General features: G+C 40.1%; 1 long non-coding RNA gene across 2 annotated transcripts; it reads right to left on the bottom strand.

The window, feature by feature from the left end:
• Window positions 1-21,511: 21,511 nt before the first annotated feature.
• On the bottom strand, window positions 21,512-60,325 carry LOC118352326 (uncharacterized). Of its 2 annotated transcripts, none has more exons than XR_004809277.2 (3): window positions 60,153-60,314; window positions 59,456-59,660; window positions 21,512-21,978 (listed from the first exon to the last, which is right to left on the bottom strand). It is a non-coding gene; the product is annotated as an uncharacterized LOC118352326 (long non-coding RNA). The 2 variants fall into 2 exon arrangements; XR_007411980.1 differs by lacking the exon at window positions 21,512-21,978 and adding an exon at window positions 36,052-36,280 and having other exon boundaries at window positions 60,153-60,325.
• Window positions 60,326-68,142: the final 7,817 nt, after the last annotated feature.

Genomic DNA, 68,142 nt, shown 5'->3' on the forward strand with positions numbered 1-68,142 from the left:
GAGCAACAGTTGGAACAAAGGGGTGTTCGGGTAGAGGCCAACTGAGAACACAAGGTCTAGCTACGTTTCCTGAGGAGGAGGCAAGATCTTGCTCCTAGAAAGAGACTGGAGAGCTTCAGAGCTCCAATCTTGGCAAGAGTCTGGAGTTCTAGATACAACGTCCTGGCTAAGAGGGGCCTGGGGCATGAAGCAGGCAGCTGATCCACTTATCTGGGTTGAGAGACATCGGGACAGGGGAGGGGAGAGGTCAGACTCAGGCTTCATGCACTTGGACTTCGGTGCTGGAGCAGCCCCTTGCCTCATAAATACACATTTAGGGTCCATTTCCCCGGCTAGACTGTGAACTCCCTGGAGACCAGCCATGTTGTGTTCCTCTCCAGATCTTGGGCAGCCTCCTAACGTCTCCCCGTAACAGGAACTTAGTTCATGCCTCGAAATGAGTGAATAAATGAACCAGAGGGAAAAAATTAGTGAGTGAATAACTACATAACCACTTGAAGCTCTAAGAACACACAATTTCATCCGGCACTTGGAACATACTTGTACAGCACAATTCTGTTTTCAGATCATAAAGAGAATAATCTGATGACGAGCATGACATGCTTTCCTAAAGATGAAGACTGAAAGACTTAAAATAATACCCCAAGCGTTATCTTTTATGGAGTCTCAGATCATCCTGATAATGTATTACCTGCTAACTCTACTGGACACATACTACCCTCAGAAATGAAACTATGATGGAGATAAATTTAGTGTTAACTATGGCTATTTAAAAAAAAATCCTTTTCTTTTTTCATCTCAACATGTCAGAGACTCACCATCTATCATTTTATCCCTTTTCTCAAGTCCTGTGAGCGCTTGGATTTATCCTTCAACCTCTCCCTCCTCAGTGACCTCCAGATACAGTTCAAATAATCATCCTCTTCAAACATCTTTGGTCTCTCTGTCCCTCCTTTGGCTTTTTCTGCCATCCACTTCTAAACATTTTATTTGTTCATCCATCAGCCCTTCATTCATTTATTCATTCAACAAACAGTAATTAAGCTCTGTGCCAGTTATTATCCCAAGTTTGAGTATGCAAAGGTAAGAAAGAGAGGTCTTTGCCCTCAGGACTACTCCAGTGGATGGGGAAACGCTTACCTAACAGGACAGTGTACTCCACACTTTCCTTGTCCTGTGGAAGATTCCCACCTGGTTCCATCTAATGACACCTTGGGAAGCAGGAGAGATTCATTTCCTTGTTATCACCACTTTGGGCTCCCCCATCTGGGGTTATTATAAATTAGATGAGGCCTGGGCAGGATCTTGGGGAAAGCACAGAGCTGGTTCCATGGTGACGTACTGAATGCTGCCCGAGGATGGTTCTCACCGGTTGGCAAAGGACAATGGGGGTGCCCAGTGGACTTCCATGGAGTGGGAGACAAAGAGCGCCTTCCCTGGTACAGGCCTGTGTTTTGTTTTGGTTTTATTAGTCTCCTGCTCTCTATTTGTCTGATACCTTCACCTCCCCCACTCCCCTGCCCATGGGGATCTATAATCTAATCTCTGAACTAGATTAGTCTCTGAAGGCGGAAAAACTTGCTCAACAAGTATGCCTCCAAATCTTTCTGATTTACACTAAGACCAGGGGATTTTCAAATGTATTCAGCCTTTGTTTTGGGTGATTCACTGTCTAGCTGTCTAGTCCCAAGGAGGGGAGGGATGGGGAGGAGGGAGGGTTGCTGAGAACAACGGGATGGGGGATTTCCTTAGGATGCAAGGAAAGAAATGCCTTCCCCTCGAGGATACACAAACACCTAGTAATATATTAAATGTGTTACTATATTAGAATATAATTCCTCCACTTTTCTAATATAAACTGCTAAGTAATACATTACATTAAATGAGAGAGACAGAGCCATCGAGGCTGGGGGACAAGGACCCTGGTCCCTGATCCAGTCTGCCAAGAGACAGAGCTGCGTTCCTGCCACAGGTTCGACTTCACCTTCTTTCCATAGCTCCACTCCCCTGTTCCACGCGCAGCCAACACTTTCCCCTTATCCATTCTTTTCTTAACCCTGGCAACCCGGCTTCCATGTTCACTGTAGAATGGAAACTAGCCTATTGAAGGGCCCCATTCCTTTCCACCTGGAAAATCCAGGAGGCATCTCTCAGTTCTCATTTTCCCTCATGTCTTGGAAGTTCGGGTCGCCGTGTCACACGGTCACCAGGACCACCCTACAACATTCACTCGCCCACCTCTGGTGGTTTGGTGCTTCGAATGATTTGAATATATTTTTCCGAGCTACTATTCTCTTCTCCTAGCCATGGCATGCTCTCCTGGAGGGTGCAGAAGGGATAGAGAAGTTGCCTCCCCTATCTGATGATCACTGGCCTGCAGAAAAAACTCGAGAACCTGAAGACCTGTGTTCTAATCCCAGCTGTATTATCTGCTTTTCCACTGCAGCTTGGCAAGTGATTGAGTGACTTCAGAGGGGACTATAGTGATGAACCGATCCCATGTGGGCAGTGGGCAGCTGAGCTGGCTAGGAGGAGACTAGATAGCCATTTTCAGGATGAGGCCACACCAGCCAAGGATGAACCAACATACAGTACACTCAAGGGTCTTAGGAGCCGCTGCCACAACACTTCTCTCAGCACAACTATGCACCCAGGGCAAGGGCTGGGAAAGAGAATAAAGGGAGAAGCAGAGGGAAAAGGGGGGCTCTCTGAGCTCTCTGGGCAGCAACCTCTACTGAGACTTAAGTCAGTTTTTCCATCTACTGCTGCCTAGGAGAACAATCTGCCAACCATTAAAGGGAAGCCCCTCTGGGAAATACCTAGGCTCTAGAAACTTCCACTTATCCACTTATCATGTGAAGGCATCCACTTTCAATTGTTTGGAAAGCTCGTTTCCACCACTACAGAAACAAAATCATGCCCAAATTTTCCCAACATTTTTCTCCTTAATTAAACGGACCCACTCCTCTTGCCCCCCCGTGAAGAAGAAAAAGAACTTTTTAGCAGAACGCAGGTGGCTCCCTTTAAACTTTCATTAGGACTCATTTTTATCAGTTAACCCACCATCGTACATACAATGAAATAACTGCAAAAATCTAAAGCACTTACGTAGTATTATTACTGACCAACAATATGATATTTTTTTGCTTGCTTGCCTTTCATTGCATGTAAATTGATCTTTTTTTTTTTAATATAGCCTTTTTTCCTTCTGCATCCTGAGCCCTAACAATAGATATTCAACAAGGCTAACTCAGTGCTTGGTACTTTCCTGCCTGCACTCACCAGTCCCTCCTGCTCAGGACTAGTGTCCTGATGGACACATGGATGGCATCCATGGTACCGGTGCTCAGTACCCAATGCAGCTCCAGTCTTCCAGGACTTTCAGGGCATCCCAGCTTCTCCCAAGCCCAGGCTCTCATTCAACGCTCTAGGTGGAGAAAGGAAAGTGAAAAGAGTCTCTATGAATGGTTTATCCTGAACCAGAGTCTGTGTTTTAGAAATGTGTATTCTCATCAAAATCCATCTGGATAGATATCATTATCTGCATTTTTCAAGTTATACAACTGAGGCACAGGAAAAATGACATTACCAAAGGTCCCCCAGCTAAAAATGCACAAACAACTTGTGTAGCCAAGTTACATACTGTGATCTGACTCACTGATCTGACTCCCAAGCCCATGAGACTCTCTACCATGCCTATTTCCCTTGAAAATACAATCAGTCACAATCATTCTGTGGTTTCACTCGAGAAAGGGATCTATTTCTTTGCATTAAATTTGAAGTCTTCAGTATTTGGAGTATTAAAAACACTTGAGAAAACTTGCTGATCGATGTCCAAGACTAATTTGTCGAATGTACTGAGTATGTCTGAGCGATGACCCAATACCCAATAGCTACTCAATAGGTAGCTATTACAGGTCTTGGCCGGCAAAAACAATCAAGCATACCACTGTTCATCAAAGACATTACCATCAGGCAGCCCGGGTGGCTCAGTGGTTTAGCGCCGCCTTTGGCTCAGGGCCTGATCCTGGAGACCTGGGATCAAGTCCTATGTCGGGCTCCCTGCGTGGAGCCTGCTTCTGTCTCTGCCTCTCTCTGTGTCTCTCATGAGTGAATAAATAAAATCTTAAAAAAAAAAAAAAAGACATTACCATCTCTTTTTCCTGACTCCTACCTCTCCAATAAATCTTTCATATTGTTGAAATTCCATTTTCGTACTAAATAAATTTTTCTTAGACACCTACTATGCCATGATGTGCACCTTGTCTTTGAGTTACCAAAGAGATTAAGACACCTCTAACTTCAAGAAACCTATATTCAAGTTGTTCCCTTGTATAAAAGTATCAGTGGCTCCCAGATATCAACTGCCTTAAACCCAACCTTCTCTACAAAGCACCGATTACATTATTCCATCATCCTTTTCTACTCTGAACTCACAAAGTGCCAACCTGTCTAGTTGTTCTAATTGTCTCATGTCTTAATTTTATCTCTGCAATGACACTATAATCTACTTAAGAGCAGGGATCACTGCTTACAATCATTCATTTCGGTCACACACAAGACAAGGGATTACTTCTTTGGCTTTGAACCCCAAGAGCCCTTTCATGTTGTGATGATTTAAAGGACCTTAAAAAGACTTGTTGATTGATTTCAAGGATTAAATCCAACACCAGAGAATTTTCCTTCTGGTTAAACATTCCACTTAGTTCTTTAATACAAAAAATCATCATGAGATTTATGATAAAAATTGAGTTTCATAAAAGATGTTTGAGTGAGGAAGAGAGAACATTGTTAATCACAGGATATCTGAAGCTTAATCTTGGTTCTTCTTAATATCCACCATCAGTTTGTTTTCTTTTTCACCCAGTGAAAAAAATTGCATCTGTAATTTTACCAATCAGGCCAAGACTCCATTCTATCTTGCCATTTCAGAAAATATAAGGTCAAATCCTCGTGCAATTTTCTTATAGTAACTACACTCTAGGGTCATATTACTTGGCTTCTGAGAATGAAAGAAAGGTAACATTTTACTTTAGGCAAAGCTGTAGAGTAGGGGAGTTTGTTTTCTGTGTCTTGCCCCATGTTGCTAACCCTGCCCCCATGGACAAGCATGAGCTGATAACCTACCATTAGCGCCAACTGAGAGCATCCAAGGATAGACCTTCATCTGTCCACCGGGGTAGACAGGCAGCCACTGATAAGGCTTATTAGCTAAAATGTTCGATTGCTTCTGCAGAATACAGCATCTGATGAGGAAGACAATGCATCTGGCATTGGCAGAGGGAGAGAGTATTTACTTTCTAATACATGGTCATGGATGAATTGTAATAATGGAGCATCTAAGAACAGGTGAAAGTAGAATTCTAGAGAGAGAGCTGGCACCAGGGAAGTTGGCTAACACATACAGTTCTTGATTTAAAGACTTGGAAGTGTTAGACACATCTTCAGGCCTCAGTGGACAAGACTAGTAAGTCACCTGCCTGTCACCAGTGGTACAGATGAAAACTGCAATTGAACAGTAAGAATAACCGGGCACTCCAACAATCCCTGGAAAATGAAGTTAAGTAGCTTTCGGATTACAATGGCCATCAGGACCCCAGAAACTCAGGCAGGCATGGAATTCAGCTTCATGACAGTAATTTTAACTCACATAGCAATAATAATAAGGACTCAAGAGTTAATTCAAGACCCCACTCCTACAAGTACAGTATATTCTAAGTGGAGCTTTGCAGAGTCTCCGACAATGATGTGTATGTCAAGTGCTCGGGTGTGAAGTAGTTTCTGAGGCCCTCAGTTCATACTGCTTTTGCCTGCTCAGAACAATGACTGGCATAGAGGCCTGCCACTTCCAAAATCATGTGCATCTAGTGGGTTTTCTTGGCGTTGAAGAAGCAGGCAAAATAAGATAGTGCGGGGGTCAGCAAATTATGGCCCACAAGGGAAATCCAACCCAATCCCTGTTTTTTATTAAGCAAAATTTTATGGGAACACAGCCACACAATTCATCTACATCTTCTCTGTGACGGCTGTCATACTAACACAGTAGAATTGAGCAGTTGTGACAGAGATGGCATGGCTGGTAAAACCTAAAATAGTTACTCTCTGGTCCTTTCCAGTTAGTAGTTAGTGGATCTGGACTGCTACCGGCCAGTCCTCACATTCACTATTTTTACTAAGCAGGTGCTACAACCTGAGCGCTTGCATCTCCTCAAAATTCATATGTTGACATCGAATCCCATGATGGTATTTGGAGATGGGGCCTTTGGAAGGTGAATAGGTCATGAGAGTGGAGTCTTCATGAATGGGATCAGTACCATATAAAAACAGCCAAGTTGTTTCCCTTGCCCACTCTGTCTTCCAGCCTCCAGAAGTGTGAGAAATAAAATCTATGTTGTTTATAATCCACCCAGTCCAGGATATGTTGTTCTAGGGCACGCTGTTCTAGTAGCCTAAACTAAGACAGCAAGTAAATCACTTTCACTCTCTCTGCTTTAAATCTTTCATCCTGAAAGAGTGACAACTTGGGGCACCTGGATGGCTCCGTTGGTTGAGGGTCTGCCTTCTGCTCAGGTCATGATCTCAGGGTTCTGGGGTGGAGCCCTGCAACTTTGGATTCCCTGCTGTGGGGGGAGAGTCTGCTTTTCCCTCTCCTCTACCCCCCACCCCCCCGCTCTTGCTCTGTCTGTCTGTCTCTCTCAAATAAATAAATAAAATCTTTAAAAAAAAAAAAAAGAGTGATAATTAGGTATGTTCCTCCGTTACAGTAACTGTAAAAATCCAGTGCAGTAATACACAGAACGTGCCTAGCTCTGTGTCTGACAAGTAATAAATATCCAGTGAATATTAACTACTTTGTTACCCATCAGGTAAGGGTAGTTTCAGAATGGTATTCAAGTAGAATTTGTTTCTAATAAAGAGCCTATAAAGTAAATGTGCATTCTTGATAAATGTACCAATACAGACACTAGCCAGAACCAGTTCAATCCGGATAAGGCACTCGGTTTAATATTGACAATATAAAAATTTTTAAGAAGATCACTAATCATTCTTTATTGCTGGGAATCTCTACAATATCTTGTAAATTGCTTTAAATGGGTACTTAAAGTTTCTGTAGGACTCTGTCAAATGCAGATAAGGGTCCGTGAAGGAAAAATTTACATTTCATCAGTATTAACAATTTATTAAAACTCATGAAAATGTACATTATTGTGCTTATTTTTTTTTTTGATGTTTTATAGTACAATCCCTGGGACATACTTTGAAAAAAATCACTTCACTGTTAACAGCTTAAATCTTAAAACATCTCAAATTCTCCCTTCAACTCAGAATGCCATTCATTAAATTCCTTCTTCTAAGGAACCATAAATGCAGTAATCTAGACCCGGATAAAGGCTTTAAAGTTGTCCCATAGGATACTTGGGGTGGAGAAAGATGGAACATTAGTGTCAAAGAAGCATATTATTTGATTCTCAATATAATTAATAAACTCTTTCTCTCCCCCACAGGAATCTGCTAAATCTCCAATTCTTATTTGTGTTGAAGCAAAAGATTTAGTTACCTACCTAACAGAAAAGGGAAAAAAAGATCTGAAAAAGGCTTTAAGTATTTAGTAGTTTAAACCCTGCATAAATTGGAGATTTGAATAAAAAATCAGCCCTGGTATTTTTCTATGAAAATGGTGAACAGAAGGAATATATGTGCTCAGAGGAATAGCGTTTTATGCCAAACATCAATCAAGCAGGCTTTAGAAGCCTATTTATAATACTGTGGGGGTTCTGGACAGTTGCACTTCACACTGTGAGGACCAATCCATGACATTAGATAGTGAACAATTGAAGTCTTTACAAATAATTAAAACTCTGTTTGAAAATGGAGATGTTTTCCACAGCTTTCCTGTGTATGCACGATATCATCGATATTCAAGAGTGTAAATATTGACTAGTTATTGCTGGTAGCCAGAAGGAGCAAAATCCCCTTTGAAATAATAATGTGGAGTGTGTGTATATAACATATACATATGTATGCACACACATATGCATAGAGATGTTAAATATATAGTCATATAAGGAGAGAAAATATAGATTTCACTTTATATGACAGTTGAATAGCTATACTTTAAACAACCCATGTTCACTGCCAGTACAGTTCTAGCGTGAGTGTGTATGTATGTGTGTGTGTGATATGCAAAGAAGACGCAAAAATATTTCTGAAATTTTTTATCTGTGATTTTTTTTCCTGAACGTGATAATGAGAGATATCATAAAGCATGCCTCTTATCTTTAAAAAAAAAAAAAAAAAAAAAAAAACCTCTCCATTGTTTGACTTGGTAACTAAAACTATATTATTTTAGAGCTTACAGAAATGGAATTAATAATCTTCTAGTTTTCAATAATATTTTAAGCCCACCTTAAATCCTTTTGGGGTGGAAGCAAAGCAAAACTAATACATAAATTAAAATCCTGGAAATGGCACCTTAATTTGCCAATTGTTCCTCTTAGAGACATGGGATTTAAAATTATTTTGAGATTTTAAAAAATCCCTCAGAATCATTATTTCAATTTACTGATTTTAACAGAGAACGGTTTAAAAATCTCAGCAGTGTGAAGATACAGAAGAAACGACAGACGTTGCCCTTTCTCCATAGACCTTCCAATTCAGAACAAGAGGTAACATGCGTACATGGATGGGGTTCTCTGTAAGAAGAGCTTGTTGCGGGGTGCAAACTGAAAGTCCAAAAAGAGTTAGAAAAGAGAGCAATTTGCACAGGTAAGAATTGTCAAGGAAGAGGCAAGCCTCACCCTAGACATAATGAATTATAGTCACTGGACGGCTGAGTCAAAGGGAGGAACACAGTGCCAACCAGGGAAAGAGGTAAAGGGGGAATTAGCACAATGTGTTGGGAGAAATAAAAACCGGAGAGCAGAAAGAAATTGAGATTATGAGCTAGGTTAATTAAAACTTGCTGTGGTTTTCTGAGTGGGCTTCACTGCCTTGTGATTAAGTTCAGGGAAAAGGAGTATAGCAGGAACCATCAGAAAAGCTGGGATCATCCAGTCCTTTTCTGGATTTACAAGAGATGCCCACTCCACCCAAATCCCACGTGGAAAACAAAGTGAAAGAGAAGCTCTGGGTTTACTTACGAGGTGAAAAGAATCATAATACTGACCCATCTATGTTAATGAACACTGAAGCTCGGCCCTTGGCTGGTTTGACCAGGTCTCAGCAGGGATTATGTTTCATACATCTTTTATACTTCCTACCCCATGGACCGAGGGCAAGACTCACTAAATACAGGTTAATAATAAATTGTTGAAGTCCACTTTAATGAATTTATCCAGCAACTGCATGGAATTCGCCCCACAGTCTATACAGATGACCAGAGCCCACGGAGCTCTCTGCCCCTGAGTGTTAAAGAGGCCATTAAGAACACAGGACAGAAAAATAAATAATAAATAAATAAATAAATAAATAAATATATAAATAAATATATAAATAAATATATAAATAACAATAATACAACAATAAATTAAAAAATAAATAAATAAATAAAAATATAAATGATAATAATAAAACAATAAATAAATAAAAATAACTAACTAAATAACTACAAAAATAAATAAATAAATAAATCAAGCACAGGATAGGAGGGGGCCGGAAGATATGGCCTAGAATGAGGTTCCCCTGGTGTCCGACTGTGCTCATACCAGAGCCCTGTGACACCGCTGTGATGTCTACGCACACACAGAGAAGTGTGCGAGAATTATTCAGTCAAATGAATAACTATAAGCTAACAAAGAGAACAATTCTGGACAAAAAGTAATCCAATTTGATTCCAAGAATAATCCCATCCACAGGGCGGCTGCCAAATCCCCACTTCAAATTTCGCTTTGTAAACATGTTCTCTGACAAGGCAAGGATTCCTCCTCTAACTCTTGACAGAAATGACATTGGCTAATAAAGCCGCGTCTACACTGACAAGGTGGCCTGCAAAATCCAAGCCCAGAGCCGCAAGTCCTTGATCCGAAACATTCTGCGCATCAGCATAGAAGTGGGTCTTTCAAAAGGAAATAATCCACATAAATTTTTTGTCCTCATGCTTGTGTAGACGTGTTTCCTTGTGATTCCTTTCAGTTAGCCTGAATGCAGGAGAGCAGCAGGGGGAGCTCACACATCTTCCTTCTTTTTCTCCCCCTTTCACTGAAGGTTGGCTCTGGCATCCCAGGGAAAGAATGGGTCAAAACAACATATATGAAAATTATTCACTCATGGAAACACAGGTAATTCCTTCCGTAAAAATACCCTGGATTCTTTTCGAAGACTTCACCACATTCCTCATATTGGGCACACCTAAAGCCAACATGGGCCAACTCAGCTGGCTTTCATCTGTGGCCTCTTAAAAATGCCTGGATCAAAAAAGATATAAAAGGCATGTCCCTAAGATGCCCCTGTGTCTCCTTTAAAATAAGAAAGAGAGACAGACACAGAATAACAGGGAGAGAGAAATGGCAATTTTCAATCTGAAATGGCATTTTTCAGAACACTCCAATTTTAATCACAGTGGAAAGGATTTGGGCCTTTGGTATTCCATGTTGATCAATGGGATTGATTCTTTTTTTTTTTTTTTTTTTTTTAATTTTAAAAAGAGAACTGGTTGCTTCTCCCTCCCTCTGTCTCTCTTTCTCTCTCTCCTATGGAAACCATGAGGCAAGAAGGAAAAACTCAAAATACATCATTAACTTTGTGCTAGCAGTACTGGTAGAGAGAATCCATGACACCAAGACTCTTAGAGGACTCGCTAATCCTCCTATCTGATCTGGTTCTGTGTGTGACACCCACATTCAGAGCGTGGAGACCCCAAGCCTGCCCCAACTGGGGGGAGGGACAGAAAAAGACCTGCTTCTGATCCTTGGTTCACAGATAAAAATGCTCTTCCCTCACTGCTTTAACGAAATGGTATATGTTTAATCTTAAATCCCAGATCCACGGATGACAAAACCCTACAATTCCCAGGCCTGGAAGATACTTGATGAGGTCTTCGACCAACCCTCTAAGGCAGGGGAGATGTCAACTGTTCTAAGTTTTATTGCATAGATGAGGCAGTTGAGGTTCAGAGGGGGGAATCTGAGAGCCTGGGTCCTGCAGGGCCCCCCCTGAGCATCCTGCGGCCCAGCCCCACCTGTCCCTCCCCGGTAATATTTTTCAGCCTAAACTTTGAACCCTCTGCAACCCTAAAGAGGAAAGAGAGTCATAAAGGGAATGCAGAATAATTAGAGATCCAGGTAGCTGACCCCCTGGGGAGACGCTGGGGTTGATAAACCCCCCTCCCAGGAGATGGGGATTTCTCCGAGGGGAGGCGGCTGGGCCGCAGGGGGGCCGCGGGGCCAGCGGGGAGACCGCGCGCCGGTCCCGGGGTCGTGCTGCGGCGGGTGGGGTCGGCCACCAGGCCCGGGCGGGGCGCGGCGGGGTGAGGCGGGTCCGGGCGGGGCTTTGGGGTGCAGGGCTCCGGGGTGTGGGGCTGCAAGGCTCCGAGGTGTGGAGCGGGGCTGCAGGGCCCTGGGGGCGCGGGGCGGGGCTCCGGGGTGCGGGGCTGCAGGGCGCTCGGGGTGCGGGCTGCAGGGCTCCGGGGTGCGGGGCTCTGGGGTGCGGGGCTCCGAGCGGGGCTGCAGGGCGCTCGGGGTGCGGGGCTACGGGGTGCGGGGCTGCAGGGCTCCGAGGTGTGGAGCGGGGCTGCAGGGCCCTGGGGGCGCGGGGCGGGGCTCCGGGGTGCGGGGCTGCAGGGCACTCGGGGTGCGGGGCTACGGGGTGCGGGGCTGCAGGGCTCGGGGTGCAGAGCTCTGGCGTGCGGGGCTCCAGGTTGCGGGGCTCCGGGGCGCGGGGCTCGGGGCGAGGTGCAGGGCGCTCGGGGCGATGCGGCGACCGCGGGGAGCTCGCGCTGGGCCCCGCCGGCGGGGAGATCCTGGCGCTCAGCCGGCTCCGGGAGTCCCGGGAGCCCGGAGCCCCCCGCCGCCGCCGACGGTGATGTGGGTGCGGAGGCCCCCGCGGCGAGGGGCGACGTCCAGCCGCCCCGCTGGCGTGAACGGAGGGCGGGCGCAGGAGGACGAGGCGGGCGCCCCGCGCGTGGCCGCCACTCGCCGCCCACGGGGTTCGCAGGGCCGAGGGGCCGAGCCCGGGACCCCCGCGCCCCCCGCGCCCCCGCCTGGGAGACGGATCCCCGCGACACGGCCGTCACCCGCCCCTGGGAGAGCATTCGGGGAAATGCCCCGGACGGGATGGGCGACTCTGCATCGTAGACACCGAAGCACCAACTGTCTGCAGCCCTGAGCAAACGTAGGAGAGACAGAGAGACAGAGACAGACAGAGACAGCGCGAGCTGCATGGGGAGCATCACCCTTCGGGGCCCTGGCACTTTCTAACGACTAGACGCCCTAGCAGGGGCCGTGCGTGGTGTCCTGCGCACAGAATCCTCGGTCCTTAGGCTCTAGGCGGTGAACCGGGTCCCTGGGCTGTGCCCCAGCTGCAGGGTCCTAGCTCCCTAATTCTCCCGCTTTAGCCCCCAAGAATTCCGCATCATCAGGCGAGCACAAACGTCCCCGTTAAACATTACTGGGCGGGAAATACTCGGTTCCCGCAACTCACCAGGAACATCTCTGCGCCCCAGGGTGTCAGGTATGGGCCGGGCCTTCGCCCCAAGCCCAGGCCAGGTGGTTCAGGGGCCCCAGGGCACCTTGGCAGACACTCCTAAGGGCCTGCTGATGGGGGGACCAGAAAGATGGCTGGGGAGGGCCTGCTCTCTCTTCTTCTTCTTCTTCCTTCTTCCTTTTAAGCTCTCCTCTTGACAAAACATACTTTCTTCCACCCTTGAAGGAAGATCGTATAACCGATGTCTCTCTGAGGCTTGTGTCCCTGTTTCTCTGGATATGTGGGTGTAGTCTGGAGGGAGGATTCCGCCAAGGGGTGAGGGGGCAAGTGGAAAGGGAGACAGGAAAGAGATTTGTTATTCACTTTATTGCGATCAGTACATGACTGAAAAACGAGCTGTCTTGGGAAAGAATTAAGAAATAGAAATTATTTAGTGTCCTGGAGAAAAAAAGGTCAAGAAAACCATTAGGAGGACCCCGTGACCTTTAAATAGAGAAACTATGGATGGGCCAAGGAGAGGGAAGTGTTGAATAAGGCTGTACACCTTCCTAGCCACCCGCCCCCCCAGGTATCCAAATCGTTACTTGCATGATCTCATTTAATTTTCCCCACAACCTCAGCAGAAGGGTCTCATTTTTGATCCAATCTGCTTTTTTTACTGAGGAGAAACCTGTAGCTCAGAGGCCCAAAGTAAACTGCCCCCCGGGGGCATAAAGCTAGTTAGGAGCAGAATTAGAATTGATTAAGGGGGAAAGAAGAATTCCTTGAGAATTACTGTTTTTAAATCTCGATTAGTTCTAGAAGGAAGCTGGGAAATTAATTACCTTCTGGGAGGATCTTTAGATTAGTGGGGAAATGATGTTGAGCTCACAGAAAGACAAGCCTGTGAATTTTCTTGTTATCTATCAGGAAAGGTGTGACAATTTGAGAAAACTGAATGGTGCCCTTATTCATTTAGGAATGTTCTTTTCAACTGATAGACCTACTGGTTATAATTAGGTACATGTCAGTATTCTTCAGGAAATTTATATTATTTCAGGAGGGAACTAAAAAAAGCTCTGGGCTCCTTCAAATTGAAGAATAATTTGAATTTCAGTTGGGAAACAAAATATCCGTATGATTTGGGTTTAAAAGGCGTAGAGGATGGCCTGATGATCCAAAGCATCAGCTCCATCCTCTGAGAAGAAGCACCGCTTTGTGATCAGGCAGCTCTGGCTGAGAACTTGAACTGGGCCAGCTATGGCTAGCTGTGTGACAACAGCCAACTTCCTTGACCTATCTGGGTTTCAGGACCCCCATCTGTAAAATGGAGCAAATAAACCTTTGCGAGGTTATTGTGAGGATAAAATAAAATAGTGTGGGTGAGAGCCCTTAACAGAATGCCTGGTGTATAGTAGATGCTCAAAAGTGTTAGTGTTGCTTAGTGTGATTAAAGCATGTGAGAGCAGATTTTGAGAGGGTGGGAATGCACCAGACGTGGGTCTGGAGAAAGGAAGTGCCACTAACTTCAGCTCCTCGACAATTTTGCCTGGGGCTGGCTCTGGGGGAAAGACTTGGGTTCTCACTACTGCGTGAATCTACTGTGGCTTTCAGGAGAGGACAGACAGATAGAAAAGCAAGCCATGAAGGCCTGACAAGGTGGAGGAGAATGCTTATGGGAAGCATGGAGCAACTTCTCTCCACATCATAAATCATCCTGAGCTCGAGATCAAACAACAGTACTTTCAGAAACTGCGAGAAAGGAAGTCTGAAGCCAACTGCCCCCGTGAAATTTTTAAAATAGCTAATAAAGATGACACGAGACTAAAATGTTTGTGTTCTTACTTAAACCTTCAGCGAAGGGAATTTTATTCTTCGGTGTTTTTTTAAGAGAGATTATTTATTGGTTAAAATAATCTCTCTTAAAAAAATATACAATATATACAATTACAATATACAAAATATATACAAAATATATACAATATATACAATTTTTGCCTAGTTATCATTTACTACTCCTCAGCCAAAAAAAAAAAATGTTATTACCTTGAGACTCATGTTTGAAAATAATTGTGAAATCTTGCTTTAAAAAGTATAGCAAAACAAAATGTCATCAAAATGCTTTCCTGCAGTGTCTTTTGTCAGGTAAAACCTGGTTAATTCTAGAGATTTTCCTTTAAAGTAATGATTTTTATTCCTGATTATGAAACTAATACATCTCATTTTAGACACCTTATCATATAAGTATACAATGAGAATAAATTATAAAGAAGAAAACAAGAACACCTTTATTCCCACCAATCAGTTATCCCCTGTGAATATTTTGGTGGTTTCTTACCAGTCTTTTTACCTTTTCATTCCTTTTTTAACCTCAGTTGGAATCTACTGTGTATAAAATTTTTGCAGTCTGCTTTTTACACTTATTTTCCCCAGTGTTACTAAAAATTATTTGTTACTTCATTTTTAATGACTGCCTAATTTTACATCATACCAATATAACATAATTCTGTCTTGTTGAATGTTTGTGGATTCCAGTTTTGCTACTGTAAATTATGTAAAATGATAATCTATGTGCATAAATCTTTGAGTTTAAGATTCTTTTGTAGGATAGACTTCTATAATTAGAACTACTAGATCCATATATATAAATCTTTTTTAAGGCTCTTGAAATATATGGTCAAATGGAGTTTTAGGAGGAGTTGTAGCAATTATCCTGCAGTGATATATAAAGAGTGCTCTCTCTCCTACTGTCTCTAATAGTGACTAATATCATTGCCAAAAAAAATATTTTCTAGCTTGATGGATTAAAACGGTTTTGTTGTTTTATTTGTATTTATTTGAGACTATTGTCATCAAACAGCTTTTTCAGAGGTTCATTAGCCATTTCCTTTTTTGTGAATTACCTACTAATGTCCTTTGCCCATTTTACTACTGAAGGCTTAATGCTTTTTTGATCTATTTATACAAACCTTTTATATCAGTCCTTTTTTGTAATTGTGGCAAGTGATCTTTTTCCCATTTAATTCTTTGCCTTTTCATTTTGTTCGTGACTTTTGGCATATAAAATTAAAATTCTTTACTTCAATGTATCAAACATGTCTTGATGATTGTTTTGTGGAGTGTTCCTCTATGGAAAATCAGATTTTTCACCTATTTTTTTTTCTACTCGTATTCTTATAATGATTTTTTTTAAACATTTAATTATTGCTTCTATAATTTCTTGTGAAGTAAGGATCTGATTTTTTTCCCAAAAAATTGATAGGCAGTTTTTCTAGTACTATGAATTCAACATTCACCCCTTCCCCGTTGATTCATTGTGCATCTACGTCAGAGATCTTTTTGGCTGATACAGATGCAGAGACGCTAGTCACAATACTGTAGTAAATTGCCAGTAACTGCATGGGCATCAATCAAGCAGAACAGACACCGACCATCATAAGCATCAGTGTGGGCCGGTAAATATATCCCTGCTGACGATCAGCCCTACAAATATGGCCCAAAAAGTGCCTACCCACAAAAAAGAGGTTCCTTTCAAAGAAACATGTTTAACTGAACTTAAGCTATTTAAGAAGGGGACTTCTCTATAAATTCCATGTGGAGTGATTGGAGTTTCAATAACCCCTCTGTGTTCATTCAACAAATATCAGTTGAGTCTTTACTATTGGCAGACACTATTTTAGGGTCTCCTCTCTCTCTCTCTCTCTCTCTCTCTCTCTCTCTCTCTCTCTCTCTCTCGTGTGTGTGTGTGTGTGTGTGTATGCCTCTCCAGTACAGTCAGCAAATGCTACTGAATAAATAGTAGTATCAATTTCCTATTTTTTATGCCAGGTTTTTTCCCTCCTTTAAAATAACCATCACTGCTCTTTGAGATATACTCTGGGTCAGCTCACTCTCTCCTAATAGGACACAAATCACATCTACCAATAATTCAAGTTAGCTTATTTTAGAAGGTGATAAACTCGGTAAGTTCTTGGTTTGCCCATCTGTTCCCATGGTTTGTCTGTTCCTTAAACAATTTCATATTTGCCATTTTTGAGGTGGCTTCATTTTGCATGTATCTCTGGATTTTCTTTTGCGGGATAAATATACCAGAAAGATGTCCTAATTTTAAATACTACCTTTCCTTTTGCTCCAAAATAATTTAAATCACTCCAAGAGAGATTGATGATGAGATTTTATTTCTATCAAACTCTGTGCGATGATGTCCCTAACATTTCTGAAATGGAGAGAGGAAACCAGGGTGTGGGGTTTTGCCCCGTATAATATAGAATGTCAGTAGTGTTTTGTATGAGAATAAAACAGCAACAGGGCCATTGTTTCTGGAAATGAAGAATTGTGGATTTACTAAAGCTTAGGAAGAGTAGATGGGGAGATGAGAGAATGGGGATCCAGGTAGGATGTGACATCTGGGACAAGGTGCTTCGTGGGGGATTTACCCCAGGCTCTGACCCTGGATGGGCAGCCAGAGTGGAGTAACCCATGATTAGTAGGAACGAGGGGTGAGGAACTTGAGGGCCAGTTAGGACTCCAGAACCTGGCAAGTGAATCCCAACCACGAGGCTGCTGACAGGACAAGACTCTACCCCAGAAAGGAGGACTGGAGACAACCAGGTAGGTCCTCATCACAGAGTCCCCAAGTGTCTGCGAATAGACGCAGAATGAGTAGGAAAATGCTGAAGTGATCAGTAATTAAATAAGCAAAGGTGAACCTGGTTGAGTTTTCCGCCATGAGGTCGAATGGTAATTCAAGATAAAAATTTATTTTAGTAGAAAAACACCAACATTTTTACATTCCCTGCTGCCCTACTTGTGACAGTGACACTAGCTGGGGTCCTGAGTGTGAGCATTGTTGAGGAAGGTAAACTTTGCTGTGTCCCATGGCCTAGCTACCGGAGGGGACTCTTCCCGGAAAGCCTCACCTGCTCTGGCCAAGGAGGGAACCCTCTCCCAGGGCCTGCTCCAAAGCTACCTGTGGCCACATTACACCACGCCGCACTAACCGACCTCTTTCTCATCACCCCTTTGGACGTCTGAACACCCCATTCCCCAGATGATACTCCTTTAGAGTCAAATGCTGGCTCTGACTCAACTTGAGTTTGCCATTCCTCCTTCAATATACTGTGCTTCAGGCATCTAGTTACTTCCACTCACACAAGAGAAGGATGCCAAGAAAGGGGTTAGCACCCTAATGAGAAAGAAAAAACGTGTTCAAGCATCCCCAGCAACAGTGGATTCGTGTTGACATACAATATAATCAGCCCCTGGTGCCTCTCTGGATGGCCGGGCCCCGTAATTTGTATCGGCATCCGACCCCTCTTAACAACCCAGTGCCACTTATCTGAGCACACCATATCATCTCTATAGAAGACACTGTGGCATGTGTAGTCTCACAGACATAGCCTGTAGAAGAACTATTATTTTGCTCTGTTCTAGACACCGTAATACGCATTTTATTCTTAAACAGCTCTAGTATCTTGTTGACTTATGGTTCACTATAACCTCCAGATCTTCTTCACGAGGACAGTTGTGAAACCTGACCAAAGCTTGTACTTCTGCAATTTTTCTCTTTTTTTTCTTTGTTCATGTGTATTTTTTCCAATATTTATTCAGTTATTTTAAAGACTATTATTTTGTTTCTGACCAAAAAGGCAATAATGCTTACTGTAGAAAAACTGAGCAAAAGTATAAAGAAGAAAATAAAAAAAAGTATAAAGAAGAAAATAAAAATAACTCATTATCCACCTGCCCAGAGATACCTTGTTAGCATTTTGATATACTGTATTTCCTTCCAGCCCTTCATTTGCATACATCTTTAACATTTGCAAACATACTGTATATATTATTTTTGTAGTCTACTTTTTTACTCGGCAATATATTATGTCACTAAATATCCTTCTAAAAAAATGATTGTTTTTGTTTAAAATTTTAAACCAAAAAATTCCACTTCTAGGAATTTACCTAATAAGTAATTATTGTTGTATAGTGAAGATTTAGCAACAAAGAGATTTACTGCCATTTCATTTATACCAAGGAAAACCTGAAATAATATAAAAATATCAAAAACTAGAATAAATATTCACCCATGCAATGAAATCCCACACAGCTGTTAAATTTTACAGGAATATTTTGTAAAATGAAATTATTTTATTGAGGGTTGCTAAGAGGAAAAGCAAATTGTAAGACTGCATGTACAGTGTGATTTAATTTCTAAACAATATGTAACTATATTTTAAAAGATCAAATGACCAGCAGACAGTACAATGAAAATTATAATGGTTATGTCCAGCTGGTGGATTTTATAATTTTGTTTCATTTTATACTGTTTTTCTAAATGTCCAATGATGTGTATTATATGTGCACTAATAAAAATATATTTTAATTCCTTATTTTAATAAATAACATTTCACCACTTCAAGATATAATTTATTTAAATTTATCATCTAATCAATTCCCTCAAACTTGGATATATGGGAAGTTTGTAATTAAATAATGACCATCATAATTTTAAACACAGCATTTACCCCTGGAGGGGAGGGGAGTGAAAGCTTCAAGACACAGGGATGTACAAAGGGTTTCAACTTTTTGATAATGACTTACTTCTTTTTCAACATAAAAAAAAACAGATACCGGACACATGGGTGTTCACTGCTTTACTCTTCAAGTTCTTCATGTTTATACATGTATATAGGGGTGTGTGTGTGTGTATTGTACATATATTTGATTATTTCTTTGAAATGATTTGTGAAAAATAGAATTACTAGGTAGAAATGGGAAAATACATTTAAAATTCTTGATATAGATTGCTATATTACCCTCCAGAAGCCTGAAACAATGTATATTCTGACTAGAGGCATACAAGGGCTTGTTTTGCCTTGCTCTTGTCAAAAATGCCATTATCATTTTTGAATCTTTGCAAAATTAGGTCAAAAATATTATCTCTCTATTGTATTAATTTGAATTCTTGTGGTTAGTAGTGAGGAAAACATTTCCATCTTTATTGGTCACTTATCTTTCTGTTTCCTATATTGCTTTGCCACATTTTTGTTCATTTTTCTGTTGGTTAGGCATCTATTTATTACTCTTTATATATTAATAATATTTTTCACGACTTGTAATCTGCCTTGTATTTGTGTTTATGGGGATGTTGGAGAGTTTTGCTTTTTATATAATACAACATATGAAAATTTTCTATGTGATTTTTTTCTTCTTTACCTCAATGTTTAAAAAGACTGCATCTTATACAAAACAAAATAGACACTTGTTTAAAATTTTTTCTAGTCTGTTATTGTTTTGCATCTTCCATTTAACACTCTAAGCAAATCCATGGGTATGGTATCAGGATCTAATGACATTTTTGGCAAAATAACTGGATCATAATATTCCAGTCCCCTGTCTCTCTCTCAATCTTTTTAAAATAATGTGCATTTTCCTCACTGGCTTAAAGTTGTTGGTTTTACTAATTACTAACAGCTAGAGTCAATTTCTTGGCTTTTAATTCTGCCCATCTATCTGCCTCTTTTTTGCACAGTTCACTTTGCTATTTTATTTATTCTGCTCTTTAAATATATTTTAATACCCTGCAAGTCATCTTCCCTTCATTATGTTTCTTTTTTCCAATTCCTCTCGATTGGTTACTTCTTTCAAGTTAAATTTCAAACCATTTTGTAAAGTTCCAAAAATATTTAATGAGCTTTTGTTTAGGAGTGGCATAAATCTATATATGAACGTGGGAATAGTGGGAACCTATGCAGTATTGATTCTTCCAATTTGGAAATAGTGTCTAACTCCCCATTTATCACGTTTACTAATTGCTCTTCAGTTCACTTTTATAATTCTTTTCATATAAGTCCTACAGGTTTATGCTAAAATTTATTCCTGTATATAAATGAAACTTCAATATATTATAAAGATGATATTTCTATAAGTAGTAGAAAAATATCTAAATGTTAAAGGGGAAAACACCATATATCCATCTCATACCATTCACAAAGGCAAAACAAAAATGGATTAATCATTTACATGAAGAAAAAAGGATACTGGAAGAAGATACTAGACTTTTTATAACATGGCAATATGATTAGAAGCTATTTAAAAATGAAAAAACAACTGAATAGATTAAAAAACTGAAATTTACAACTTCTCTACGAAAAAATGACACTGAAACTATGCTAAAAGATAAATAACAAACTGGGCAAAACATCTTTAACATAGAAAGTATTTCTCCAAATCAACAGGAGAAAGATGAAAAAAGGACCAGAAAATGAAAATGAAATATGAGGAAGAGGAAAAATAAAATAAAAGGCATTTGAAAGATGATACTTACACTTATAAAGAAATATTATTTAAAACTACAATAATGTTCAACTTTTTTCCTATTTTCTCATTAACAAAGATTTTTTTTTCTTAAACATGACACTCATTAAAAAGACTTTGAATGAAAAAAAAAACAAAAAAAAAACATGACACTGACCAGTGTTAGGTAAAGTTAGGAAAGACCAGGCACTCCTGCACAATGCCTTCAATTGTGAATCGATACTGTCTTCTTGAAGGGCAGCTTGTCAGATGTAACAAAATGTAAAATGTGCCTGCACTCTGTCCTACCAATTCCATTTTCAAGAATCTTAAGTATGAATTGTCCTAAAAGATGTTAAAAAAAAAAAAAACATTATTACAACACTGCCTATATACTCACTGTAAGCATTGCCTTTAATTTTGAAGAATAAGAATTTTTTTAAAATGCCGGAGTCAAAAGAGGAACCCAAGCACCTGAATTCTGAGAGGCGCAGAGAAGCGACAGAGGCAGAGGAGCGACAAAGTGGATTTAAATATTAAACCATCTTTGCATTTTGAAATAATCCCTCCTCTGACAAGTATTATTCCTTTACTACATGGCTGGAGTGTATTCACCAATATTTTATTTCACAAACTTTTTCACCATACTTACAAGACATATTTGTTAAATTTTAAACTCATTTTAATACAAAAATCAAGATGATTTATTCATCTTGTTAGTTTCAACATGTTAGTATTTATCCTATTTCAGACTTTTAAGATGTTCATTGTTTATTGGTTTGCTTGTTTGGGTGGTTGGTTGGTTGGTTGGTTTTGGAGATAGGACAGCTTTTGTGTTCAGTTAAGAAAAAAAATTTCTATTTTCTAGCTTCTCTTGCAGCCTAGTGACAAAGCTCAAGCCCATGAGTTTTACGTGAAAGTTTGGGGAAACTTCTGGGAAGGCTTTTTAAAAGACATTTTGGCGACTGGGAGATGTACTCGTTTTCACTTCTTCTTTTTCTTTCCTCTTGTCTGGAATATAATTATTATTGTTGAAGCTCCAGCAGTCCTCCTGGATCATAAAACAACCTGAAAATGGAAAGCAAAAATGGTAGACGGAAAAGAATGACGGAAGGAACCTGAATCCTTGATGACTATGGAAGTGCATGTCTTTGTATTGCTTTTATGTGTGAAGTCCTTTTGAACCTTTATTTGTTTTTTCTAAAGCATTAGCTATCCCTCATAGTTGTACGTCATCTGGAAATTTGATAGGTATGCCTCCTTTGCCTAATTTAATTTTTATTCTTCTGGGTTAATCCAAACCCTTTGGATATATTTATTTAACTAACCATGAATTCCATTGACTATACCATTAACCAGCTAATATTTCTACACATTTTCCACTAGTTAGGAACACACTCTATATCAACTGTCTTGCCAAAGTAAAGATAGATTTGTTCAATTCTCCCTATCTACTTATGGCATAATAAAGAATTTGTCTGGTCTTTGTCCCAGGTTCTTGGCAAGAAGCTTCAAAAGCCCTTGGAATTTCCTGAGTGATAGGAGTGTCTTTGTTATGTTAATGAGCAACTTAGTAGACTCCCAGATAGCTTGAGGAAGAGAGCTGGTCACCAGAAAGACTAACCACGAGATTAGAGATGAGACTTGCAGCCTCCTCAACCTCCAAAGAAGGGAGGGGGATCAGAGATGGAATTCAATCACATGACCAATAATTTAATCAATCCTCCCTGAACCCCAGTAAAAATCAGAGTTCAGCAGAGCTTCCTGGCTGGTGAACACACTGATGATTTGAGAGAGTGATAGGTCCTGCCACCAAAAGAAGAGGGCATAGAAGTTCTGTGCTCTTTCCCAGACCTAGCCTTATGTATGCTCTTTATAATAAAAGTGTAATTGTAAGTATAGCACTTTCCGGAGTTCTATGAGTAGTTCTAGTGAATTATCACACCTGAGGAGGGAACCTCCTGGACTAGAAGCCAGCGTGCCAGAAGTGTGGGTGTCCTGAAGACTCCATTTGTATCCAAAGTGTGGGCCGAGGACTGAGCCCTTAACTTAAGGGAATGGATACTAACTCCAGGTGGTTAGCATCAGAATTGTATTGCTGTGCACCCAGTTGGTGTCTGAGTGCTACCCAAACTAATAATGTATCCAAAAGATAAAGAAAAACAAATTAGGTTGTTTGTTTGCTTGGTTCTCATAAACCCATCATAGTGCCTATGATTACACTTTCTTTTCTAAATTAAGCCACCTGTTTAATGATATGCTGTGTAACTTTGCTGGGAACGTTTATCAATCCTACCATTCCATAGACCACAAACTCCTCTTTTCACATTCTTTGGCACTTCACAAAGATTACCAGCTGATATGGAGATTTTATGTGACATTCCTTTAATTTGTAGAAAACTTGAGAAGATTTACAGTGATTGGATGACCTTTCCCAAAGTCTTAGTTTTAGTTTCAGGACAGCAATATTTGTTCAAGTTGGGAACATGACTGCTGTAGAATAGTTCTATATTTTAAAAATATGTATTTTAGTAACTTTTCTAAAGTAGTAATTCTCAACTAGGCGTTCCCTCCCCACCTCCCCACCTCCCCCATCCCCAGGAGACATTTGGCAATGCTCGGAGGAATTTTTTTTTTTTTTTTTTTTTTTTTTTGCTCGGAGGTATTTTTGGTTGTCATAGCAGGAGAAGTGTTACTGACCTATAATGGGTAGAAGTCAAAGATGCTACTAACCATTCTATAATGCATAGGACAGGTGCCCAGGGAAGGAACTGTCTGGTCCAAAATGTAAATGCTGCCAAAGTTGAGAATCGCCCTGTATTGTGCTTTCATATTTTCCTCCCTAACAAGTAATTTGCTTTCCAAACAGGGAGACTCTCCTAATAAATGTTATCCACACTTAATTTAAGGAGATAGCATTATGTGAACGACAGCATGTGTGATTTGCGTGGACAATGGAATATGTTGTCCTGTCATGCATTTACTTTTAAGAAGGACCAAGATATCACTTAGAAGAGTTTATGCTATAGATTTTACTCATCTGTGGAATTTAGGAAACAAAACAGATGAACATAGGGGAAGGGAAGGAAAAATAAAATAGTATGAAAACAGAGAGGGAGGCAAATCAGAAGAGACTCTTAACTATAGGAAACAAACTGAGGGTTGCTGGATGGGAGTTGGGGAGAAGGATGGGGTAACTGGGTGATGGGCATTAAGGAGGGCACTTGATGTAATGAGCACTGGGTGTTATATGCAACTGATGAATCACTAAATTCAACCACTGAAACTAATAATATAGTATATGTCAACTAAATTGAATTTAAATAAAATATTTATAAAACAAGAAAAAAAAAAGAAGGAAAGTATATGCTGTAAAAGAAAAGGGTGGAGTCAGACCATCTTGGTCCAAGGACTAACGGCTGTTGTGTGAAGGAAAGAGCTATTTCAAAAATAGTTGAGGGGATCTGGGTGGCTCAGTGGTTGAGCGTCTGCCTTTGGCTCAGGGTGTGATCCCGGGGTCCTGGGATCGAGTCCCCCACTGGTCTCCCAAAAAGAGCCTGCTTCTCCCTCTGCCCATGTGTGTGTGTGTCTCTCTCTCTCTCATGAATAAATAAATAAAATCTTTAAAAAACAATAGCTGATGATAATACCACCTTTGATTCCACCACTCCTACCAAAAGTTTATATCAGACTGCCAAGAAGTAAGTATGGTAACCAAAAATGTAAATCAGGTTTGTAGAAGCTTTGAGGGAAGGTAACTGTCAGTCCTCCATGAAAGCACTGAGACTGACAGGAAGCAGCAGAGAACGTCCCAGGAGTTAATACACCTCGTGGCAAGAGATGTTGACCCATGTCACTTGACCATGACCATCAGATGGGTCCACTCCTGGGCAACATGTTGACAGAGAACCGCAAGGCCAGCTGTAGGAGCCAGGGAAAAGGAAAAAGCAGGCGCCACATGGAAGCCAATGGTATTGCAGATAGAAAGACAGGCCAACTCTCCTGAGAGTGTGAAGTGTGAAATTACTGCAGGGTCCCTGGAATTCCTCCAGTCATGCAAAGGAGGATGTGCTAGGGAAGCAATGACAGCCAAGGAAACAGGTTACGGAGTATCTAAGAGTATTAAAGGTATCTAAACCAGCTTGGCTTCTTACTACCTGAGTGCTACACAGATGAATCCAGTTAATCCAATCTCATTTCAGTCCATTTGTGTCTACACTGCTCAAAGGAAATCTTCTTTCCTGGACATATAAAGGACCATGATTATTCCAAACTTATTTCAAGGGCTTACGCATAATAATCGATTGACTGGCTGATTTTTTTTTTTCCTCTTTTTCAAGGTCTTAAGTTTTCTCATTAGACTGGAAGTCATTAAGTCAAAGCTGTTGACACCCCAGAACTTATTTGCCGGGGCCCCCAAGTGAAATGCACTGCCTGAGGATATAAACTTAAAGTCAACCTGGAGTCAAACCTGCATACCAGAAATAATATGCATTGATTGCTGGCAGCTGTAAGTCATCCCTCCCTCCTCTGAGTTACCTTGGACACCGTCCTCTTAGCTTTGTCTATGTGGTACTATTATTTATATATAATTATTGTTTCTGTTATTGTTTATCATTTCTATAGAATTCTCATCTCCTCTCTCAGACTTTATGAAGTCAGCATGTTAGAGCAGATTCCAGAACTCAATGTCTCTATGCCCCCTTTTAGGTGACAAGTCCAAATTGTCTACATCCAACATAACATAGTATATTATGGTTCACTTATCATACGTCATTTCGGTTATGTTTACCTGAGATCAACACAACTCTCTACACGGTCCGAAAAAACGTGGTCGAATCACTTCACGGGGAACAAATCATGATGCCTTTCCTCACACCACGCCACCATTTCTATTGCAGCCATGCATTTCATTGAATTAAATATGAAAACACACATCCAAGACTTCCTTAGGGAAACCGAATCAATTTCAGGGGAATGAGGGTAAATCAGTAACTTCTGATAGTTATTAGGATACACTTATTTTTAAAGAGGGTGAGAGATCACTGCAGGGAGGTGCCTTTACTGGGATACTCACCCAGTCCATCCCTATGGGTCTTTGTTCCCATCCCATTCATTCCAATTGGACAGAGCTAGCTCTTCCAGGTGCCCTGAGCTCATGGTTCTAGAAGCAGGGGAGCTCTGGCCAGCAGGATTTCACAGCGTAGTGCGCCTGCCTTCCCTCTTGCGCTCCCCTCACTGAAGCCCTACCCATCCTCCAAGGCCTATTTCCAGCTCCTTCCTCCTGCCAGGCCTTTCCCGCTACTCCAGGCTACGCTAAGCTGCTCCCTCCCAAGTCTCGCTCCTACAGTGTATCTCCTAGCTCTTCGGTTATGTTGGCATTGTCTTCCCAAGTGGATCATAAACTTCCTGGGATCTCTCCTCTCCAAATCCTAGCACAGTGTCGGACTTCCTTTGGTGCCCAGTAAATATTTGTCAACTGACTGGATGGTGAGAAACCACAACACACAGTTGGGACGGGGGAAGAACTAAAAGCAGTTGATAGAGATCTCAGATTTGGTCAAATTTAGATTCCATCTAAACTTATCTATGTTTCTTTACAAAACGAGCCTCCCGGTTGTCGTTGGCTCTGGAGTCAGCAGATTGATCCACTGAGCGTCAGATTTCGGGGTGTTATTGTTTAGTTGGCTTTCCTGGGACGTAACTCCGAGAAGATGGATGGCAGCGTGTTCTTAATACACTACACAGCCTATTGATTTTATATGTCATCAATGTATATTGTGTGTCTACACTATTACCAGGAGAAGCAGGAGGCACGCGTAGTTATGCCACTGCCTTCAGCCCGTCGTCCCATGCTGTGCCCTATGGGAAGCCACTGATTCTTACACTTGGAGCCGGGACAACGCAACTTAATCAGACTGACAGGAAACAGGCAGCAATTACAGTGTGCTGCTACATCTGCTGGGTTCCACTTCACTGAAGGAAGAGTTATCTCAATTTTAATGTACATCCCTTTTTCATGTTTCATTTAACCTCTGCTGTATTATTAAACACATCAAAATATAATGACACTCGTTAAAGAAGAAAAAGAGGACAGTTGGGATATTTTGGACTGTATCTCCTATATTTGTAACTTAATTGTATCATTTTTGCTTCTCTTCAACATCTCCCCCTGGTGAATAACTAATTCAGTATATAGATATTTAAATAGCGAGTGGGGAACTGGCTGTTTAAACACCTACATCAACACCGAGTTCAGCTACAATGAAATATCCCTCAATCATTTGTCTGTTTTCACTAGGAGTGCTTCTCTTTTCAAAAACATTCTTTTGCAATGTGTCAAAATAGCTAGTTTACCCATTACTGCAGTGCACATAAACTGCTTTAAGAGCAGCTCAATGAAATTACTCGGGAATGTCTCTGTAATATGACTCGGGAGACCTTTGGAACTTAAGCTAGCAGGTGTCTCGCTTGCCATCCCCCCCTAGAGCAGCCCCAGCCCCATCAGCGGGCCGAGCCTGCTGACCTGAGATGCAGGACCCATTAAACCATCCATTTCTGCAAGACAAATACGATGACACACCAGGCTGAGCCTCTCATCTGGAGGTTGCTTTTCTTTTTTTCTTTCCATTTTGATTCTCTGATCCGCCTATCTTTCTTTGAGCTCCAGTTCTGTAATTGTACCTGAAGTATTTAGTAAACCTCCCTAAGAATTAGGCATCCAACAGAGATTAATTGAGACTCGATTGCAAACTTTCTGCTGTACAAGATTCCAGAGAAATAATGGAAATGTGATATTGGGCTTTCACTTAAACTCGTAAATACATTTTGACCGAGTAGAAACCGCAAGACGTTTGTGGGAGTTGTTATGTATCAGGGGAAACAGAGGAAAACAGTAATAGTTAAAGACATGCTTCTATGTAAATGGCTAATTAGGCAAAAATAAATAAATAAATAAAAAATTAAAAAACACTCCAGTGCCCAATTTTTTAAAATTCTTAGATTTTTCTTTAAAGAATAATCAAAATATTACTGACATATCCACATCAGTAATAAGCAATCTACTTATGGTAGTGGTATGGGAAAGAGTCTGTGTTTTCAAGGAGTTAACAATGTAGTTGCATAATCAAAAACAAATACAGAAAAAGATAATCCGGAGCCCAAACAGGTTCCTATCAGTATTACGGAACTAATTACCAGCAACACTCTCATGGCTTATGTTCATAGTTAGGGGAACAAAAAAGCGCCACGGGCCCTGAGATCTCCTTTGGAATAAAAGCAACCTGATGTCCAGCCAGCAAGCACCTAAATAAGCCTTCATTCTGATGGTTCATTCCCTTGCCACATGGTTGCCAACCAGTTAATATTATTCCTGGATAAAAGAGTAAAATAAAAGCAACACTGCTTAACTCTTCTTTACTTATATACTCACTACAGGATCATGATCATCAACCTTACAGAGAATAAGTATCACTAAGAGAGAAGGGGAACACAAGTTTGGAGCAATGATTACCACTAGCCATGTTGACTGTATTCAAATCTCAGGCCCAAACAAGTTATATCCCTGGATGCCCAAAGTATTTGCAAATGTGATCTCAAAATCAATGCAGGAAGTCTTTGAAAAATAATGGAGAAGAAGAGAGATGCCAGAACAACATAAGGAAATATTGTCCTGTCTTTCCAAAGAAAGGAGAGAAGATAAAAGGCAAATTTCAGAAACTACTGGACTAGTGAGCTTAATGCTTATTTTCATTAATATTTTCTAATGAATGATTAATCATTGACAAGAGGAGAAGAATAACTTTGAAAAGAAGCAATCGCTGAACCTAACATAGGTTTACTAAAAACAAATAAATCTGAGGAGATACCACTACACAGCTACTAGAATGGCCAAAATATAGAACACTGATAGCAAACGCTGGCACAGGTGTAGACTAATAGGAACTCTCCTATGTTGCTAGTGGGAATGCAAAATGGTATACCCAACTGGGAGGAGAGTCAGGCAGCTTCTTACAAAACTAAATATTCAAGATGATCCAGCAATCTCACTCTTTGGTATGTACCCAGAGGGACTGAAACCTTCTATCCACACAAAAACCTACACACAGATGTTTATAGCAGCTTTATTCATAATTACCCAAACTGAAAGCAACTAAGATGTGCCTCAGTCGCTGAATGGGTTAGAAAGATGTGGTTCATCTAGATAATGGGATATTATTCAATTTTTAGAAAAATGAGCTATCCAACCTAAGAATCCAGCAATAGATAAATGGATAGAGAAGATGCAGTATATATATTCAATGGAATATTACTTGGCCGTAAACAAGAATGAAACCTCATCATTTGTAAAAACATAGATGAACCTAGAGGGTATTATGCTGAGTGAAATAAGTCAGACAGAGAGAGATGAATACCGTATAATTTCACTTAGGTACAGAATCTAAAAAAAAAAAAACAAAACAAACAGGAACAGAAACAGACCCATAAATACAAAGAACAAACTGATGGTTCCCAGAGGGTTAGGAGGTAGGGAGCTGAGCATGATGGAGGAAGGGGGGGCGGTGGTGGGAAATATGGGTTTCCAGTTATGGAATGAGTAAGTTACAGGATGAAAGGCACAGCATAGTTTGTAATAGTGTTGCATGGTGCCAGATGGTAGCTACACTTGTGGTGAGCATAAAATAACCTATAGACTTGTTGAATCACTATGTTGTACGCCTGAAACTAGTGTAACATCGTGTGTCAGCTATACTTAAATAATTTTTTTTTTAAAGAAAGAAATGATTTCTCAAGCCATGAAAAGATACGGAAGAAACTTAAATGCATTTACTAAGTGGAAGAAGCCAATCTGAAAAGGCCGCACACTGCATGTATGTGCCATACATATTGTATAGTATGTACAACATACTGCTATATGCACTCCTATATGACATTCTGGAAAGGGCAAAACTATGGAGACAGTACAAAGATGAGTGGCTTTCAGGAGAGGGTGGAAAGGGGAGGGATGAATAGGTGGAAGACAGATGATTTGGGGGACAGGAGCCCTGAGTGTGGGGAGCTCTGGAGTCTGTAGGTGTAGCTGCCAAAACCAGAGAGTTCTCACCTCTGAGCCTCCAGGACTCACTCCCTCGGAGAAAGGCCTCTTTTAGATCCAGAAAGGCGGCCGCTGCACCTGTGAATGAAGTGAGGGTCTCCCCAAATAAGGGAAGCTGTCCCCAGTGAGGCTACGGCTGGTCCCCACCACATCCTGGACCATGTGGTATGATCAGCTCAGAATTTGAACTGGAAGGAATTTGAGCTGGAGGCAACCTTGGAGACTGTCCAGGCCACCCCTCTGGTGACACAGGAGAACTTTGAGGCTCAGGACACTGAAGAAACTTGTTTAGGATCTCACATGTTCGAAGACCCGGATGGACTAGAACTTGTGTCTCCTCTGGCTGACCCACTGTTCTTTCCACTACATGACTGGTTCTCAAAGTGGTCCCAGACCAGGAGCGTCAGTGTCACCTGGGGGATTGTTGGGAATGCAAATTCCCACCTCTCATCCCAGACCTCATGCCTCAGAAACTTTAGGGATGCAGCCCAGGACTCATCCTGATGCTCAACTCACATTTTTCTTTTTTAAGATTTTATTTATTTATTCATGAGAGACACAGAGAGAGAGAGAAGCAGAGACACAGGCAGAGGGAAAAGCAGGCTCCATGCAGGGAGCCCGATGCGGGACTCGATCCCAGGTCTCCAGGATCACACCCTGGGCTGAAGGCAGTGCTAAACAGCTGAGCCACCCGGGCTGCCCTCAACTCATATTTAAGAACTCCCATGCTACACAATGTTCTCACTCATGAAAGGACCCATTCGCCTATTTGCCTGACAACAGAATTCCTGATACTGTAGCAGATCAAATAGGGGTGATTTTTTTAGGTTTTTTGTTTGTTTGTTTTGTTTTTTTCTTTTTCTTTTTTTTAGGCCTTTCACTGTCATCCTTATAGAAAGGTTTCCCACAAAATCAACTTCTTCAGTGCTGAGATTTCTACTGTTAGATTTATTTCTTCCATCAACAGTGTAAAAACCACTGTTAAAAGGTAAACAGCATGGCTAAGTCAATACATAGTAAAATATCAATGAGAGTAATATTAACAAGTTCTGCTGAAATCTCATTAGGATCCAGGCTCCATACTATATAGACAATGTCAGCAGCAGCAATTCGCAACCTCTTATAAACTGATTTTTCAGGTTAGTCTAACCTCTTACACAGCCAACATCGAAAGGACATATAAGTACTAATGGAAAGAGACAGCGTTGGGGAGCATATAAGGTCCTGAGCAGGGAGCTGAGGGTCCATGGAAAGTCCCCTAAGAAAGAGTCTGGGTCCCCAGGAAGCAAGATGAGGGCCAAGGTACTTGGAAGATGTTCAGACAGGGGCTGAGGCATAGAAATAGGAACTGAAAAGGGGCTACTGTGTATGGTTGTGTAGGCTGCGCACTGCACAATTCCAGAGGACAATATCCACACAGACAAGATGCCAAGTGGCGATGCTGAGATAAAATTCCACCTACTTTAAACATTGCAGGCTGCTGGTTTCCTCTCAGAATTGGGCCCTGCTGCTGGAAGTTCCTGAGATGCCAGTGGGACTGAGTGTTCTGGCCACACAGGCTGAGTGATTGTAGGGGGATGGGATGGTGTGAGATTTGTTGATTCCCTGAACTCCTGAAAAAGTAAGCCCTCTGGAGGTCTTCAGTCCATACCACTTTCCTGGGACATGTTTGAAAAAGGGCCTAAAGCTGATACCCTTCCCTGAGTCATGCTACCTGCACTCCTCGAGGAAAAGTTCTGCGAATTGCTATTGTGATTTTTTTCTTCTTTGTTTTGTTTTATGAGTGAATTTAAAGTGAATTCATTTGTAGAATGACCAATGGTTACCCTGCAGTCTCTGAAAAGACATAAACCCTCCTGAGTAAACCAGAAATAACCTGGATATCAAAGATCAGGTCTGGGAGTTGCCAAGAGCGAAAGCAGAACATCAGCTACCCTCCGATGTAGATTGACACCATCAATTTGAAACTCAATATTTTAAATGTATCAAATTCTGTCTTGAGGTAACCTGCCAGGCACTATAATTTTTTTTTTTTTTGTATTGATGTCATTTTTCTCTAAAGTTGGAAGCCCAGAGGATTTCGTTTGTTCAAATCAGCTCCAGATGGAGAAGATTCTAGAAACAACCGGGCATTCTGCAGGCCCCCAAGTCAGATTTTGGTGCTGGACCTGAGGACTGAGAAAACATAGGCAGTTCAAGATTCAGAAGAAATAAAACAGTGTATCAAAAAGGCCCAAAAGAGGGGATCCCTGGGTGGCGCAGCGGTTTGGCGCCTGCCTTTGGCCCAGGGCGCAATCCTGGAGACCCGGGATCGAATCCCACGTCAGGCTCCCGGTGTATGGAGCCTGCTTCTCCCTCTGCCTGTGTCTCTGCCTCTCTCTCTCTCTCTGTGTGACTATCATAAATAAATGAAAAAAAAATTTAAAAAAAAAAAAGGCCCAAAAGATGTATGAAAAAGCAAAAGTGAAGTTAATAAAAGTTTAAAAGAACTGGGGAGGGAGCACCGGAGTGGCCCAGTTAAGTATCCAACTCTTATTTTTTTTTTTAAGATTTTATTTATTTATTCATGAGAGACACACAGAGAGAGGCAGAGACACAGGCAGAGGGAGAAGCAGGCTCCCTGCAGGGAACCCGATGCGGGACTCGATCCCAGGACCCTGGGATCACTCCCTGAACAGAAGGCAGATGCTCCACGACTTGAGCCACTCAGGTGCCCCCAGCATCCAACTCTTGATTTCAGAGTCCTGGGCTTGTGTCCACTTCTCCCTCTTCCTTTGCCTCTCCCTTTATTCATGCTCTCTCTTTCTCTCAAATAAATTAACAAAATCTTTAAAAAAAAAAATTAAAAGAACTGGGGAGACTAGATACCAAAGGAAAATGTGTTAAATTAGGAGAAAAGATTCTCCTTAAAGATTAGCAAGTAGTGATGGGCTGCCCACCAGCCCAAAGCTTTGGCATCCCTACCAAAACTTACACTATTACTTAGTGTTGCTTAATCTAGTTCTTTTTATTATTATTATTGCTGTGCATGGGAATTATTATTACCAGGAGGAAAAAAAACAATAATAATATAGAAGTTCTTTTTTACTTCCAATTTCTTTGATTCCACAACAATAAAAATAACAACTACCACTTTGACAGCATTCACTGCAGGCCAGGCCCTGCTTAACACATCTTAGTGACATTGCTCTTCACCACCACCTTCTGAGCGAGGTGCCCTTAAATTCAACAGGCTGTGCCCACAACCACTGCCCGCACCGCCTATACCCTGCTACCCCGCACAGAGAAGCAGCGACGTCTGTCCTCGAACACTTTACAGATGTGCAGGACATGCCTTCCACCTCATCCACGTGGAACAAACTTGCCCCTTTAACAACTAGTCAAGAAAAGGCCCCAAATCACTGCTTTGTGTCTTAAAACGAATGAATATCTGCCTGTAATCACTGAAATCCATTCGATATTGTATGTCAGAAAGCTGAGTATTTGAGATTCAAGTTTGAGATTCGAGGTTGGTTTTCCAGGGCTGCCTTAACAAAGTACTGGAGGCTGGATGGCTTCCATCACCGAAATTTATTTTCGCACAGTTTTGAGGCTTGTGATCTAAGATGAAGGTATCAGGAAGGTTGGTTTCCTTGGAGGTTTCTCTCCTTGGCTTATAGATGGCTATCTTCTCCCAGGGTCTTCAAATCATCTTCTCTTTCTACGCAACTGTGTCCTAATCTCCTCTTCTCATAAAGACACCACTCATACTGGATTAGGAGCTCTCTTAATGATCTCATTTTAAATTAATTACCTCTCTAAGGGTCAAGGTCCAAATACAGTCAGATCTAGGGTATTAGGGGTAAGGACTTCAATATATGAATTTGGTAGGGCAGGGGGCAAAATTCAGCCCATGTAAAGGTCTCTGGACCAAATGGATTCATATTTTTCGTCCTTGCATCAGAATGTAGAAGCTTTATCTGCACCTAGGAACGTTTTCTAGAATCAGAGCCCATAATGCCACTGCCATTTTTATCACCTTTAGTCAGCAGTCACTGTGCTTGTTTCATGCTGATTTTAGGGGGCGTAGAAGGTGGGGACGCCTGCTGTAGTTCCCAGAGTGGATCATAGGCGCATTACATCATTGTATGGTAAACACCTACTGGTACAGAGTCTCTCTTTAGAATCTTCAAATTTAACATTAAATATAAGCTTCTAACCAGATCCTAAATCCTGTCATTATGTGGAAGTCATATGTTGAAAACCAACTCTAAAAGAAATCCCTTTATTTGAAATGCAAAGAATTTATTTTGATTTACTTTTCCATTGATTTCACTCTATGTTGTCCTGGGTCAGTCACCAACTGAAACTTATTTCTACAGAGGATATTATCTAAGAATAACAATCTGCTTATTCAGATTATGGTGGCTCTATCAGGTCATGTCCAAGGAAGTATATTTAGACAAACCTAACTTAAAGAATGGCGTAGTATGGTACACAGAGTTATAATTTTCTCCAAAAATGTTTACTAAAAAATAGATTTGGGGGCAAATCATATGATAGATACCTAATTTTCCACTTTTAACTATTAGCGGTATTCAGGAATTAAATCATTGCCTTTTGCACATTTTTAAGCTTACACCTACATAAATCTGCTTAATGAAATGAATATTTTCCATTAGTTTTAAGCATTTGAGAAATGGCCAATGTCTGAAATTTGAATCACACATGAAATGGACATTAAGCTAAGGTGGTCTGACAAATTACTGCAAAACTACTTGGCAAAATGACTTCACTGAGCCTAAGCTAAATCCAAAATAAACCAAATTAAACCTAAAACTCCAAAAACACCAAATCCTATGATTTGCAACAAATACTACATAATTCTTGAACTTAATGAAATGCAAAACAAATGATGTCTAATAAAGAGCAGTTGGGATACACTGACTTACTATGAGCTTGTAAAACGACAGGACTTGAAAGAATAAATCTGTTCAAAGGAATTGAAGCCACCTTGAGAGGATTACTAAAATGATTCATATGATTAATGCTTCCAGTTTTGAAATATGTTATCTATCACTGTGAAATTATTTTAAAAGGATTAAAGAGTAAATTGACTTAAAATCCAAAAAAATGCTAAAGGATGGGTAAAAGTAAATAATTCTAATAGCAATGAACTAAAAAGGCAATGGGCATACTTTTAAAAAATTGGCAAAAAAGACCTAAAAAATGCAAAAATATTGGTAAAGTAGAAAATTATTTTTAAAAGACTGGAAAGGAGTCAATATGAATTGTTAGGATATGTATTTGAAATATAGAAGTTTGTCTCCTAGTAACGTATTTTGAATATTAAATATTTCATAAAATTAAACCACCCTGTGTCCATTAGCAAGTACATGTAGAATATTTAAAATACGACTATGAAGATGGAATGAAAACCAATCAACTAGAACTCTACAGAATCTTTTTTTTTTTTTTTTGAACTCTACAGAATCTTAAACATCTGTTAAAACTATCTCATTCAATAGGAATTGCTATAGCAGTTAAAAGAAATATTCTGGGTAAATATCTAAGTTCAGCAATTTCATCACCGAGCAAATTGATTTGGGGCATTTTGATCTAGAATCAAACAAGAGACCCTTCTTGTCTAGCTCACTGTTAGATTTTAGCATTCTCTCCTGCTCATCTCTACTTTAAACCAACTCTCTGACTTCTTCCATCTTTCCGTTCTTTCTATTCTTTCTACATATCTATGGCCTCAAGAATTGCAGAGTTTGCATTTTTTCCCAAAACAGAGGGACAAAGGCTTGGATTTGGAATGGAATTGTGTTGATTAAAAAATATTTATGGGGATGCCTGGGTGGCTCAGTCGGTTAAGCATCCGACTCTTGATCTCAACTCAGATCATGATCTCAGGGCTGTGAGTTCAAGCCCTTTGCTGAGCTCTGCAGTGGGCATGGAGCCTACATAAAAAAATATATATATATTTAAAAAATTATATATATTATCACTTCATACCCCCTAGGGTGGCTACAATCAAAAAGACACACAATAACAAGTATAGAGGATGTGGAGAAATTAGAACTGTCATTCATTGTTGGTGGGGACTATAAAATGGTGCAGCCAGTTTAGAAATTCCTCAAAATCTTGGGGATCCCTGGGTGGCTCAGCAGTTTGGCACCTGCCTTTGGCCCAGGGCGTGATCCTGGAGTCCTGGGATCGTGTCCTGCGTCGGGCTCCTGGAGTGGAGCCTGCTTCTCCCTCTTCCTGTGTCTCTGCCTCTCTCTCTCTCTATGTCTATAATAAATAACAAATAAATAAATAAATAAATAAATAAATAAATAAATCTTTTTAAAAAAAGGAAAAAAAAAAAAAAGAAATTCCTCAAAAGCTTGAACATGGAGTTAGCATTTGACCCAACAGCTATACTCCTATAGCTATACGTATATCCAAGAGACTGAAAACATACGTCCACACAAAAACTTGGACACAAAATTTCGGAGCAGCCTTATTCATAATAGGCCCCAAATGGAAACAACGCAATGTCCACCTGATGAAAGGGTAAACAAAATGTGGTATATCCATATAATGCAATGTTATTTTGACATAAAAAGCAACTAGGTATTGATCCATGCTACAACATACAGGAAACTTGAATACAAGCTACGTGAAAGAAGCTAGTCGCATTGTAGGATTCCATTAAAGGAATGTCCAGAATAGGCAAATCCATACAGATAGGAAGTAGGTCAATAGTTGTCGGAGACTGAAAGTGTGGGCACATGAGGAGTAACTGTTAATGGGCACAAGTCTTCTTTCAGGCTTATTTAGAAAATGTTCTAAAGTTAGATAGTGGTGATGATTGTGTAATTCTGTGAATATACTAGAAACCATTTAATTGGACACTTTAAAATGATTAATTTTATGATTTGTGAATTAAATCTCAAGGACTCTGATATATATACATATACACACAGATATATGTACGTATGCACACATACATAGATATGATTACTCCTTTCATTGTGGAATTTAGGGACTAAGATATATTTACATATATAAATTTTATGGAAATGAGACTATGTTATTCATGCTGTTTTGTAACATGGCATTTCACTCAAAAATATGTCTTGGATATATTTCCCTACTGAAATATATTTCCCTATATATATATCCATGTTATATATATGTATATAAAATAATATATATAAAATCCTTTTAAATAGCTCTACTGTACACCATTTAAACCATTACCAATGTTCTGGTAGAGCAACCGTGTAGTTATGGATATACACACACGTGTGTATGAATATTTACACAGAAACATGTGTCCATATGTATATTTGTGTGCTTCTTTGATTATTTGCTAAAGAAAAATCTAGATAAAATCCTACAAGTGGGATTTCTGGGTCACTGTGTACATCTTAATGTTGATCCATACTGCTAAATTGCCTTCTAGAAAAGTTATTTTTATAAGTTTACATTCCCGGCCAGCTGTGATGGAGACTGCTCCTTCCCCTGTTCACACCTTCATCCTCAATCCTGAATACCCTCAGAGCTCGTTTTACCTTTACCAATCTGACTTGTTATTGTTGCTTTGAGAGCATCTATTTGATTATTATTGAGGTTGAATATCTTGGGCACACTTTTTAGCCACCAGTATTTCTTCTTTTGTAAATTATTGATGTGTACACCTTGCCTATTCTTTCCTGTTGTAGTGCCTGTCATTTTCTTATAATTGCGTAAGTTCTTTTATGTTGAGTAGGGACTTTGCTGTTAGACATGTTGAAATGGCTCTTCCTACCAAAAAATGGCTTTAAGGTTTAAGTCAAGGAGGGGCAGTTGGTTGAGTGTCTGCCTTTAGCTCAGGTCATGATCTCAGGGTCCTGGGATCGACTCCCACATAGGGCTCCCCACGGGGAGCCTGCTTCTCCCTTTGCCTCTGTCTCTGCCTCTCTCTTGCTGTCTCTCAGGAATAAATAAATAAATAAAATGTTTTGTTTTTTTTTTTAAAAAAGCTTTATTCAAATACATGTGCCCTATTAGCCTGGAAGAGCCAGCATTAGTGTCATCTTTGACTGTGGACTCTAACAAGATAGGAAGATGGAACTGGCCGTTTTAGGAGCTAGTGAACTTCTTGTCATCGGAATATTCTAATATAGATTACTGGGCCATCGAGCCAGGACGTCACAAGAAGCAATTCAAACATCAGAGAAGTGGTTGGACAAGGTGACTTTTATGATCCCTTCCAACCCTGAGAGTGTAGGAGTTTGTAAGTGAGACAAATATTTAACTTCATGAAAGGCAACCTACCGCACCTGTGATAACAAGTGAGGAATTGATTCCTATCACACACACACCACACACACACACACACACACACACACACACACACCCTCATGGGAGTGGAATAGTCTGCTCTCAGATGCCAACAAAAGGTAAGTATGTGTACATTTTCACCTTTATGTTTCTATATATGTGCATGTGAGGAAGATACAAAGGAGAAAGGTGCATGAACAACTAAGTAAGTACATTTCTGTGTGTTTTCATATTTGTTCCATGTAAAGAACATTCTAGGGTGGAAAATCAAAGGGTGGACAGATGTCTATTATCAAAGCAAAAAAGAGAAATAGATATACTTCCAGAAAAAGGAAGAACAAAAGAAATAACCAAATAAGCAAACACCATTCTGTTGTGTTAGAGCTTTCTCCTTCCTTCCATGTTTGATTATTTAATCATCTGAACAGTTGCTTCAATTCTTCTTTGCCTTGTTTCAGAATGGCAGAAGTTATCATTGAAATAAGATTATTAATAGTCATTTATAGAATAAAAATTGATCCTAATACTCACACACACACACATTTAATTTTCCCAACTCCATGAAATAAATGCTGTTATTAATCCCATTTTACAGATGAGGAACTGAGGCACAGAGAAGTTAGGTAACTTGCCACAAGTCACACAGCTAATGAAGTAGAGAGGCCAAAATTTAAAGTTGGGCAGCCAGTCTCCAGGCGGAATCAAGGGTTCAGCCCCCCCAGCACAGTGGGTACACTAAGCCTTAGAGTCTGCAGTATTCCGGGGGTCAAGCTCATGCTCCAATACTTAGAGCTCTGTGACTCTGGAGGAATCCTGCCCCTGCCCTGAGCTTCAGTTTCCTCACTTATAAAACGTCACCGGTGTCCCTGACAGAGCAGAGGGGAGAAGGAAACGAGACCATATCGGAGTCTGAAACAGGGGACACCTCCTACATCACAGCGATTTGCATTTCCTTGCTCCAGATGCAAATGCCATCCACTTTTAGGGCCCGACGTCTCCTAAAGACAACCCATGTCATAAATCCAGGCCTTTTAGGAAAGTTGCAAGTGTATCCGGAAAAATACCAGGGTGGCAATGAAAGCCTCCTCCAACCCTTCGAGTGCTGCGGGGTTGATAAGACCACTTGCTACCAGAAGGGTCCTGTTATCCTGTGCGCAGATCCCTACAGCTCTGGCAGGATTGGGTAATCTCAGGTGATAAGAGAGATGTAAGGAATTACAACTCCTGATAAAGCACTGTGCTTCTGTTTGCTCATACTTTGAGGAGATATGGGGGACACAGATAAAGTACTGGCAAAAGCCCCAGGTGGGCTGAAAACACTCCTCCTGCCCTGGAGCCTTGGGGGCGGCGACTGGGGGCCCGGCCTGCTACCGTATTTGCTCTGCTTATCGCAGAGCACCCGCAGCCACCGAGGGCCAGGTCAGGCCGGGACACTCCAGGAAGAGTGGAGTGAGGGCCTGGCTCCTCTGAAGGGAGAAGGAGCCCCTTGGCCCCAGATGCTGTCCTGTGGCATCACGGGAACACACATTCAGGTGTGGAGGAGTCACAGATCTGAGACTTTCCCTGGACACCAGGACCAGATTGTCCCATGGAAGGGTCAGGCTTGCCTTCCACTGGCTGGATGTGAGGCAGGCTAAGTCCCTGGGGCACCGACCTGACCAACGGGGGGTATTTCTTACTGGGTCAGATGGGAGAAGGGGCTTAGAGTCTTAATGACTTCTGAGCAAGTCCTTGAGTAAAGAATGAGAAGGGTGGTGACAGGCATTCACCAGGCTGGTGGGACAGCCACCGTGCAAGTGCGACAGCATGAAACGCGCAGATGGGTGCAAGTAGTTCGTGGAGCATTCTATAGAAAGGAAGCCGATAATTTTACCAGGCTTTTCTGTACCTTCTTATCCCCCTCCTCCCGAATTTTATATGAGAGAATACCAGCTCCGCACATAAATACATGTTATACTTAAAGAAATGAAAAAAAAAAAAAGCCAACTTGCTGAAGACAGAGAAGTATTTCTAAAAATGACGTTAACTACAGTGAGAGGAAACCAGAATGCTAGCAGAAGAATAAATTGGTGCAACCTTTGGTAAAGCGAGTTGTAGCTACCGATTAAAAAAAAAAATGATGTGCACAGGGACTTGGACTTTGCATCACCAGCATGTTTTCCTTCATCCAAAGGGGAAAACACGTATGTAAAGCTTTCACTCACCTATTAAATGATGATTTCTTGACTCCCCACATGTGACAAAGCAAGGGTATCCCTAGGATGGATGAAATAGTGAACAAAGAGGGCAAAACCTTGCCCCCATGCAACTTATCTGAACAAATAAGCAAATATTTCGTTTAATTTCAGAGAGTGAGAAGTGGTATGAAATGAAGAGGAAGGAGAACGGCAGGGGGAGATGTGCTCCAAGAAGGTGCCATTTGAACAAGAGCCCAAATTAAGGGGAAAAGGGGACCATGCAAACCTCTGGGCAGACAGCATCCTGGGCAAAGAATACAGTGGCAACGTGTACCAGTAAAATAAAGGAACAAACAAAAATAATGGAAACCATGTGATCATTTTTTTTCAGATTTGATTAAGCAAACTTAGGTAGCCATGAAATGGACTAGTACGCAGTAGTTGAGATTAGGATAAGTTTCATGTAGTGGTAGCAGAATGTTCTCTAAGTTACATTAAAAAACTTTTTTTAGGTTCAGGTATTAAATATAGTATGCTCTCATTTGTGTCAAATGAATGCATGTAGAAAATTTCTAGAAGGATATGTAAAAACTGATCTGTAACAGGATATATAAGAAGCAACTTGGATGGGAGTTTGAAGCTCTGAGAAGGAATGAAACATTTTTTCATGTTTTTACACCACTGAATTTTCACCCATTCATCGGTACTAGTCTTATCATTTAAAAACACTTAGGTTTGATTCACCTTCACTTTTAGAACTTTCTACAAACAAATAAGCAAAGGCTTTACGACATCTCTCTTACTTGGAGGTTCTGGGAATTTATTTGCCTGTTGCAGTTCCTTCGAGGGTAGTGAGTTCTTTCAGAAATCTTTGAGCACTTTTTATCTATCAGGAGAAGCATCCAACACAGTTCTTGAGTGATCAGAGTGAAGCCAAACGTAGCCCCTGGATGCAGAGCTATTCTTAGGCCCTGGGCTGGCTGCATGCGGTCACACAAAGCCCCCCGATTATAAGGGCCCCACAAGTGGCTTAATTCTCTATTCTCTTCATCTTGAAATTCTGAATAATTCTGAACAGTAGGTTCCGTTTTTGAATTCTTGCATTGGGCCTTGTGAATATGTAGCTGGGGTTGCTAAGGGCACTGGGCCGTCTTTGGAGAGGTGAGGTTTAGAATAAACCAAACGGGATCCCTGGGTGGCTCAGTGGTTTGGCGCCTGCCTTTGGCCCACGGCGTGATCCTGGAGTCCCGGGATCGAGTCCCATATCGGGCTCCCTGCATGGAGCCTGCTTCTCCCTCTGCCTGTGTCTCTGCCTCTCTCTCTCTCTGTGTCTCTCATGAATAAATAAATAAAAAATCTTAAAAAAGAATAGAATAAACCAAACAGATTATCTCGGTTCCAGTAGCACGTGTGAATAGCTGGAAGCAGCAGGCATGGAGAGTCACCTGGAAAGATTAACAGAGAACCTCTGCTGCACCCGAGAAATAGTGTTCCTTCCCCCACCGCCAGTATGCAATCAGGGATCATGAGCCCAGATATCATATCTTTTAATTTTTCGAGTTGCAAATCCAACTTTGAATGTGTTAAGTCCCAACTTTAAATGCTGCCAACCATTTTACAGGCAATATCTAAATAGAACATGTCCATACATCAAATCTGGTTTCTGCGTTTCTAGGTTCCAGCCTCTGTTTTCTTTCCTCAAACACTTGTCAACAATCGTAAGCAGAAATTTGCTTTCTGGGACTTGCATTGTCACACATGAGCTAGCCATGGATTTTGCTCCACGTAAAAGGCGTAGGGCTCAACTAGCACGGCAGTTGCTACAATTCACTTCCACACATTGTCTAGTTGTTTGGACAGACTAAAGTCGATGTGGTGGCTAAAGCTTCATGGGAAATTCCACATCTTCCACTTACTATGTGACTTGCCTTTGTTTCGAACGCGTTATCACTCTTGTTACAGGGGAACCTGGAGAATTTTATAATTCCTCGTATTTTCAGAATGCTTTTCAATCATGATGGGAAAACCAAACAACAAAACAAAAACTGTAGTGTTTGTTTGGAAAGTTGTGTTTTTAAGTAGTGCCATTAGAGAATTTCACAAAATGGGAACGAGCCTTGGACGTTCTCTCATCACGTAATGTAGTTTGCAACTCCAAACACTCGAAAAGTCTTTTAGAATCAGAGGATTTGAAAGAGGAATGAGAGTAATGCTAAAAGTAAGAACCGTGTAGCACCAGTAATGTAATACATGACCCATCATTTAGAATCATACATTTAAACCGTCTCTAAATGGATTGCCTCTCCTAAATCCTGGATTTTTCTGTCTCAAATCAGATCTTTCCTGGATATGAGATCATTTTTATTATTTCATGTGAGAAAAAAAAAGAGAGTATCTTAAGAAGGAAGACAATACTTGAAGGGACCAGTGAGTTGCTCTTGGTCTATAAACTCCTTCCCTCCCAGTAGCAGATTACACGCACACATCCGCTACGTTCCGCACATCCCTTGCCAACACCAGTGTACCATGACCACCTTTCCAGGGGGCTCATAAAAACCCAGGCCCCAGGGGTTGGCAAGGCTGTTACGGTGTCCTTACTCGCTGCTACCCCCTCAGCAAGCCTTCAGTGGTCTCTACAAGCTAGCTGCTGACGACCAACAGTGCAAGTCCGTCAGTTTCCAGTGGTTCTAACAGTATGACATGGATACTCACTACTGATGGTGGAAGGCTTAAGAAAAGCATCGAAGGAAATGCGCTGAAGGACCCTGGTGCTTCCTTTGCATTCAAAGAGGAAACCTTAAGAGGCATGGGGGCATTCTCTTCATTTGCTCCTACGTTATTGGCTAATGTTGCCTGTCTCATGGCTGGGAGTAAGTTCAATGGACAGGCTTGTGCGTTTGGGCCAGACACTGAGATTTTCCCAGATGCTTCAAGTATACGAAAGAATCTTGCTTTCCTCCCATTTTCTAGAGTTACATTTTACTGTTTGCAATAAAAGTGAGTGGTTAGCAGATCTATTTCTCTGCTTCCAGATCTGTTGATACCTTTCATTTTATGCAAGCCAGATTGCTTATGAGTTATCATACGTAAAATATTTGTAGTCACCGCCGACACAAGACGGCAATGACTTGATTGCAATAAACAACTTCTTTAGTTTCTTATCAGCATTATATTAAGGCTCGGAGTTGTTAGACAAGAATGTGTATTTTCATATTTTCCCTCTATGCATATATACACACGAGTAATCATTGTAGAGGCAACACCATTATCTTGATTTTCCAGAACAAAATAACCTTGCATGCAAAAAGCCAAACAACTGAATACAACACAAACCTAACTTTCCTAAAGCAATCATGGCTCTTTACACATTTGTTATTCTGTTTGACATACACAATAAATCGTAATAGTTACCAAATTACTGTTCGGTTTCAAATGATGTGCACACATCTATAATCTTAGTTAGCTGCTTGCTGGCCTGCTTCAGGAATGTCACTGCATCCTCCAGGGTAATTCAATATCAATGACTTTTCCAAATAAATCTAGTTGCTGGTTTATATTAATGAACTGTCACAGTTCCTATTGTTTTCCCATGGCCTTGCAGCTGTATTCTTTCACAGGTGCTTGGCAAATTAAAATGATGCTGGTTTGGGGTTTCAGCTTGATACAAAATCACTCCTTCAGCAGATTGTTCGGAAGTTATTCATGCAAGAAGCACATCTTTACTCTAGACACTCAGCTTTTCCACTTATCCAATACCCATGCCTTTGTTGACACTTTGCATTTCGGTTTTCCTCACCAAAGAAGTACAAAGAAAGATTGTCTTTCTTACTTAGAACATTTCTATTAAAGATCGCAAGCACTGGAAGCATCCGGTTTTTCAAGAAATATGTTCTTCTCTGTGAATCCTAACATTGTGTTCAGAGATCACAAACATTAATCACTAATGTGTGCAGATTATATATCTTTTTGGGTTGTTTTTGTTAACATTCATTACCCAAGGGACCAACAGACAGGAAGAAATTTATTACACGCTAACTATTCAAAACCACATTAAATATTCCCTTCTGGATCTATTATAGCCTCTATTTAAAATACTTTGCTCATGAGCAACTCCAACCACTGAGGAGAATGTTCAACAGGGAAGTATCTACTCAGTTAAATTATCCAGGCTTCTTTCAAGATTGGGCTTCCTCCCTAATCCTCAACATCCTCTTATCACCCTTCATGCCTCTTCTGAGCCCACGGATGCTGCCAACGGAACATCTCAGCTCTCACCCCTGGGGTGTCCTGGGTTACCCCTCCAGGAGCCACAGCACTGCCAGTTCTCTCGAGACCTCCAGTTCTGCATTTCCACACACCCAGCACCTGCCAGGGGGACTCTGCAAACTTATTCACCTTCACCTTTGCCTTTGTGTTAACATAAGGCCTGATGCCAAATTGTGTGCTCTAAAAATTATCTACACATTTTCTTCTATAAACTCTCAGTTTCCATATTTGCAATTTATTGCAATAGGGATGCAATTGTTAATGCTTTCGGGAAAAGGCAAAGACATCTTTCCTTCCAACATCCCTCACAAACACACACGGCATCGGTTGCTGGCTGTCGACCCCAAATCCCATACCCATTCTATTCATCTTCCAATTTAGAGAACTACGTCTCCCAGCCTCCTTTGAAAATGTGGTGATCAAGAAGTAGCAAATTCCCATGTCTGGGATGGGCACAAAGTACAAATGGTCTGCATAGTAGATGTCTAAGTATTTAAATATTATAAAATGAGCTACCTAACTGCTAAATAAAAGTGTACCTTCATGATATCTGGAAGACCTGGGATACGTGGCCTCTTTCAAGTTCCAAACTAGGGCGAGAGTCGGTCTAGATGGCCTATTCACATGCTTTTTCTACCCTCAGCTACAGCCCACACAGCAAGGGGACTTAGTAAGTCCTTGCATGTGGACACTCCAGTCTTCATACCCAAGCTCCATTTATAGTTCTGCTCACCCGCCTCCCACATACAGTCTCCCTCAGTCAACACCCAGGCCTGTGGTCATGCACACCAGTGGCATATTCTACCCACAGGAGGATAGACCATAGAGAGGCCCATACAGACCTAGAAGTGGGCTCAGGTCCCTTTTGGCTAGAATTCCAGGGCACTCAGAGCACTGTCTAGAAGGAGTGGGTGGGCTTTGGGTGGGCATTTCTTTTGGCCTAGTGGATTAAAAAATCCTTAATGCAGACGGCACATCCAGAGAAGGGTCAGTGTGGGCTTTTTAAAGCCTAGACCTAAGACAACTTCTGGTATTTGGGGCTTCTCAGAAAGTTCTTTAAAGGGGTTTGACCAAGCTGGTGAGTTTCTTCTGACCTTTTCTCTCTTCCTTCTTTTTTTTTTTTTTTTCTTCCTTCTTTATATGTGGAAACTCAAACTTGATGGCTGGAGCTATGGCAGCCATTTTCTCAGCATGAGAATAAAGGCTTTCCTTTAACACTACAGACAAAGAACCATAGAATGAGCCAAGGTATCTGTTGACTATGCCAGTTATAGACTGCCAACCTTTGGATTTCCTTTCTATGTGAAAAATAAACCATGTCTCAGCTGTTACTTTTCAGTCTCTGTTAACTATAGACAAATGCACTGCCCCACTGACATAGATGTGCACAATTTAATAGTAGATATTATCCGCCTTCATTGCCTTAATGAATCTTGCCTTAGGGTGCATATCAGTACACAAAATATGCAGATGTTAGTAGGGCATAACAAACGTGTTTTGAAAAAAAAATGACTGGTAAATATGAGAGTGGAAGAGGGCGCATCAACCACAGACAAAATGGAATGAGCAAAGGTCTGTATGCAGGCAAGGCATATTTAGAAAATGGTGAGTAAAATAATTGGATTTGTGTGGGGGAAGATTACTGAGATCTCAGTTAAGCTGGGTATGTTGGGACTCAAATGGAAAGGAGAAATGAGTTCAGGATGACCTAGCACTCCTACTCACCTGCAACCAGGTATTGGGTAAGAATTCAACTAAGTGATACATTTTCAAAGTCTTCCTACTCCGGGGGAAATAAGCTATACACATACACTCATACACAGACTCTCTGTCATCCATGTTTACACACAATCACATAGTATGTAGTAAAATTCCAGCATTGCCCATTGTAGAGCAGTTGTTTATTTGTCTGCTTACTCCCCTGTCAAGTCATGAAGATGAAGCCTGTCCTGCTGTCTTTGTACACTCAATGCCTGGTCTGGAACTTGGCACATAGAGAGTATTCAATAAACCTTAGTAATAATTATTTACCTATTACTGGTGATAATAATTAGTAATAATTATCTGGGGAGTCAACAGGGAAACTCTTAGTCGGAAATAATATCTTCAAATGGATTTTTTTATTAGATTAACCTGCTACTACTGAACTGGATATATTGGAAGAAAGAAAACAAAGGGAGGCTATTCCAATAGTCCAGGTTTAGAAGAATTCCTGATTTTAGGAGAAGAGCACCAGGAATAGAAAGTGAAGGGTAGAGATGCCTGGGCGGCTCAGTCGGTTAAACATCTGCCTTCAGCTCAGGTCATGATCCCAGGGTCCTGGGATCAAGGTCGGGTCAGGCTCCTTGCTCAGCAGGGAGCCTGTTTTTCCCTTTCCCTCTGCCTGCCACCCCCCCTGCTTGTGTCCTCTATCTCTCTTTGTCAAATAGATAAATAAAATCTTTAAAAAAAGAAAGAAAGAAAGTGAAGGGTAGATGGTCATTCACTGTGAACAGTACCAAGAAGGCAGCAATCAGATTAAATGTGAGCTGCAAGGAATGGAAAGAATTTACAGATGACATGTAGGTTTGGAGACCACCAGGGACCATAAGAATGATAGTCCTAGAGAAAAAAAAGACATCATTTGTTTCAATGAGAAACAAATAACTGTTCAATCTTGCTGAGACTGAACTGTCAGTGGGACACTGAAGTGATTGTGGCTAACAGGAAACTGGAAAGGTGATAAAATTATAGAGTGCTTTCCAATTTTTAATATTGGTAATTGTTCCATCAATGCTCTCCCTGTGCTTTTTAAAAAAACTCATCAAAACTCAAAATGTTATCTTCTCTGTTTTACCGATGAGGAAACCAAAGCACATGGGGAGCAAGTCAGTTGCCCCAACAGAACTAGTAAGTTGCTGAGCTGGAAGGCAAACTCTGGCCACCTGGCTAAATCGCCATCCAAACCAATCAACTCTAAGCTGTGACTGGAGGGCTTCCTTGTTTTGTCTATTCTGGGAGACTGTGGAGAGGTTGAGAAGTAAGAAATTAGATAGATTTCTGTATTGCAGGAGTTCCCAAAGTTTCTAACATGCTAACGAGCATTATGGGCCTTCCCAGACTTCTTTTCTTTAGTGGGGGTTGAGGATGGATGGGGAAGGTAGATGAAGAGGGAGATAGGCTTCAGTAGGCTCCACGCCCAGCACAGAGCCTGACTTGGGGCTCGATCTCACGGCCCTGAGATTATGACCTGAGCTGAAATCAGGAGTCAGACACTTAACTGACTGAGGCATCCAGGTGCCCTGAATTCCCAGACTTCTTGACCAAAGAATCCTCTATTTTTCTCCAACATCTCAAAGGACTGGCACTCTAAGAAACCCACTTTGGAAAGGGTTGCTCAACTCGGCACTTTATGAAAACAACAAAAGTTTTATTGAAGAGCTCTGAACCCAGAAGATGAAATGAAATTAAAACACTCTTTACTCTAGAGTAGTAGTTCACAATCTTGATGAACCGCCTGGAAACTTTTTTTTTTTTTTTTTTAATATGGAAGACCAGGCAACACTTCCAGATATTCTGTTTCATTATACTGAGGTGGGACCTGGGCATCAAGAGCTTCCTGGGTGTTTTCCAAATGTAGCCAAGTTTGAGAAGATCTGCTCTTGAATAGTCTTAAGCATAAGTATATACATAAAACTACAAGTGACCCAGATTGGGGATTGGATATGAATTTCTAATTTAGTATCATTAAGAAATTATCAGAATCTAATGGAGAATCACCATTGTTCCGACCAGGACTTGAATTTCTCTTCCTCTGACTCATCCAGCTTCTTCTATGTGCTCCTTTCTGTTTCGTCATGCAGAGGTCCATGCTGGGATGCCATTTTCACCGGTCAGACTCCTTATTACATTGCATCCTCTGCTCCTTCAATTGCCCAATATTGACACAAGTACAGTTTTTTACAGATAGCGTTAAAAAGGTTGGCTTCTTCCAAAACATATTCCAAAAGCCTGCCCTCAGTTATTTCTACTTCTGCTTGCATAGTGCCGCAGCTCTGCCACATCTCTCTTTCTCTAACTGGAGCTCTCTCTCATAGGTATCACCAGTTGCCTCTGTGCTCTGTTCCTGTGCAATATGTTCTGCTAGCTACAGAAGATGTAAAATGGGGGGTCTTATATTGTTTTTATTATTGGCAAGTGGCTTTCAGACTGAGTTTGGGGTTGAAATGTCTTCTTCATTCCAAGAAAAAAACATGGACCCTAGGACATAGCCTCCATGTGTCTTTTAGACATTCTTACCTTTAGCAGCTCAGCAGTTCACTCTTCCAATATCTTGCCACCATTCCCATGTGGGTGGCTACCATCTAGGGTGGTGACTCTCATCCTGCCTTAGCCTCATGTCGAGTGATCAGCACTGCAGAGAGTATAAGTTCCTCATCCCATGAATCTGTCTACATGAGGATATTCAGTACCATTAAAAGCTCAGTCATAACCTTAGCTCGGAATGATACCAGAGACACAAAGTGATGCCCACAGGAGCCTGACAGGCAGTCAGGTGTAAGGAAGACTCAGCAGGGAAGACTGAATAAAGTCGAGGAAAGTGAGGAGAGATAGGAAACCAACAAGAGGGAGAGAGGGGAGAAAAGAGGGAAGAAGAGGAGATGAGGGACAGACAAGAAGGGAGAGCAAAGCTGACGAGAGGAAGGGAGGGGTGAACCAGGACACCGTTATAAGACATTAAGACATTATCCACCATTGCCTCAGGTGCCATTTAACTTCACTTGGACTAACCCTTCCCTAGACATCAAACAGATTCTACAAACAAACTAATCCCTGTTCTCTAAAAGATTATCATCAATGACAGCTTTACGAATGGTGGTGATACACAGTTAAGTGAAAGCAAGCAGCAATTGACTGGAATTTGTAAAATCCTCATCCAGTCACCCAATTATTTGGGAAAAAAAAAAAGCTCAAGTTTTAATTCTAATAATACAATATGTCATGGACTTATTAGCAATACTTTGAGGTTACCAGTCCATGTATGGCCTGCTTTTTGAATTGGTCAAATGGAAAGATATCTCCAGTCTACAATGTCTTTTATGACTTGGATTAAAGCTCTCCCATGGACTTAATTGCTGAGACTCTTTCATCAAGATTCTTGTTAATATTCCTTGTAATATTCCCGCCTGTTCTGATGTCAGTAAGGCTCATCCATCACCCCTGCAGGGATATTGTCACAACCAGGGCCACTGCATCATGGCAAACACTCTAACACAGCTGGAGATTTATGACCTACCTCTGATTCTATCGTCTCAGGCCAAGCTGATCCAGGCCTTTGACTCACTCACTGTACATCTTGATAGTGTAATTGTGTTTAAAAGTTTCTCTCCACCACGGGCAGAGTCGTAATTCCAAACAATGGAGGAGGGAACTATTTTCCATGATACCTGGAACAGGCTCATCCACAATGGATCCCCCTATGCAACTGGGACTCCAAGCAAATGCGGAACAAATTTCAGGCAAAGATGGAACATGTGTGCGCGCACGCACACACACACACACGCGCGCACATATATTCCCTCCGTCCCTCTCTTTCTCTATCTCTCTCTGTTTCCTCATATCTCACTTTGTCCGGTGTTTGAAATGAATCCTACTTTTCCTTCCTTCTTCCACATAACTTGAATTCTCAGATGCCATGGATTCATAGTTTTCATTACTATTCTAGAATATACCAAGTCACTTATGTCGCTAAGAATGTTGGTGTTTCACTTAGGATTCATTTCTTACCAATATGTTCACATAATGAATGCAATCTTCCTGCAAGTGAGGCTTGGCCTCCTCCAAAAATGGGGCAAATTCTTATGCTTTCAATGAAAAGAGAAGGGCTGCTCTTCCAGCAAGACTGTGATACCACTTTTTAGTGGCTCCTATTTGTGTGTAGGAGAGGAATAAAATTCAGTTACGCCTTGGAAAAATAGATCCTGGCTCCACTTACATTCTGAGTTTGAACTCAGTTCAGTAGTCATTTCTTCACCAATGTAGCTGTGCAATACTTTACCTGCTGTATACAGAACTCACAGCCTTTGGGGCTGAGCAGGCAGCTTGGAGCATTGCCCATGGATGTAGCCCATACATTTTGTTTTGACGTAGCACCTCGAGGAACAGGTTCCATTGGAATGGATGTTCTGCTGGTTGTTGATTCGGTCTCAGTTCCCTCCAGTGACAACCTGTCTCAACACTGTCAATACCTCTTCAGTGTTGACAATAAGCAGACATGATGGCAGGCTGTTCTTGTCTGCTCAGTTAATGACTTCACTGATGACATGCAGGTGTGCACTGGTGTTGTACCTCGTCTTGAAGCTTTCGTGTTCTCCTGGGTAGTTGCAGGGCTGGCTCCATTAGCTTCTAGCCTTGTGAGAATTCATAAAACTGTTCTGGGTGCTTGCCAGCTCAAGATGAGCAATGTATGGTCATAATGAATCCCTGACTCATAATTTGCAAGATAGCATTAAAGAAATATTAGGTCACTTCATCTAACAGACTGAAGTGCATCAAGACCATGCTTTCAGTTAGAAGCAGTTGAGGAAGTTATTCCACATCTGACATATTACAACTGTAACACTGTTCAGCCTTTAAAAACAAGAAATCCAAACGTGATTCCACACATTTAATAGCAAATTTGCTTCACTAATTTTGTGAACAGTTTTACTCATCCTTCTAGAATATGAGAAATAGTCAAGCTTAGTGTTTATGCATGTGGACTCTGCAACTAAGCGGTCCAGACCTGAGTCCCATCTTTGGGCAAGGTGCTTAACCTCCATGTGACTAGGTTTCCTCATAGGTAACATTGGAATAATTAATATTACCTACCCTCTAGGGCTATCACTAAAATCAAACCATACCTGGCACATAGTAAGTACTCAACAACAGGGGGCTGTTATTAATGAAACTGAAAGCCAAAAGGCAGTGAACTGATTTTTCTTAAGACAACAGAAAGATCTGAGACAGGCCTGGGAATCCAAAACAGGTCTTGAGATCACCTTTCCACAGCTGCATCCAACAGATAATATCCCCCTGGACAGGGCAGGCCATCAGTGGTGATTGAATGATTGATTCCTTCACAGCCGTTTGCTTGTTTACTCTGCTGCTCACCACTTTTAAGGACACCTTTCCTCTGGAGTTGTTTGTTCTTTTTTCTAATTGTCATCTTGGGTTTCTAGGGCTCACACTGCGGCTGAAGCTCATGCAAACTGTGCATCTGTCAACGCAGAGGCTGACTTTGCTTCTGATGCACCCGTTAGCAGTTGTTCCAGGATGGAAGGTGATGAAGGGACACTGGCTCAGTTTCCTTAGTTGAGCCTACAGGACTATGCACATTTATGTAAGACGAGGCTTAACTTAAGCAATCATCAAATATGTGCCAGATACCTATTATGTACTGGTAGGTAAGATGGGGAAAGATCAGAGGGATGACTCAAGAGAGCAAACAGACATTAATTCAGAGTCTTGGGTCGGCTGGGTGCATTGCCAGGCCCTACAAATGAAATTTTTTATTCAATTCTCATCCCATTTTACAGGTTAAAAAAACAACAACAACAACAAATCTCAGTGAGACTGCAGTAGAATCAAATCTAAAATGGATGACCCCAGAAGTCACCAAGAACAACTTCATGAATGGAAGTGATTGATACATAAGTGAAAGAAATGAGAGACATGAACATCACTTGGATCCATAAGAGCCAACAAGACCCATTTCTGGGTCTCAATGAGTGTCTTATCCCTTCTCCTTGCCTCAGTTAACCTTTTCATTTGTACCTTGGATCTCATCCTTTCTAGGACCATGAGATCCCATTTCTCCCAGTACCAGATCACCTCACCCTGCCTAATCAAATTCCAAAAGTTCTATTTTTTTCTGCATGTCATTGTATGCCGGTGCTGCTAGCCTACTCCAGCCCTGACTGAAATCACTCATTGTAATCTTGAAGTATGCACATGAAATCCAAAGGCAAGATGCATCAGGAGCGGCAACAGAATAGTGGTCAAGAATTCAAGCCATGGACCCAGACTTCCAGAGGTAGCATCCTGGTTTTACCATTTACTAGCCCTGCCTCAGTCTCCCCATCTAGAAGAAGATGGGAGCAGTTGTCCTTACATCCTGAAGTCGTGGTAAGAATTAAATGAGTTACTAGAACACCTCCCTGGTGCCTGGAACATCTCCCACCACTGCAGGCATGCTCAGTAAACGCTAACCATTCTAAGCACAGATAGAGTTTCTACTTTATGTTCCTGCCCTCATATTTAGCTTCCTTATTTAGGCCCTCCAACTAATATCAGAAATCCAATGTATGCTCTGCTTGAGCTTCTCAACTTCAACTCCCAACTAAATTTCCTGTCTCCACAGAGTCCCCATTCTAGCATCAGCCACAGATCTGGTGAGAGCTGTATTTTTTTTAATTAATTATTATTATTATTATTATTATTATTATTATTTTTTTTTTTTTTTTTTTTTTTTTGGATAGCCTCTGGCCCATAGCGCCACTGCTGGCCAGGCCTCAACCCAAACAGCAAATCATACTTGAGGCCTTAGGTCCTAAATCCCTTTCCCCAGTGGCCTTACAACTAATGCTGTGCCATATAATCACAATGTTAGAAGTAAGGTTCACATTCCTCAGAGCCCAGTCAGCACAGCTAGCCATTCTAGTCTTCCAAATGTACTTACCCAGCCCCCAGCCCCATTTCTTCCTACTCCATTGCCCTGAGAGATGAGGGAAAACCCATCAGACTGCCCAGCTTCTTCCTAATATTGCAGCTTTACACAGGAACAAATTAATTGCTCAGAGTTCACAGTAAGTTCCTAACAGGAAAGAAGATTGTCGTATGGGGCTGGTCTGTTGTCCTAACTACTATAAAGAACACATGTTACAGCCCATGTAACAAATCCTGTCCCACCCTATACACCAAACCTTACCCTTTCCTCTGAAATTTTCTGTGAAGCAAGGTTTGGTACTTATTCTCAGCTCCTGGCTAGAAGGTAAGTGCGAGAAAGAAACTCATGCCATCAACTTCTCTAGTCCACTTCCTGCTGGTGCCCTCAGAGCAAATGCTTCATCCTTTGTAGCACCTAATAGTGAAGAAACAGCCTGAGGATCAGGCCTAGACTGATCTGGACTGGAACACCCAGTCCAGAAACAGCCATGGCCCAGTAGTATAAGAGGAACTGACTAACCTCACTTTGTATTGTCCCCCAGAGTACCCCACGCTCAGCTACCAAGAGTCATTATGCATCAGTGTGGAATTGGTAGTAGTGAGCATTTGTTTCTCTACCAAATCATCATAATAAACTAAGGCAACTTTGTAAACCAGGCCTTGAAGTTGCAATGACCGAAGGCTATCCAATCCAAGCAGAGTCCTAAGTAAATAAACATGGTCCTGGGTAGCTCCTGTGGTAGGAAGAAAAAAACATCCAAATCAAACTACAACAAGGAGCTGTCTATCACTAATCATTGTTCATAGGTACTCTACTGGCTCTCTATCCGTGATGCCTCTGTTGTCTGGGAAATGCCATCCTATACTTCTTTTGGGGCTACCACCAACAGCATTTGCCAATAGGACTGTTTGCACACAGTATGGATCTCCACTTTCCCACCCAGAAAACCCAAATAAGTACTTTATTAATAAGGATGTGATTTAGATAAATATTTAGGAATCCTTTCTGGTGTCCTAAGTATGAGAGAGTCCAGACAAATGCCCAAACAATGCACACCTACTAGCAAGGATGCTTATTTTGTGAGCCAAAACTGAAGACTTCTGTTCATCTATAGATGCCAACTCTTACTCAGAACTCATTTGTCCCTCTATCCCCCGCTAAGGGAAGCAGTTATTCTTTGAAAAGAAGAATAAGACACTCTTTAATGTTGAGATTAATGTAACTTCAACTTGGATATCATTCAAGGCTTACTACATCTCTCTGTTTGAGTCTTCACTACTCACATCCACTCTATGGAGGTCAAGTCTTCACCAAAGTCTCTAGATCTAAACTGGACAGCGCAGCAGAGAGTAATCTCATGGAGTGACACCAGCAAGAATGGAATAGGACCTCTGAAAATCTAATCCCCCCCCCCCATCATAAAAGCAACATGAACATTGGGAAAAAATGGTCAAAATTACCATCTTAGAACTCTGGAAATTAACCAAAGACTTGCAATAATCTGAGAGGTATTGATACAAAGAAAATACTAGTTCTTGCTAAGAATAACTAGCTTTGTAGCATTTTAAATGACCCAATTCCAATCCTTCTCTCTCAGCTATGCAGTAGCCATAAAAAAAAAAATAACCTTGCAAATGTAGTAGTTTTGAAAACAGCAGTCTAACATCCACTGGAAGGAGAAGAATAGATTTGAAGCTCCCCCAAAACACCAGATTTGAAGCTCCCACAAAATACCTGCAAGCTCCACTTGCAGGGACTGCCTTTATTTGACCTGACTCTCACAGCTTCATCAATAAAAACAGGAGTTATCTGTTGAAAACAATCAGTGGCAATTGTTTAATAGCACACCTGCCTAAGGCAACACTAACAATTTGAGGAAAAAACAAAAAATAAAACTGAGAAAAAAAAATTAAGGGAAAGCTGGAAAAGAATATATCCATAGGATGCTTTGTAAAGCTCTAATATATTTCTGGGAATCTAATCTATATGGTTGTACATAAGACCAGAGCTGTGCACATGCCCAGAAAAGACTTGAGAAAGCCCTAAATTCTCAACTTTCGCTGACCCTAAAGCTCTGTGCAAGCAGGAAGTACAGGCTAAAGCAGTTATAAACTGTCTGCCCAAATATTAGAAGGCATGCTCCGACACCCACACAGAGTCTCTCAATAAAGCCTAGGAGACTTATTGGTTCCAGGCATTTAAGGAATCTCTGTACAAACATTAGCTGACTACTAATGTAATCAAGCAGACACTTTCGTGGTCACAGTGACAAATAATGCAGACTTACAGAATTCATTCAGGAAAACCACTAAACAAACAAAAGGCAACAACAACAAATCCTGCAGTGGGTTTAAATCTGATTTCCAGAGTTACCACATGATTTAAAATGTTCAAATTTCAACAAAAAAAATATGAGACATGTAAAGAAACAGGAAATATGGCTTATATGCAGGAACTCACATCCACATGAAGAAATAAAGACTGGTAAAGGTAAGTACATAGGTAAATATAAAAAATAGTATTAAGATATTTTTTGCTTGTAACTCTATTTTTCTTCTGATTTTTAAATTTTTTATTTCTCCTGTGATTTAAAGGCAACTGCATAAAGCAATAATGATGAATCTATGCTGATAAGCATGTACTATAAGAATGTAATTTGTAAGGCCATTATAACACAAAAGAATAGGAAGGGAACAGGGCTACATAGGAACAAAGTTTTTGCATAGTATTAAAAATTAAGTAGATATTAATTCAACCTAAACTGTTATAAATTAAGATGTTAAGGGGTGCCTGGGTGGCTCAGTTGGCTAAGCATCTTCCTGTATCTCAGTTCATGGTCCCAGGGTCCTGGGATCAGGCCCCATACCAGGCTCCCTCACTCTGTGTAAACAGGAGCCTGCTTCTCCCTCTCCCTTTGCCTACCACTCCCCATACTTGTGCTCTCTCTCTCTGTGTGTCAAACAAATAAATAAAATCTTTTTAAAAATTAAGATGTTAGTTCTAATCTCCAGGGCAATCATAAAACATTTTAAGTTATAAAAAGAAAAGAACCAAGAGAATAAAAATGGCACACTAGAAAATATACATTTAACACAAAGGAAGCCAGTGATAAAGTAGTAAGCAAACAATTTATAGTGTACATACAAAAAAGATAGCAAATGGCAGACATAAATTATACTTTATCAGTAATTACACTAAATGTAAATGGATTAAACACTTCAATCAAAAGACAGAGACTGCCAGAAATGATTTTGAAATCATGACCCTGAGATTAAGACCTGAGCTAAAATCAAGAGTTGGATGTTCAACCAACTGAGCCACCCAGGCACCCCCAGAAATTATTGTTATTATTTTTTAATGATCCAGCTAAATGCTCTCTATAGGAGACAAAATTCAGATTCAAGGATACAAATAAGTTGAAATGTATGAAGCAAAAACTGACAGAATTGAAGGAGGAAATCGACATTTCAGCAATAATAATGATTTGAGACTTTAGTAACCTAGACAGGAGATCATTGAGGAAATACAAAACTTGAAAAACAATATAAATTGACTAAGATACATCTATAGAACACTCAATGAGAGCAGAAAAAATGTTCTTTTCAAATGTACATGGAATATTACAACATATTCAGTCATAAAACAAGTCTCAACAAGTTTAAAAGATTGAAATCACACAAAGTACAATGTCAGACTACAATAGAATGAAATTAGGAATCAACAACAGAAGAAAACTTGGGAAATTCAAAAGTGTATGGAAATTAAACAACAAACTTTTAAATAATCAATGAATCAAAGAATTCATAAAAGAAATACAAATATACTTTGAGATAATGAAAACACAACATATCAAATTTAAGGCAGATATTTAGAGCAATACTTGGAGGTAAATTTATCACTGTAAATGCCTATATAAAGAAGAAGAAAGATCTCAAATCAGTAACCTACACTTCTCCCTTAAGAAACTAGGAAAAGAACAACAAGCTAAAGTTAAACAAGGAAAAAGAAGAAAATAATAAAGAATAGAGAGGAAATAAATAAAATGAGAATAGAAAAACAAAAGAGAAAAAATACAAAACCATTTCTTGGTTATTCGAAAAGATCAAAAAAGCTGACAAGCTTTTTGCTAGACTGGCTGAGGAAAAAAGAGCACAGATCCAATTATTAACATCAGGAATGAAAGAAGAGACATTACTATCAGCCTTACAAAAAAAAAAAAAGAATTTTAAGGTGATGATATGAACAAATATATGCCATCAACTGAGATAACCTAAAAAATATAGATAATTCCTAGAAAAATACACATTAGTGAAACTGACTCAGGAGGTAAACATAAATAGATTTACAACAAGTAAAGAGATTGGATCAGTAATTGAAATTTTTTCCAAAAAGAAAAGCTCAGGAGCAGATGTCTTCACCAGTGGATTCTATCATAAACAGTTAAAGAAACAATTAAAACCAATCCTTCCTAGACTCTTCAAAAAAATAAGAGGAGAGAAAACTTGCTTATTTGTTCTATGAGGCCAGTCAAATGCATTGGGACAGAAAATATATTAGTGTTTGCCAGGAGCTGAGGAAAGGCAGGAATGGGATTGACTGCTAGTGAGTATGGAATTTCTTTTTCGGGTGCTAAAAATGTTCTAAAATTGAAGGGTCATTATGGTTGCACAACTTTGCGAATATATTAAAAGCCATTTAATTATACACTTTACAAGGGTGAATTTTATGATATGTGAATTATGCATCAATTTAAAAATTGAATTACTTGAAATTGAATAAAACTAAAAGTTTAGTTTTTCAATATCCACTATCATCACATTTTAAGTGCTTAATAACCATACAGTAACCAAGGTTACTGTATTAGTGCAGATAATATGCAGATAGAGTATGTCTGTCATCTCAGAAATTTCTACTGGAAGGGCCATATATGGAAATGGCCTCCTCGTGTGATAGGCTAATATTCCATTTAGCCTCCCCCTTACAAATGAAGGACTTACTCCCTGGATACTGGGAGCACTTCTGACAGATAGCTCTCAAGTCTCAATCCCTATATATATATATTGCATCTGCTGAAGAGAGTCACTTAGCCCAAGCTTACACCTCATCTAAGGGTGGGCCACATCAACTGACAGATTGATGGGTGGTGGCATGTGAAAGCCTGACCCCTTATTCAAATGTGAGAAAGGTCTTCCCATCCTCCCATAGGATTGGCTGGAGTCTACACTGAAATTGCATCACAACCTCCAACTTCTTCTAAATCCTGCTTCCTTACCTCTCCTTCTCTGGGTGTTGATCACAGAAGTATTCTCTATAAACTCTTACATGCTAACCTCCATCTCAATGTCTGCTTCCTGGGAAAACCCAGGAAGATCCAGACCAATTCACACAATCATGCTCTTTTAAATGGGTCCCCTAGGTCAATGAAGATGACTCTGCTTATCTCCCAGATAAATATGTAATCACTGACCATATAAAGTGTCTGTGTCTGTTTCCTGGATGAGGCTTCATATATTTGAGCAGATTGGGACCAACTCTATAAAACCCTGACTGTGGGCCACTCTAGGAATGTAGACCTTCTCACCTTGCCCAGAGTACTGGAAGTCTTGGAGTAGAAAGGCCTGCACTATCCAAGAAGTCCTGATATTGCTAGGGTTTCCAGGCTCATCAAGAACAATCATCTCCCACTTCTCAGCCACAATTGACCCAATAATCAATTTCCTCAGAAAAGGGAAGAAGTGTATCTGTTCTTGGTAATGGTTGTCTTTCCAACAGTTGAAAGCCATCCTTGCTCATAGCCCAATCAACTTAACCAACCAATCCAATCAACCAACTCAACTCAAGCCTGTTACTGAAACCAGAGCAACCATGTTCTGAATAGGTAACGGTGAAAGTCGAAAGTAACAGGTCATGGGCTAAAATCACTGGAGAACTAGCTTGCTTTATAAGCTGATAAAGTGGCTGCTTTTTTACAGACCCGAAACCACCCTTTCAAATATCCAGTGATTTTTTTTTTTTCTCAGTACTCACATTTCAGCGCTTATTGTGGTTGGAACATATTCCTTTGAAATCTGTAGTGAAAGCTTTGTGATTGTTGGAGATGATACACATGACTCAATTGTTCCCCTCCCAGTGCTGATCCATTCATGAAAAAAGACAGTAAAAGACATTGGCCTTTCTGGAGAATCTGCACAGCTGCTCAGGAAATCTGCTCTCGGGACCCTCCCAGAAAGCCCTGAAGGAAAATCACAATGGGAGTGAGGTCATATGCTCAAGGCATTACCTTTGCTATTATTATGTATTATTGTTTGCTACTGTGTTGTTCCAACTAAAAGAAACAGCTTGTTCTCTAAAATGCAGTGTTTTCTTTGAGATGACCTGAGTCATCAAACTCCCACAGTCCTCTGGGAGTGGAGATAAGAGTTTGTGGTTGTTGGCTGCTGTTTATTTGAGGTACAGGGGAAGACATGGAGGGCAGGTGATTCTTCTAAAAAATTTGGTACTGGATGAACAATACCAACTGCTCCAGCTCTGTGTATGACACCTCTCCCTTTTATTCCTGCACACTTTCAGCAACAAACAAATCCTTAGCAATTCTGACTAAATTTCCAATCATTAAAATAGCATGTGAATGAAACAAAAGGAGCAGACACATTCTCATTACATGCACTTTTTGTCCAAGAGCAACAGAAAAGCATCTGTGTGTGTTCCATAGAAAAGAAAATACCTGGAAACTGTAGGGAAATTCTGGCGATTTCTTCAAATTCCCCAGACAAGGTTTCTCATATACAGAGATGACTGGGTGTGTTTCATCTCTTTGTCATCTGGCTGCAAGTGTAACTATTGAGATTTTGCACTACAAACCAGTTAGAATTGCCCTGGATTCAAAAGTGAGCTCTCAATTTGTGTGTTACAACATGCACTCTCTGTACCTAGGATAGTACTTGTCCTTATCAGGTCATAAATGGAAAGTCACCTAGTCATTGGTGGCTTGCTTACCATTAGGTGGGTGTGTTTGACATGGCTCACTGTTACCATATGGCAGTCTTCCATGATTACTCCCTTACTTCACTGGAAAATAATCTGGGAGGGGCAGGGAAAAAAATAACTGTGGATAAGGTTGCCTTTCTTAAAGAAATGGCCAGACCAAGAGCCAGCACTTTTTATCACATATTGCTTCATTCAAATGAAGCATAGAAATGCAGAAGAAATTTTAGAATTTTCTAACACAAACGTCAGATAGAAGACTATGAATTTTTATGGTAGAAAGGAGTCTGTTATACATGATTACCAAAATCCTTTTTTCCTCAAAGGGAAAGATTCCATATGTTTATATTTTATATTTATTACAAAGACATTTGAAATTATATATAGATCTTATTTTAAGGAAAACAGTTTATGAGAAAGAAGTTTTCATACAAGATAAATTTGATGGATAAAAATTCACTTAACAAAATGGATTTTTGCATTTCAAATTTACCATGGGATTTCTTCTACTTAAAAAAGTACAGATAAAAAGTTTAATTAACAGAAACAGGAGATGTACTATAGCACAGTGGCGGAGATTACATGGATTTGAGTGCCATCCTTGGCTGTGTGACCTTGGGCAAGTTTCTTAAACTTTCTGTTACTCAGTTTCCTTATCTTAAAATAGGGTTAATTAATGGTAACAGTGCCTAATCCATAGAAATGCTAAAAGGATTAAATAAGTAAATATTTGTAAAGTCCTTAAAATAATGCCTGATACATAGGAAGTGCCATGTAAGTATTTGCTAAGTGAATAATAAAGTTTCCAATACCACATTTATTTCAGAAATTGAGGCAAATTTGTATAATATATCTGATTATCTGTATGTTAAGATGTTAATATTGGGATATATTATACTTTTTTAAATTCTTAGGTCTGCCTTCATATTTGAGTTTTTAAAAAGACGTCAGGGACATCAAGGATAATAATCAGTCTTAGTCAAATTTTGTTACTATACCCCTGGATGATTTTTCTACTCTAATCATATGTAATAACAGGCATGACCTTACAAGTATTTATATCTAAGAATCGCAGGATATTTTTCCATAACCCAAAACCTAATGCTGCTTGCTTTAATTATAACAGAATACTGGGTTCATTTACTTTATTTGCAGGCCCTGCCTCCTCTTCCTCTTCAACTACTCTCCTCACCTTTTCCATGTTACTTGAAAAATAAAGGTCATTGGGAAGGGCAGAGAAAGGAACAAAGTATGAAGTAAAGAAGAAAATCAAACAAATGTTTTCAGTAAATCACTACTCGTATTGAATTAAATATCAACATGACCAGAATAATAGAGTTTAGACATATATTTTATCTTGACAATGTATCTCTAGAGTTCATCATTTTAAGATTAAATCCTCTAGTGGTCCAGGGAGATCCCAGAGAGGAATCCAACTCTCACTCTAAACCCGGGAACTTGGAAGAATAAGGGACACCACAGGACTTGGAGGAAGCCCAAGAGTCAAGTCCACTCATTTGTTTGAGGGGCCCACCTTGTCTTTTCTCCTTGTGAGAAGACTATCTTGCTCAGATTTACTTTTCCTGGGGAGACAGAAGAAAAAGTACCTTTCTACCCTCGTGTGTTCACTTAGGAAAGGGTTAAGATTTGTTTTGCAAAAAACTAACCTAAATGTTTCCAAAGTGAACAAGTGAGCAAAATTTAGGAACTTATCTTGAAAAACAAATGAGAAGCAATTTAGTTTCTATACTATACTCAGCATGTAGAAATTATGATATAAAAATTCCCTTCTTAAATACAGGGTAGCTGGAATTGGACAAGGAAAGGTTCCATTTGTGTACTCATCTAAATAATAGTTTTCATGTCCAGCTTCTATTTATCTTCATGTTATTTACTCAGCTAGTCTTTTCTCATACCTTCAGGCTTAGCAAGCATCACTTTTACCTCTCACGTGGTCATTTCTTGTTTTCATCCTGTTTGTTGTTTGGCCTTTTGTTTGAGCAATTGCTTTGTTGTTGTTGTTTTTTTCTTTTCTTTCTTTCTTTTTTTTTTTTTTACCATATTTTTAAGCCAGTGTGTGTGGGTTTTTTTTTTTTTTTTAACATACTATCCTAAACCAAGAAAGGTTATGGGAGAAAAATAAAATTAGAACAAAGAGATATATTAAGAACCAAAGAAGTTTTAGAAAAAGTTGACTTTTAGAGAGAAAAGAGAAAAAAGCAGAAGAATCTATATATGTACAATTTCTGTTTTATAAAATTTAAAGTTTTTGCACTGTATTACTATGTTAATTTCCTAGGGCCCACATAACAAAGTATTACAAACCAGGTGGCCTAAAATAACAAATTTATTCTCTCACAGTCCTGGAAACTAGAAGTCCAAAATCAAAGCATCATGTGGGCCATCCTCTCTCTGAGACTCTGGATAGAATCCTTTCTTGCCTCTTCCAGCTTCTGGTGATAGCCAGCCAACCTTGGTGCTCCTTGGCTTGAGTGGCCTCGCTCCAACCTCTGCCTCTGTTATCACATGGCATCCTCCCTGTGTGCGGGTCTCCATACCTTCCTTTTTATAAGAACATCAGTCATATTAGATTAAGGGCCCATCCTAATCCAGAATGATCACATATATCTACAATGACTCTATTTCCAAATAAATCACATTCCAATGTAGGGAGTTAGGAGGTCAATGAATCTTTTTGGTGGGACATAATTCAACTCATAACAATTGCTAATCGTAATAATAGCCAAGATTGTCTATGCTCTCTCTATGTAGCTCACTTAATCTCATAGTAACTATTTATTGTCCCTTATTTATAGATTGAGAAACTTACACTATGAGAGGTTAGGCTATGACTCAGGTTATAGAGCTAATAAATGGCAGAGTCAAAATTTCAATAAAGACTCTAGAATCTGACTCTTCACAATAACATTGTACCAAAAAATGTAGTTAATAATCGGCTTTTCAGTACTGACTGGGTTATAAGTACTTTAAAACTTAAAATGGACTCTAATACTGTTAACATAAAAGTTGAATTATAAGAATAGTAAATCAGGTGGGGGCATAGGGTAATCTCTATATGTAGATACCTGCCTTATTTGGGAAAGAGTAGTTACCCACTAATCCCCAGGCTCTGGGATTTCAGATCTTACTGTTTGAACAGACACTGTACCTATGATATAACCTGAAACAAAAGATCTTAAAGATCCTCAGATCACTTGAATGGTATATATGTCCTCTTGCATTAGAAAAATGCCGATCTACACATTGTACAAGCCAAGAGAAAGTATTTTATCAAAATATTTTATCAACCCATCCTCCTAGCCCTATTATATAGTACTTTATAGTATTCCAAGATTTCTAAAGTCTCAAATCTTGTTTTATTTGTCTACCACCTACACTTAGGATTTTTCTTATTCACTCGTTTTACTTAAGTATTTTATTTTGAACATTTCTGTACATTCAAAATCAATATTATATGATATAAGTAAAAGTATAAATTGCATTTATTTTGGGACATAAAAATGCAATTCAAATATAAAATACAATTAGCATGTATTTGTTAAGCAATGTTGTCAAATTTTAAAGCAAAAAAAAAATGAGATAAAAGTTTAAAGGAAAGGTAGTCAGTTTTGAGATACATCTTAAATTAAGTTCCTCAATAGAAAGAACTGGAAGAGTGTCAGATCAGTCACTAGGATACGGGTTTTTGACTCTGTCCTATGGCTTAAGAGTAAGATGAGTTCTACATCAACAATGCCATTCTTTTCTTATATTTGATGATAGCTGGCACTAAGAACCCCAAATCATGTGAGCATACAGTTGGAACCTTCTCTGATAGACTGGATACTCAGTATTAATTTCTAATCAGAACTGTTTAGGTGACTTCAACAAACTTTTATTTCAAGTAACTATATGAAGATACATTCAGAATATATTTTCCTGATGGTATCAAAAAACCACTAATATCCACAAAATGATGGAAATGAGTTCATGAAGTATACAGGCAGTGGGTACTGGTTCAGCCACAGAACCACCCTGGGACACAAACCCTGCTGACTAGAAACCCTGTGGGTAAATCAGTGCCTTAGGGAGCATGAGCCCTGAGAAGTATCTCCAGAGACCCATTAAGCCTTATCCTGCTTCCTCCATTCCCCATCTTGCACACTCCTCTGGCCATAGACCCTATTCTAGCAGCCCAAGCCACTTTCAACACATTCTCCAATATCAACTCACATGCCACCACTCTTAGTGTTGCCGGAAAGTGACTTTCTAATTAATGCCTTATTTTATTAGAGGAAATCTTTTCTAGATTATAATCGTATCGTGCCTTGCTCCATTCAACTCAATATTTACTGAGCACCTAATATGCACCAGGCGTGGATCAAAAGAGTGGGTATACAAAAGAGTGAATAAGTTATATTTGATCCCACTTTCACTCTTTTTCCATCTTTACTTACAGTCAGGAAGGGAAGGCAAACATTGAACAAATAATCAAATTCTATAAAGGCAATGTATACCTTTATAGGGAGATATAGGATTCCAGGATTACATATAGCAACAGTCTAACTTAATCTTGAGAAAGGGAAGATCTCCTTGGACAAGTGGCCTCCAGGTGACACCTGAAGAATGAACAGGGATTTGCCTGGTAGGATGGAAAGAGCACCTCCCAAAGAAGAAAAGGGTGAGGATGACCAGATCATTAAGGACTGGAGTCACTAATCCTAGTAACCAACAAGTAAATATTATCAGCCTACTTTTTAAATGAAGAATAAAGAATTTATTATGTGGAATTAGTGAATGCATATAGAGCCATAAGCTAAAATTCTAGCTGTATAACTAAATCACTTAAATACAAAGGTTCCATTTTCTAGAAACTTCCTATCAAAAAGTGGTCATTGGAGCACCTGGGGGGCTCATTAGGTTGAATGTCTGGCTCTTGGTTTTGGCTCGGGTTGTGATCTCAGGGTCGTGGGATGGAGCCCTGAGTTGGGCTCCATGCTCAGCAGGAGTCTGCTTGACATTCTCTCCCCCTCCTTCTTCCTCTGCCCCTCCCTACCTCTCAAATAAATAAATACAGGAATAAAATCTTTTAAAAATAAACACTGATAAATGCTTTTAGGTTTTTTTTTTTTTTAAAGATTTCATTTATTTATTCATGAGAGACACAGAGAGAGGCAGAGACATAGGCAGAGGGAGAAGCAGGCTCCATGCTGGGTGCCTGATGTGGGACTCGATCCAGGAACTCCAGGATCATGCCCTGGGCTGAAGGCAGACAGTCAACAGCTTTTAGTTTCAAAGAGAGCTTATAACTTTTAAAATGAAAAGGGCAAAAAAACCTGAGGTCTGTGTATCCAAGTGGAAAAGAAATTCTCTTTTTATAATTTCAAAATACTCCAAGTTGACATTGGAAAGAGTGAGGCAATTTGGCTTGAAATGTTTTGTAGGCTTTTATTGACCCTTGTAATGGACTGCAGGAAATTCTTCTTTTATGTGCTTAATGCATACAACAGGAGATCCCATTGAATCAGTCAAATTTGTACATTCCTGTAAACTTTTATGCAACACTTAAATCCTTGTAAGTCTGCTTCAAAGCAAAGAGAAATAGATAATGCTGGTAATTACTCCTTCATCTTAAATAGGAATTACTCCTACATGTGTTCTTGCCACTTGGTCTCAGAACCTCTTTTTCACTCATCTATCCCCTTTAAAGAAATTGCTAGCTCCATTTTACTGATGAAAGAAACAAGACTGCAAGTGATTCCACCAAGGTCAGGAAAGTATCAATGGATTCAAGAGAGATGAGGATCTCAGAATCCCAACTTCATGATCTTTCCTCTGGAGTAGGGTTTTTCAATCTCAACACTCCTGAACTCTTGAGTTTGAATTAGTCTTGGTCCTGCACATTGACAAATGTTCAGCAGGATCTCTGGCCTGCACCTGCCAGATGCCAATAGCAACCGTCCCCTTCCCCAATCAAAAATGTCTCTAGGCATTGAAAAATGTCCCTCAGAGGACAAAATCATGCCCCATTTGAGAATCACTACACTTAATGATTCTGTTTGCACTGAAACCCTCTAAGAATGTCTCTCTCTACTGTTTCAGTTAGGCATATTTTTTAATGATCTCATTATTTATATTATAGATGCATATTTTATTAGTCCACTCTTCTTTCCACATAAAAATTAATGATTGCAAAATTAATATATCTCTTTGAAGAAATTTTGGAAAAGGAATCCATAAGCACACCCCTTAGAGATAGCCACAGTTAACATTTTGATGCATGTCTTCAAAGCTTATGCATATTAGCTTTTATATTTTTAAATAAAATTAATAATACTGAATAAACAACTTTATAAGTAGCATTTTCTAATCCCATTAAATATTTCCAAATTACTTTAAAGACTGTCTAGCATCCCATTATATATATCACATACATAAATATATGACAACTCACTTAAACTTCTCAAAGTTTCATTATCATAAATAAGACTGTGGTGAATCCATTTGTACTGAAATTTCTCAAAATATCCCTCATTGTTTTCTTAATATCAATTCCCAAAGTCAGTTACCTCATTAAAGGAAATAAGCTGGTTTGTTGTCATATTGTCAAATTGAATTACACTCCCAGCAGAGAGGATAAAAGCACTCCTTTCCCCAAAACTTTGCCAACATTAAGTTGTTTACACCTTTACCAAATTAGCATTTGAAATTTTTTTTAAAGATTTATTTATTTATTCATGAGAGACACAAACTGAGAGAGAAAGAGGCAGAGACACAGGCAGAGGGAGAAGCAGGCTCCTCCCAGGAAGCCTGATGTGGGACTCGATCCCGGATCTTGGGATCACGACCTGAGCCAAAGAGAGGTGCCCAACCGCTGAGCCACCCAGGGGTCCCAGTATTTGAAATTTTTAATTGTGTAATTTAACTTGTGTATTGTAGATTATGAGTCAGCAGGTTTTGTAATACATTTATTAGTCATTTTGTAAATGGTACATGTTCTTTGTCATCTTTTTCTATTGAATTATTCATCTTTTTCCTTTAAGATTTGTAAAGATTCTCCAGGATTTAAAAAATTTCCTTGATTATCAAATACAATACAAAATTTTTCTTCAAAATGTGTCATTTAAAAAAAGTTTTAAATATCTTTTGATTTTAATTCTGAACATCAGATTCAAAAAAAAATCCATTTTGAATTTATGTTGAATTGTATGAAACCTAAAAATTGTTTGTGGGGGAACTGGCATTGTTATAATATTGAGCCTTCCCATCTATCGATATTTGTTCTTTTGCTTCTTTTTTAAATGTCCTTCAGTAAAGTTGTCTTCTTCAAAAAGGCCACAACCGAATTCTTAGCTTTATAACGTTTTATTGCCATTGAATAATATCTATTTTTCACTAGGCTTGGTAACTGGCTATTTTTACCATGTTTTCTTTCCTTTATTAAGTTTTTTCTTTCTAAAAGAACATTTGATTCCATGCACACAGTGGGTATTTTTTTTTTACATTTAACAATATCCTCTATAACAAAAAGACATAAAGCCTATAAAAAGTCTAGAGAGTATAAGTATAATAATCATGGCAATTCTTACAGCTTCCATAGAGAGCATAGAAAGCATCTCTGGTTTGCTTTATCGAGGTAGTGTCCAGGGTTGGAAGATCATCGTTATTTATTATAAATGCTACAGATGACAGAAGCAGGGTAAACAGGTTCTTATTGCATACAAATGGTA

This window comes from Canis lupus, chromosome 1 (assembly GCF_003254725.2).
Source record: "Canis lupus dingo isolate Sandy chromosome 1, ASM325472v2, whole genome shotgun sequence".
Lineage (NCBI taxonomy): Eukaryota > Metazoa > Chordata > Mammalia > Carnivora > Canidae > Canis > Canis lupus.